This window comes from Furipterus horrens, unplaced genomic scaffold, assembly GCF_987537825.1.
Source record: "Furipterus horrens unplaced genomic scaffold, mFurHor1.1.pri manual_scaffold_4, whole genome shotgun sequence".
NCBI classification, from domain to species: domain Eukaryota; kingdom Metazoa; phylum Chordata; class Mammalia; order Chiroptera; family Furipteridae; genus Furipterus; species Furipterus horrens.
In genome coordinates this window covers 120304989-120377077 of record NW_028327174.1, presented here as the reverse complement: position 1 = coordinate 120377077, position 72089 = coordinate 120304989, and the positions used below count along the sequence as shown (strand labels likewise).

At 42.0% G+C, this 72089-nt stretch overlaps 1 protein-coding gene and 1 pseudogene across 1 annotated transcript; one reads left to right on the top strand and one right to left on the bottom strand.

Moving 5' to 3' along the window:
• Positions 1–10481: 10481 nt before the first annotated feature.
• Positions 10482–12210, top strand: LOC150012751 (sex comb on midleg-like protein 1). The gene is made up of 3 exons (XM_090275182.1): positions 10482–10907; positions 11637–11808; positions 11894–12210. The coding sequence occupies exons 1-3, from the start codon at positions 10482–10484 to the stop codon at positions 12208–12210; spliced, it is 915 nt and encodes a 304-aa protein (XP_090131308.1).
• Positions 12211–55325: 43115 nt separating this feature from the next.
• Positions 55326–56714, bottom strand: LOC150012750 (elongation factor 1-alpha 1 pseudogene; annotated as a pseudogene).
• Between the last annotated feature and the right edge of the window lie 15375 nt (positions 56715–72089).

Genomic DNA, 72089 nt, shown 5'->3' with positions numbered 1-72089 from the left:
CACAAGCAGTCATGTCCTCTTGATGACCTCCTCCAGTAGGCAGAAGCTGCAGAGGAAAGGCAACTCTTTTAGGTTTTCTCAATCTCCTGGTCACTAACTACAGAATCCCAAATGACTCTCTGGACTAGATTTCTGCCACTCCAGTTCATCCAGGACTATCACTGGTCATGATGACTCCATGGAAGTCAAGTTGCTGAGCTGAAGTCACCACGAGTCATGGGTGGCAGCCCAAACCACACAACAGGTGCCATGCTGGGGAAAGAAAAAGGCTGGAAGGAGCCAAAACTGCCTGGTCACCACCCCTCAGCTATGTAATCGCTGCCACTGTTCTTCCTGAACAACGAACAGGGACATTTGCTTGGAAAAGGCTTCCATAATCATTCTTTCTTCTTTAAGTGTGGTCATGTGATTCACTGCACCCAAGAGGGTATAATTTGGAAGAAGACTTGAAAGAAGCTCACTCACAGTCATTCCATTCAAACAAGTCAATTATGTGTAATATGTGTACATGAATGAGAGCACAATGAGAGGGAGGTAGTATACATATACACCAAAGTATCATCAATATCAGTACTTACCTATGATTAAAGTTGATTTTATTCTTTCTTGTTTGTCTGCTTTTCTTCTATTTTTTAAAGGACATGTACTACTTTTATAATAAGAAAAATACAACAAAAGTTTATTTTAATTTAAATTTTAAAAGGAGTATAGGCTACACATGAGGTCATGCCTTCCAAGGCCTGCACTGAAGATGAGTTGACGGTATGGAAGGAGGTAAGGGGCCACTATCTGGGGAGTCTATAGCTCAAATAGCTTTAGGTGTTAGGTCTCCTAAAACTTCTGCCTAATTTTCAAATATCTTCTGAGGAAGATGTGAAAAAGAGATGGGTCATGGATGAGGCAATAGCACCTCCCTAAAACAATCTCAGCCCAGGGGCAAACCTGAATGTTTATTATAGGAAGAAAACCCTGTACAGGTGAAAATTATATATATAATTGTTTTTATCAATTCAATTTAGTTTTTTTTTAATTTTTAAGTATATTTTATTATGTTGTTACAGTAGTCCCAATTTTTTCCCCTTTGCTCCCCTCTGCCAAGTACCCCCCTTCCTTCTAGCAATCTCACCCCCCTTAGTTCAGGTCCATGGGTCATGCACATAAGTTTTTTGGCTTCACCCTTTCTTATGTTATTCTTAACTTCCCCTATTTTGTACCTATCAATGATGCTTCTTAATCCCTGCACCATTTCCCCATTTCTCCTTCTTCCCCCTCCCAGCTGATAATCCTCCAAATGATCTCCATACCTATGATTCTGTTCCTAGTCTGGTTTGCTTAGTTGAACTTTGTTTATATATTTTTAGATTCAGTTGTTGATAGTTGTGAGTTTGTTGTCATTTTATTGTTCATAGTTTTGATCTTCTTTCTCTTGAGGAAGTCCCTTTAACATTTCATATAATAATGGCTTGGTGATGGTGAACACTTTTAGCTTTACCTTGTCTGGGAAACACTTTCTCTGCCCTTCTATTCTAAATAATAGCTTTGCTGGATAGAATAATCTTGGTTGTAGGTCCTTGCTTTTCATCACATTGAATACTTCTTGCCAGCCCCTTCTTGCCTGCAAAGTTTCTTTGGAGAAACCAGCTGATAGTCTTATAGACACCTCTTTGTAGGTAACACTCTGCTTTTCTCTTGCTGCTTTTAAGATTCTCTCTTTATCTTTAACCTTTGACATTTTAATAATAATGTGTCTTGGTGTGGTCCTCTTTGGGTCTAGCTTGTTTGGGGCTCTCTGTGCTTCCTGGACTTGTATGTCTATTTCCTTCACCAAATTTGGGGAGTTTTCCTTCATTATTTTTTCAAATAAGCTTTCCATTTCTTTCTCTTCCTCTTCTCCTCTGGCATCCCTATAATTCAGCGTTGGCATGTTTAATGTTCTCCCAGAGGTTCCTAAGCCTCTCCTCATTTTTTTTTTCAATTCTTGTTTCCTCGTTCTGTATGAGTTGACTGTTTTTTTCTTTCTTATGTTCCAAATCATTGATTTGAACCTAGGTTTCCTTCCCTTCACCACTGTTTTTGTGTGGATTTTCCTTCATTTCATTTAGCATAGCCTTCACTTCTTTACTTATGTGTTTGCCATACTCAAGGATATCTTTCAAGCCTGTGAGCATCTTTATCACTGGTGTTTTGAACTCTGCATCAAAACATCTGTTAGGTTGGCTATCTCCTTGTCGCTTAGTTCTCCCACTGGAACCTTGAACCATACCCTTTTTTGGGTCATACTTCTCTGTCTCTTCATCTTAACAGGCTGCTATGTTTGTTTGCCTCTGTGTCTTAGATAGAGCTGTCATTCCTGGTATGTTGTAAGGGGTGCCACCTTAGCTATTTGTCAGTATGGGCAATCTGTTTCACCATGTTGTGACACTGTATGTGGGAGAGGGGTCTGAGAGGGAACATTACCACTTGCTCAGCAGTTGCTTCTTTTTAGGCACTTCTCCCATTTCCATATGAGCCTGGCATTTCTATAGCTGTTGTCCTGGCCATTGTCCCAAGACTGGTGGGTCTGTGGACGTTCTAGAACTGTGGGGGCCCTTTAAACAAGCAGACTCTACTAAGAGACCAGAAATTTCTTCCTCTGCCCCAACCTCCAGTGGTTCTCACAGTCAGAAGCAATGTGGCCCCAGAGCAGGAACTGTGAGCTGTGTGGTCTGGTCTGAGGCTGAGAACATTCCCCAGGGGTCCCTCCCAACTTTTTGAAACATGTGACGATGCTTTCCACTGGATTTCTGCTGACGCCACTGTCCCCACCACACCGCATCCTCTCTGTCCCAGCTCTGCCACACCTATCTGTCTGGATGAATATTTCTTCTTTATATCTTTGTTCCGTTGGGCTTCCATGCAATTTGATTTCCTGGAAAGTCTGGTTGTCCCTGGTTTTGAGGTAGTTGTATTCCTTCTTAAGTGAGAAATGCTCAAAATAAAAAACTGGGACACAGGACTTGAGCAGCAAAGCGAGGCATTTATTCACGAGTCTGCAGAGTCAGGCACACCGCCAGCCAGGAGCATGTGCACGCAAAGTAGGCAGAGAAAACTGGTTTCTACTAATGCAATTAGCTCTCCTTCTCTCCTTCTACCCCGATTCTCCATTACTGGTTAATCCAGGTTCACAATCTAACACGATTAACTACTTAACTCAGGGTGTGATTTACTATGGGTAATTTAGTTATAGATCTAGCTCCAACTTATTTTCAAAGTTATCAAGCTGCATCTCCCCATTTCTCTGTGTTTGGTGATAACAATCTTCATCCTTTTGATCCCAGAGGTATGTGTGAGGAGCTGTGGAATGTCATTTCCTCACCCCTTTTCCATGATTCATCTGTTAATTATCTCCTACTGGTTTGAAAGTCACTGGCTTGCTTCTTTATCCCTAACAATTCCCTCTGTCTCTTTCGGAAAATTGACTACTCAAACCTCTAATTTGTCCCTTCAAACCTGACGAGGATTTTTAGACTCTACCTCATAGCAAGGATGTTCTTCAACCTTCAAGAGGAGGAGATTATTCTGTTGGTAAATTACTGGCATCTGTTTAGTTAGTGCAGTCTCAATTAATCTCTGAACTAAACCTTTGAAGCAAGGAATGATACAGCAGCCTAAAGCAGTAAAGGCACCTGCTGCTACTATGAGGGAGACAAGAGCTAATGTGATCATTCTTTTCCAATTGCCAAACCAGTTTTCTAACCATCCTGTTATAAAATTGTTGATGCCGGAGTTCTGCTAGTTCATTTGCTAGTTCTGCTAGTTCATTTGTTAGGGTGGTCAGTCCATATAGAGTCTTAGTGATAGCCCCATCAGAAGCTGTATTGTTGGGGATAAAAGTGCAACACATACATCTCCTTTTTCTGCTAGCATCATATCCAGTGCCATCCTATTCTCCCAGGTCATTCAACTGGTGGCATTTAACTGTTGAGGTATTCCTTCTATAGCAACACTGGTAAAAATTAATAAATCTCTGCTGATTATAATAACTATAGTTTATCCAATCAACATTCTTATTAATCATTGACCACTAGAAGATGACTGACTCAAAACCTGCTGCTATTTGATTCCTAGCCTTAAACTCATCTGAAACTCCTTTAGGGACCCCAGTGGCATAGATATAGATGAGAGGATTGAATAATCCACGATGGGCTGTTGAACTCTTTTTCATCGCCATTTTATAGTCAAAATCCCTCCCTCCCATCTCCTTGGAGCCTTGGAAGAACCAAAGTCACTTGTATAACTAAGATACTAGTTACCAGCCATAGCTATACAAAGGAATCTTGAAAGCTATCCTCTTCCCACACCCTCCAAATGCAGGCTCTGGAGAATTTGGGGGGGACCTTACTCTGTAACAATTCCCCCGCTCAAACTTAAGACCCTTTAAAATCTTATAGAGGACAATGGGTGAAGGTCTTGTGCTCCTCTAGCTGCTTCAAGCTGGACATGGCCATTGTTCTACCTTTCCTTGGGTCTAGAAATCCCTAATAGAGTGGGAGTGAGGAGGGGAGGGTGGTTTTCCCACATGGGGAAGGATTTTATAAAGTCCAGGTCATTTGGCTGTCCCCAGGCAGCAGCATGCTCAGTTTCCAAGGACTGGCACTGCTGAACAAACTGGCATCCTTGTCATATTCTTGGGGCAACAGATTTGGCAACAAGGTTAAAGGCATAATTAAAACTATAACCACTAGATGAAAACCGGCAGGGATTAATGTTAAATGTCCCACATTAGGAAACAAATTTGGCTTCTTTGGCAGAAGGTGTGCAAGGCATGTCGCACCTGTTCAAAGCCCTTTTATTCACTAAAGTTAGGTTGGGCTGAGGGGAATATTTTAGAATATCCCCCTTCTCAGACCTCTGGGCCTTTTCTGTCCAAACTATGGGACAGAAAGAGAAAAACAAGTTTTAAAGTGAAGCCCACAGACTGCTCCACACTTAACCAACTCAACCACTTAGTTCAGCCAAACTATTGAGTCTCAGGAGGCAGCGATGCAGATGGGCTTATTAAGTGAGGCCTATACATACAGACAATTACTCAGGTGATGAGATTATAGGCTTATGCCCTTTGAAAACAGAAGGAAGAACACACATGTTAATTCACACAACATTACCCACAAACCAGCCTCTGAATCAGTAAGAGTATGGAGACATCCAGTCACAGGACCTTTGCTGGAATGATATTTAACAGTGGCAATTTGACAGGTTCTCCTTGCCTGTAGACTGAACATTTTTTGATGATTTTACAAACTTAGTTTTAACTTCTAAATATAAACAAACTTTTAAAGACAGCTGCACTAGTTTATAGTCTACCACTGAACGTTGTGATTTTCCTCAAATCATGATTTTTCTCCTTAAGATTACCCTCCTTATCATTAAGGGACTGCACTAAGTCCAGATTTAATTTAGCCTGTTCATTCGCATAAACACAACAAGAGCAGCAATTGATTACATATAATCTTTAAGTCTGCTTTGCTGGAACTCACAGAGGAACCTTCAGGTTGACCTTCAGTCTGCCCTCCGGGCACAGAAGCTGAGCCACACACCTGCCATCTGGCCTTGCCTGTAAAACCCATGCTTTTTACAAGACCCTCAGGTTTTCCATTGTGTCTTAAGGTTTCTCCTAACCATCTCTCAAGAAAGCAACCTTCATTCCTTCCCTAGGAAGACTGCCACAAACTGCACAACCAGTCAGAATATCAGGCTTTCTCCTCCTTTGCTTTTGTCATCCATGAAAGTCAATTCCTGTTCCTCAGGGCTTTCTGGTGACAACCAGAGCCTAGGCAGGCCACCTTAAGGCGTGACATCCCAGCCAAAGCCTCAGTTAACAAAACCACCATTAGTTTTATGCAAAGAAATCCTATGTCATTTCTTACTTCTTTAGAATGCCAAATACTGTTAGGATCAGGTAGGGAAAAAATATAACGGCATGAAGGAAAATCCTTGTCCTTCAAAAATGCATTTCCATGCATTATACCTTCTGTTACTAAAACCATACAATTTTTTTTAAAAACCTTTATAAACTTCTAACAAACCTTTTTCATTTTCATGCCTTACACTTTCCTTGGTTCCCTTTCTTTCATGTGGTTTTAACTTTCTCTGGGAAACCTCAATTTTTCCTTTCAGAGCATAGAGAAATAATTCAAAACACAGATGTCCACTGGCCTCCTAGAAAGATATGCCCTTGGCAGAGACATGTTCACTTGCCCAGGCTGGAGCACTCATCAGCCCTGAATGACCCTTCCTAGGTCCTGGGTGGCAAAAGAAATTTTCACCGACTGGTTTACAGATTACCTTTTCTAGGTCTCATTGGTCAGAAACAGACACAGGGAAATCCACAACAGAATAGACCAAAATACACTTTTATAAAATCAGAACATAAGCAGTTGAGGTTTCCTTTTCATAAGTTTAAAACTTCCATAACTTTCCTTTTTATCATTATGACTTTCCAAAGACCTTCTGCAACATTCACAAACTTTCTAAATACCCTTTACTTCTTTACATTTAACCATAACATGCTTCCAATCTTTGTTCTTTTCCACACTATGAAGGGGTATACTCAAACTCTGTGTCTGGCAGCTGAAACTTTCTAGATTTGCAGAGATATCCTGCAGCTTCTTGAAGTTCTTGCTTCTCCTCCTCTCTTCTAATGCACACTTTCTGAGCTTTCCTGATGAGTTTTTCAATTGTTCTATCTGGCCCATTCATCTACCTTCTGCAATTTCTTACAAATATCTGCCCCGCTTCTTTTACAATGGTGACTTTTAAGAGTCCTTGCCCTACAGTGTTCTCTGGATTTAGACCAGAATACTTCCTCATCTCGTCCCTGAGCTTCTGTAGGAATGCCGATGGAGTTTCATCTCTTTCTTGCTGTGTCTAGAATGGCTTGGAGACATTCTGTGCTTGAGGAACAAACTCCTTGATTCCCCTGATGATGAGGCTCCTAAGGTCTCTAATCTGAGCCTTATCCTCTGGCCTGTTATTATCCCATTCAGGGTCTATATTGGGAAACTTCTGTTCAACCAGGACAATTCCCTGACCAGGAGGGTGTCCCCTTTCCCATATCCTCATAGCAGCCTGTCTGTCTAATAATTACCCTCTTTTCCCCACTGAAGATGTCTAGTATAGACATTAATTCTGTCCACATGTATATGCTGGGTCCAAGGAACTGATCTAATTGTTCTGCCAATATAAAAGGGTCATTTACTGAGCCCTTCATATCGCGCTTGAAGTTTCTAACTTCAGTGTTAAAGGAGCATTTGACATATCCAATTTGTTCTGGGCCCATGAAGACCTCCCTAAGGGGAAACATCGGCTGTTCTGAGGAAATCAGAAAGTTCTTCAGGTCTTGCTTACATTGTTCTAATTCTTTTCTTAATCTAGAGTAAGTTTCTTCCAGTGGTGTGGGTGTCGTGGGCACAGCTACCAGTTGGGCACCTGTTAGGTGTCCCTGGCCTGACTCGTCTGTACTCTTTGTCTGTGGTGCCTGTGCCCAGTTGGCTTCTGACTGGCCAGGGCCATAAGGTGGCGGGAGACAGGACAGAGGGTCCCAGACTTTATCTTCTCTTCCTTTTACAGGGAAGAGACCTGTAGACCTGCTGATAGGTTGTAACCAGCAGAGAGCACATTCCTTCTCTTCCTTAGAAGCTGATGCCTGATCACTCATATATAAGATCAGGGCTTGACAAACCCAAGTTTCATCAGACCCAAACTGGGGTCAAAAAACAGATTGCCCCTTATTGGGTTCCTTTGGCCAAAGGAGATAGCAATATTTTACACTTTTCTGGTTTGTTTGTTTTTTTAATTCTGGATCCTGTATCTTCTCCCCAGTGCTCTAACATTTCCCCTAATTCTTTAGGTTCCCTAGACTTAGAATTTTTATTTCCCATCCTCATTCAATTCCTGTAGCTGTGGCTGAACCTGGTTGTGTCCTCAACCCCCTCTTACTGGAGATTTTTTTTAACATGAACCCATGAGCTCAACCCCCCATACTGGAAGTTTCTTGAATACGGACCCTGTATACTCAACCCTTCTTACTGGAGATTTTTTGTATATGGAAAAGCCACGAGCTCAATCCCCCATACTGGAGGTTTCTTACTTCTGGCCCGTGAACTCAACCCCTCTTATTAGAGGTTTCTTGTCCATGCCTTGTGTGCTCAATCCCCTGTACAGGAGGTTTCTTGTACACAAACCTGTGAGCTCAACCCCCCATATTGGAAGTTTCTTGCTCACACCCTCAGCCACACACACACATTCGATCTCCGAGGATGCCCAACCACCACGGCAATAATCAACCCAATATTCTTACCCTGGTCCATGCATGAGGTTGCCAGGTTACCGTGGTGTTTGCTTTTGTTTTCCCCCTGCATCGGTTCTACTGTTGTCCCTACAAGAAGCCTCAGGTCCATTTCCAGATACTGTGAGGTGGGTGGGCTCTGGGTCAAGCGGGCCACCCCAAAGCGGGTAGGACATGTCTCCCTGCCTCAGCTCAGAGCCCCTTCCCATACACAGGCAAATGATTAAGGACAAGCCCCCAAACTGTGAGAAATGGTTACAATAAATCACTGGGACCCATGATTTGAGCAGCAAAGTGAGGCGTTTATTCATGAGTCTGCAGAGTCGGGTGCACCGCCAGCCAGGAGCATGTGCACACGCAGTAGACAAAGAAAACTGGTTTTATACTAATGCAATTAGCCCCCCCCACCCCTTTTCTTCTCCCCCAGTTCTCCATTACTGGTTAATCCGGGTTCACAATCTAATGCAATTAACTACAGTATTTCCTCACTTATCATGGGTATTACGTTCTAGACTCCCCTCTCCCCCCACAAAAAGTGAAAATTTGCGAAGTAGGAACCTTATATTTATCTTAGTATTTATATATTTTTAAGGCTTTATAAACCCTTCCCACACACTTAGAAACCGTTTCCAGTCCCTTATTAACCTTTCCCATTCCCTTATTTACCTTTTCCAAACTTTTTTAAACTCTACTTATGTTCTTAAACATATTCACTCTTAAACCTACGTAACTTTAACAACATATGTGTACAGTACTGCAAAATCCCACAATATCGTGAAAAATCCACAATAAATAATTAAATATAACATTTTAAAAAATTCCGTGATACAGTGAGGCCGCAATAAGTGAACCGTAATATAGAGAGGGACTATTGTACTTAACTAAGGGTGTGATTAACTAAGGGTAATCTAGTTATAGGTCTATCTCCAACTTATTTGCAAAGTTATCAAACTACATCTTCCCATTTCTCTGTGTTTGGTGATGAAAATCTTCCTCCTTTAAATTCCAGAGACATGTGTGAGGAGCTGTGGAATGTCATTTCTTCACCCCTTTTCCATGATTCATCTGTTATTTATCTCCTACTTGTTTGAGAGTCACTGGCTTGCTTCTTAATCCCTAACGTTATTTGTGGAGGGAGACGCAGTATGTCTGTTTAGGCCTCCATCTTGGCTGGAAGTCCCAGAAAAGTGTAATTTTAAGGAAGAGAAAACAACAAGCATTTAAAGGACCTGAACTGCACTTCCACATCTCTGGAACCTGGGATAATTAATTCTCACTTCACAGGAATCTTCAGGCAATAAGCGCTGTCAGGATCCTTAACACTTTCATTCGAGTTCTGAAAAGGTATCATCCATGTGCAGACCTTCTAGGCTTTGTGGTTATAACAAATTTCATAATTAATTTGAAGTCAGAGTCACCACTTATTTGAGAGTCTTGTCTCTTAAAATATTAATTGCCATCAGATATTGCAGTAGGTGTATCCAGGGATTGTCACCTTAACAGTGATTTACAAGCTAAGATGCTGCAAAACTAGCTCAGAAATTCTGATTGCCTTTTCCTACTCACTGATATTTCCTAGCTTGTATTCTCATGTACTTATGTGATTAATAGAATACCACTCTGTAAACAAAATGCTCCAAACATGAATAATTATAGCAATATAGCATCTGTGACAAGTTTCTCAGCTCTGTCTTGCCCAGACCAATAATTTTTTCAGATGCTACATTCATAAAATAAAATTGTTTACAGTTTACACATTTTGGCCAGGAGTATAAAATTTTTGCTTTTCCTAACCAAAGTGAATTCACGTCATTCTAGTACAAGACATTCCAAGTATACAACCCTATACTTGCCTACTATTGCTCTGCGTGCATTATGAATATCTTAGATAGTAGATAAGAGCCCTTAAAAACAGTAATGGTCATTTCGGTGCGGCGTCGAGTGGTTGGAAGGGTCTTCGTCATCGACGCTTGAGAAGGCAGGAGACCGTTAGTCAGTTCACGTGTCTTCCGGAGGCCAGTGTGACAGGATCTGACAGGAAGTAGAAGGTTTACCAGTCCTAGGTGACCAAGTAGTTTCACAAATAAACCCTCCAATGAGTTTAAAAATAATAAGGCCCAACTCAGAGAAGGGGAGTTTCTCCTGTTGCACAAAGATGTCTAGCTGCTCCAGTGAAGTCAATGTGAAAAGAACTCAAATACCTAATTATGAAGATGAGAACAGTATTCTTTATGCATATGAACTAAATACTGCATGTGGAAATCAGCAAAATGCTCAATCTGACACATCCTGCGAAGAGCAACAAAAAACGATTGTGGATGTCCTGAGTCGTTGCCAGGTCATCCAGGGTGCTATTGAAAACCTGGCTGAGAAGTGTAAGATCATTAATAGGAAGATTTCTAAAATTGACCATTTTTGTGCAAAATTAATCTGGCAAAATCGCAGGCCACTTGGATATGCATGCAAACATTATAATTACCTACTTTCTAGAAGGGTCAAATTGCAGAAAATGAAGGAGGATGAGGATATTAGTTGTCCCACTTTATTGTCTCATATTCAAAGTTATAGCCCAACTGTACCAGTAAGGCCAACAGATTCCCAGGGCAACCCTATAGAAACATATTACGAGTCACAGTATTCCCCTGCTCGTACACTCTATGATGGTAAGGAGTCACGCCTTAGCCAGAGTCCAACATTTTCTTCTTTTTTTAATTACATTTTATAGATTATATTGTCACAATAGTTCCATTTTTTTCCCCTTTGCTCTCCCTCTACCCAGCACCCCCCTCCCCTAGAAATCCCTCCCTTTCCCAGTCCATGTCCATGGGTCATGCATGCAATCTCTCCGGTTTCTCCCTTTCCTATGTTACCATTATTTTAGAATTACTTCACTAATTGATTTTTTTATAACAATAAAAAAAGTAACATCCTCCCCACCTCCTCAGACTTTAGACCCTTTGTAATCTTATAGAGGACAGTGGGCAATGGTCTCCTGCTCTTCTAGCTGCTTCAAGCTGGGCGTGGTCATCATCCTACCTACCCTTGGGTCCAGAAATCCCTAATAAGAGTGGGGGTGTGGAGGGGAGGGTGGCCTTCCCACATGGGGAAGTATCTTGCAGACGCCAGGTCAGCTGACTGTCCCCAGACAACGGCGTGCTTGGTTTAACAGGCTGGTGTCTTTGTTGTATTTCAGTCACTCCCCTCCACATTCGCTCCTGAAGTTCCTCCATAACAGGAGCAAGCAGAGAACACTGCCCCTACTCCGCTGCCATCTTTCCACTCTCCACCAACATTTCCTTCTTATTCACAGTCATATCCATCATATTACACATCCAATGATCCAGTGCAGGACTCCCCTTCCATGCCCGGCTTTGCCAGTCCAGGGGCTCACACCACCACCAATGTTCTCTCAGATGCCCCAGCTTCCACATCAGTATCTGCAGACATGCCGGGCCAAGGCATATTCAATCCAGCACACAACCGTGATATGGCTCACTCAACTTGGTCGGAAAATGAGCAGCTCAGCCATACTGCCCCATCACTGCAATCCAGCTGGCTTTGGTATAGGTTCATCAGTTGAAAATGACTCAGTTCTAATAAAACACACCTACTACGCAGACCCTACAGATTGGTCTGTAGAGGAAGTGATTCTGTTTCTGAAAGAGACAGATCCTCAGACATTTGTCCCCATTGTCGACATCTTCAGGGAACACGAAATTGATGGGAAGGCTTTGCTATTACTCCGTAGTGATATTATGATAAAGTGTATGGGGATTAAACTGGGGACAGCTCTGAAGTTGTGCCGCTACATCGAAAAGCTTAAAAAAGAAAAACACATTGTTGACATTTCAGAAAATGTTCGTGTAGATTTAGATTGGGCTTAATTCTGGGGATACCAATGCCATCTTAGTGTAAAACCATTTTGCTGCCCTTAAAAATTTTTGTGTTGTAGAATATTTCTCGAAAAGTTTGTTATATCCAGAATTTTACAGCTACATGAAAGTCCAGTCTACTTCCTTAAAAATTATTATTAGTGTATTCAAATAGGCAGTTTGTGCTTAATCTTTTTATTGTTGTCATTTTGTCATTTACAAGTATACTTCATATAAGAAACAGGAGAAACAACTTTGACTCTGGTTAAGGTTTATCCATAGAACCAGAACAGCTAAATCCAAAGAGAAAGTATTAGGAATTGACAGATTTTCCAATAAAATCTATGAGAAGTTTTCCTTAGAAGATTAGAGATTTAACTGCAAATATCTCTTTCTCAAATATTGTATGTTTGTTATAGCAAGTCATATTCTACCAGTTTCCAGAAAAGAAACAGCCATATAATTTATTTTTCTTTTGTTATTATTTCTCTGTATGTTTATTTATTCCCATTTAAAGAAAAAGAGTAACCTTAAAAGTGTTCTTATCATTTTTTTAAATAAATTATAAGATAGATAGAATGGTGGTTTTATGCAATAGAGCTTATACTATAAGGATGGTTTGGGTGGAGTCTGGTTATATGCTTTTCCATTAAATACATGCTATATTAAAACTTTTAAAATATTTTGCCTAAGGTGTGATATTTAACTAGCCATTTATAGTTCACACCTCTGCCTATGTCCAAATTTTTAAAAGTGCATATCCACATGAAACTGTTTCACATTAATATTTTATTATATATCTCAAGTTTACTCATAAGTAAACCTTTTTTATTTGAAATGGCACTTTGCCCTTCTAGAGATAAAGATTAATCTATATATAGTGAGATGTTTTATTCTTTAAAAATATGCACATCATTTGCCATCACTAGTACCTCTCAGCTCACTCTTCAGTTTCTATACAGGAAAGTTCTCTGTCCTGTGCAATGTTTCTAGTAATTATGCTTTCTGAGCCATTTAATGTACTAAACTATGGAAAGTACATTAGCTTGAATTTATCATTTTGGATTTTATTTTAAATATTGGAAATTCCAAGTAAAACATGTTCATTATTATTATTTTCTTATTCATTACATTGTTATATAGTGTAACATTTGTTGTAATGTTTATAAGCTATGAGAATTGGTGCTAATTGTGTTAGCCATTTGTTATAAATGCCGAAAAATGTTTGCCAGGGGCCAGAATGTACATTTACTTTTTGGGAAACCAAGTGTCCTTTATATTTATGAACAAATGCAACTATTTACTGAGCATAAATGGTCTTAAGAGTGGTTTTATCTATGTTAGTCCCTCTGTGTTATAAGCGCAGGATTCTAATTTCTACTTTTAATCTCTCAAATTGTTCAAGTGAAGATTTTGTGTCCAGTTGAACAGTCCTCAGGTATTTATACAAATACTGTTTTTACAGTTCTCAGATTTTAAAATATAAAGTTAAATAACTACAAAATCCAAAAAAAAAAAAAAAAACAAAAAAAAACCAGCAGTCATGGTCATCAATCAAGGAAGTGTCACTGATAAATGTTCTGAAATATTACAACAGAGACACCTGTTTCCTGAAAAGCCCCATGTCACACAGGATTTCTCTTTGGGTTCAAAGCAAGTTTGTTTTGTGGAGACATGTGAGAATAAAATAAAATGAGCCAAAAAATGTTTTCAATGACATGAAGTAGAATTGCTTGATGGCTGTGTCTACAAAATTCACAAAAATATACAGTTTGTTAACATACTTCTGCTGGGCACGCCCACCTTTGGCTTCAGCTGTGCTCTGCACTCAGCACCCCAGCCCTGACTTAGCTGGTCAGCCTTGTCCTGCGGGAGACACAACCTCCACCTGCCTAAAGGGCTGTCTCAGCTGAAAGAGGTCTGCAGTCCCCACCAGCAATTCTGGAATCCAGACCACTCTCCCAGTAAAATGCTTGCCTGACTTTGAGGCACCGGAGCCTGACTTGAGGTTTTTATATTCATTTTTTTAAGTATACTTTATTGATCATGTTGTTACAGTACTACAATTCTTTTTCCCTTTGCTCCCCTCTGCCCAGTCCCCTCCTCCTTCCAGCAATCCCATCTCCCTTATTTCATGTACATGGGTCAGGCATATAAGTTCTTTGGCTTCACCCTTTTCTATATTATTCTTAACTTCCCCATCTATTTTATACTTACCAATTACACTTCTTAATCCCTACACCATTTCCCCATTTCTCCCCCTTCTCCCCCCCAGCTGATAACCCTACAAATGATCCCCATACCTATGATTCTGTTCCTATTCTGGTTTGCTTAGTTGGATTTTGTTTTTATTTCTTAGATTCAGTTGTTCATAGTGTGAATTTGTTGTCATTTTAATGTTTATAATTTTGATCTTATTTTTCTTATAGTTCTGTTAACATTTCATACAATAAGGGCTTGGTGATGATGAACTTCTTTAGCTTTACCTTGTCTGGGAAGCACTTTACCTGCCCTTCCATTCTAAATGATAGTTTTGCTGGATAGAGTAATCTTGGTTGTAAGTCCTTGCTTTTCATCACATTGAATACTTTGTCCCAGCCCCTCTTGCCTGCAAAGTTTCTTTTGAGAAATCAGCTGAGAGTCTTATAGGCACCCCTTTGTAGGTAACTCTCTGTTTTTCTCTTACTGCTTTTAAGATTCTCTCTTTATCTTTCACCTTTGGCATTTTAGTGATGATGTGTCTTGGTGTGGTTCTCCTTGGGTCTAGCTTGTTTGGGACTCTCTGTGCTTCCTGGACTTGTATGTGCATTTCCTTGACCAATTTTGGGAAGTTTTCATTCATTATTTTTTTACATAAGCTTTTCATTTCTTGCTCTTCCTCTTCTCCTTCTGGCACCCCTATGATTCGGATGTTGGCACATTTAAATTTGTCTCAGAGGTTCATAAGCCTTTCCTCATTTTTTTCAATTCTTGTTTCCTCATTGTGTACTGGTTGACTGTTTTTTATCTTTCTTATTTTCCAAATTATTGATTTTAACCCCGGTTTCCTTACCTTCACCATTGGTTTTCTGTATATTTTCCTTCATTTCATTTAGCATAGCCTTCACTTCTTCCCTTATACTTTTGCCTTATTTAAGCATATCTGTCAAGTCTGTCAGCATCTTTATCAGCAGTGTTTTGAACTCTATATATGTTAGGTTGGCAATCTCCTCATTGTTTAGTTCTCTCACTGGAACCTTGACCCATTCCCCCCTTTGGGCCATACTTCTCTGCCTCCTCATCTTGAGAGGCTCCTGTGTTTGTTTGCCTCTGTGTCTTAGGTAGAGCTGTTGCTCCTATAATGTTGTAAAGGTATAGCCTTATATATATGTCAGTACAGGGCGACCCATTTCACCACGTTGTGGTACTGTATTTGAGTGAGGGGTCTGAGAGGGAACAATGCCACTTTCTCAGCACTCGCCCCTTTTCTGGGTATTTCTCCCACTTCTGTATGAGATTGGCACCTCTGTAGCTTGTTGCCCTGGCTATCATTCCCAGAGTGGGTGAGTCTGCGGATGTTCTAGGACCATGGGGGCCCTTTAAACAAGTGGAATCTACTGAGAGACCAGCAGTTTCTTCTTCTGCCCCAGCCCCCACTGGTTTTCACAGTCAGCAGCAATGAGGCTTTATTTTCCCCGGTGTTGGGACCATGAGCTGTGTGGTCTGATCTGGTGTCGTGCTGTAAGGGCTACCCAGGTGTCCCCTGCTGACTTTTTTAAATGTGTGACTGCACTTTTAGCTGGTCTGCCTGAAGGGTCAACTCCTAAGGCTTCTGCCTGAAGGTTTGCAGGCGAGCCTTCCAGCCCAGGTGTCCTGTGACTCAGCCCAGAGGTTTTTTTTTGTTTTGTTTTTTTGTTTTTGCGCAACAAAGCAAGGCGTTTATTCATGAGTCTGCAGAGCCGGGCGCACCCTCAGCCTGGAGAATGTGCGCCAGCCCAGAGGTCTTGAAAGGCAGATCTTGTTTAAGGCAGCTGAAGTCTCAAGGTCCTGAGAAGAAAAGAAGTTTGACAGCCGTGTCTCCTTTCCCATAGCCATAACGTCTTATGTGAAACATACCCTTTAGATTAATAGCCTTGTTTTGTAGCCATAATATAAATAACAGATGTGTTTTGAATACTCTTATGTTTGTTCTCACATCCTTGAGAAAATGTATACTGAATACATGAAGACCCTTTAATTCTATTATTAGTAACTTCATTTACCTAATAAAAGGAGCGGTTGGGCTACTAGTCTCTGCTGACATCCTGAGCTAGCTTCAGCCCTCAGTCCATTTTTGGCCACTCATTCTGCTTGCTGAGATTATCTCTGCGTCCCCGTTCACAGAGTAAAGCAACACCTGCCACTACCACTGCTGCTGCCACCACCACACCTCATCCTCTCCGCCCTGGCTGCGCCCCTCCTACCTGTCTGGTTGAGTATTTCTTCTTTATATTTTTGTTTGTTGGACTTCCATACATCTCAATTTTCTGGAACTTCTGGTTGTTTATAGTTTTGAGGTAGTCGTAATTTTTCTTAGTTGTGGAGGGAGACACAGTGTGTCTGTCTAGGCCTCCACCTTGGCTGGAAGTCCCTGTTTTTATGCTCTTTATTCTCACTTGGTATGAGTATTCAAATGCTTCATTGCACAAAATGTTAATATGGTTGATTTGGGGTGCTGTCCATTTCCTGCTAGAGTTGATTTATCATACAGAATGCCCTCCAATTACTTTTCTAGACTCTGACAACTCATAGTAAGTGAAACATTTCTAACTCCCACAGCCTCAGAGAGGGTATTGCACTACAGCTGTACCCAGTGAGCAAGAGCAGCCTACACCTTGTTTATTCACAGTTGTACCCTGGCAGGTGTCTCATGGTACTGCCCCACCCACACTGTGATCCTGACCCCACTTTAGGAGCCCTCACCTCTACCCTCCTCCCCTGAGTGAAGCCCTCTCTGATTCTTAACACCAGCTGGGTTCTAGCACTTCAATTTACTTTTACACCATCTCCCAGAGCTTGTATCACATCCCTCAGGTTAAGGGCTTAGTCCCATGATACTGTCCCCACTTCCAACATCAGTTGCAAGTCACAAGGGCCACTTGTACTTTTGACCAACAAGCTGTAAATTAAGGGATCCCCTTCCAAGGTTTGAAAGTTGCTAGTCTGGCTCACAGAACTCAGAAAAGTACTTTACCTCCATTTGTCAGTGTATTATAAAGGATATGACTCAGGAGCAGCCAGATGAAAAGATACATATGGTGAGGTCCAGATGGGGCCCCAGCACAAGATCCTCTGTCCCTGAGGAGTTGGGGTACACCACCCTTCCAGAACAAAAATATGTTCATCAACCTGGAGGCTCTATGATCTTGTTCAAGACTTTTTACAACTCATGTCCCAGCCCCTCTCCCCTCCCCAGAGATCAGTGGTTGGGCTGAAAGTCCTAACTTGGTTTCTAGGGTGACCAACCTCATCCAGAGTCACCTCATTCATTGGCATGCACTCAAGATGAAAGGAGTTCATTATGAATAACAAGACACTCCAATCACTTAGGAAACCCCAGGGTTTTAGGAAGTCTATGCCTGGCACTAAGGACAGAGAAAGATGTACCCTGTTGCACCACAGCCCTGAATATTACACTGTTGGTTGTCCACACAGTGGAGACCAGTGCAGGGCAGGCCACCTACCACTCTACTGCCTTGATCCTCTTCTCACAGGGACTTGCTAGTTCACAAAGGACCTTTGCATAAATTAAGAAGAGATACTTCCTCCTAGAAAGAAAAACTAGTAAAAGCTGCCACTCAACCTGGGCTTCCATTCTAAGGCCCACAGCCTGGTGTCAACAAAAGAATGTCCAAACCAATAGAAAAAGTTTATGAGTGTATGTGAGCCATTTTTGAGGACATGCCTAGAAGTAAGATCTCAGCATACTGAGAAAATGCTCTGAAGAATGGCAGTTTTGCAGTTCTTATGCATTTAGAATCAAAGAAGACCTAAGGAAGGTTACAAGAAATCCATCGGTGGTATATTAAGGAGGTGGGAGAAAGCAAAGTGGGGAAATCTCTAAGATTGGATAAAGCACAAAATGGAGAAAAGCATACTTCTTTTACATTGGTGGATACAGGATAGTTAACATTTAACATTTCCAGCACATAGAGATGGTATGCAGGGAACAAGATAATGAGGAATCTTGTGGTCTTGTGTTCTGGTGCCAGAGGCTGTGCCTTCAGGGGGGTCTGGAAAAGAAAATTACTCTGACATTTCAAAGGTATGTTATTCTAGATGCATAAGAAGAGACAGGGCTCACTTAAGTAAAGCCTGACCTTTTCTAAGGAAGCTGTAGGCCTGGGGAGTGACTACCTTCTCTGTTAGGAATTTGTGATTGTACCATCCTGTGTGGGTACTTTTAGTCACTGAGCTTGTCAGGCCTGCCATGTGGCCCCCTTGTGCTTGTCAGGTTTACTGCATAGCCCTCGTTTTGTTCACATTGGCAAGGAGAGCAGGCTGTATTTCAGCCCCACCTGCCCTTATTGGGCCTGCAACAGGCAGGGCATTTGCTTGTTCAGTTCATCCTCATGGACCCCAAGCCTGACCACCTGACCAGATTGAGGGGCAGCTTGGGTTTGAGAAAGTGATTTTTGGTTCTGCTGACAATGAAACTGGGATGGTCCCAGCACAAGAAAGACCATGTTTACAGTGGGACACAAATAATAGCTACAGAATGCAGTAGTCTCTCTCTATATCATGGTTCACTTATTGCAAACTTATTGTATCGCGGGATTTTTAAAAATATTGTATTTAATTATTTATCACAGATTTTTTTGCTATATCGTGGGATTTTGCTGTACTGTATACGTATGCTGTTAAAGTTACATAGGTTTAAGAGTGTAGAATAAATGTAAGGTTCCTGCTTCGTGGGGGTGTCTAGAATGTAATTTCCATGATAAGTGAGGGAATACTGTACCTCAAATTTTCCAATAAAGCCTGAACAAGGTAGCTCTCTGAAATGACCACCAGTCTCTCCCCTAAGTGACAACGTTGTTCTTACCAATGACTTCCCAGGCTCATTCACCTGACAACACAATGCAGCTGAGATCCTATCCTCTTGTAGGTGCCTGGTATCCAGCCCAGAACTGGTGGTAACCTCCATGGTCACTCACGGCAGGATCAGCCCCATAAGAGGTTGCCCATCTTCCCCTTGCCAAGTCTCCCTCAAGCCCTTCTGGGGCACGCGCTGTAACAAAATAATAAGTCTACAGGGTACATCTGACAAGTTGCTAAAAGAAATTTCAGTACAGAAGAGGGAAATGTTTAAACAGTGACCAAATTGATTTCCCCCAGAGTTTAACTAAAAACACCTGAGGAATTAAACACATCACCCTTGGTCTATGCATACCCACAAAGCACTGCCTTTTTCCACCTCCACTCACAGTTCAGAAAGCCCCACTTCCATCTATAAGTTTCTCCTCCTCAGACTCTCCTCCCCTATGCTGGGGATGGAGGTACAGGTAACAGTTGTCAGCCTGAAGCTCTTAACTCTGCAGAACTTGCTGAAATATGGGCCCTTCAGAATCTCCAAATTCAGATCAGTTACAATATACTCAGTGGGCATACATACTATAGACAAATGTTAATTTTCAAGAGAAAAAAATGTATAATATGTATACATTAAACGTATCACTATTTTATGAGGGTCGCCTCCTCTGGTGACACAATCCCTAGAGAAAGCTTTGAAATTATTTTGTGTTAGGAATTGACAAATCCTGAGCAAGAACTGCCTCGTGGCCAGCTTGTGTTTGGAGTGTACCAGGTGGAATAAAGAGTGTTTCCTTTTCCGGATATGTGAGCAGTCAGGAGGGCTGAGTGCCTGTGTTCTATACAGACCCGCTGACATCCTAATTAGAGCTTTTCACAGGACAGCAGTTCATCAGAGTGTCAGACATCAGAAGGGCCAGCATTCAGAGCCTGGTGAAGTGAAAAGTAAGACAAATGATCCTGCTCATGAGATGTTTTTCACTATGGTACCTGCCCTGTATTCTGACTCCTACAAGAAACCATATATGTGGAGTGTGCATTTTATGTTTTGGTTTTTTTTCATGCATTCAGGGATTCATGATGAGCACCTGAAAAGCCTTTGCTCAAGATGAGGGTGACAACAGAAAAAAGCTATTATCAAAAGAAAATCAAAACTGTGACGTGGAGGGTTGCTGTACACTTTAATTTCTTATAACAAACATATTATTTTATAACCTGAAAAATATTATAAGACAGCAACAATACTACACAGATAAAAAGGGAATAAGATATAAAAAAAAAAAATACCAACCCTGGTCGGGTGGCTCAGATGCTTGGAATATCACCCTGTACACCAAATTGTTGCAAGTTCATTCCCCAATCAGGGCATATACCTAGGTTGTGGGTTCAATATCTGGTCAGGGTAAGTATGGGAGGCAACTGATCAGTGTTTGTCTCACATCTATGTTTCTCTCATGCTCTCTCTCTCCCTTACTCTTTTTCTCATATCCTCAGGTGAGGATTTAAAAAAAATTTTTTAAATAAAATTAAATATCAGTTTACTCTCAAAGTAACAGCATCTTAAACTACATAGAATCTTGTTTCTAATTTTTAAAAAATATCTCCCACAGAAGAATCATGAGTTTCCAGATTAAAAAGGTGCCTAGCACAATGAATGAAAATAGTCCTACATCAGAGCACTGCATTGTGAAATTTCATAAACCAAGGGCAAAGAAAAGATTCCACAACATTTTGGGAAGAGAAGACAGGTCACTCACACAAGATATGAATCAGAATGGCACCACGTTTATTAGTAGCTAGAAGACAATGGGGTCATGCTCTCAAAGCTTGGACTTCTATATCCATCTAAACTATCAATAAAGTTAAGTATAGAATATTTTCAGACACACACGGTGCCATGCACCATTCCTCCAGAACCAAATGAAGAATATGCTCGGCCAGAATGAGAGTGTCAACCAGGATAAAAGACATGAGATTCAGAAAGCCAGACATATAGCAATGGGTAAGGCAGTCCCCAAGATGATAGGAAGGGACACCCTGGGCAGCAGCAGAGCCCCAAACATAGAAAGCAACCAGTCCAGATTGTACCAGCGTAACCCAGAGAAAGGAAAATAATCATTGCCAAAATTCTTGTTGCTATTTTATTATCTTTCTAACTGGAGAACTCCATTGGGTGAGTTTGATGCACATTCTTATTTATATTCTATTTGTTTTGACCATGAGGTGGCACTTTTGATATTCCTTCCATGTTTGTCTCAGCACTTTTATTTTACCTTACAAAGTATTTTGTTTTATGCATGCCAAAGAGCTGGACTGAGGCATGGTGTCAGGGGAAGGCCCTGGCTTTATGTGGCAAAGGTTTCAAAATGGAGTTGGGTCTACTTCCGGGTTGTGACTTCCAGTTATCTGATTCAGCATGTGAGTTCTGGTAGCTGATTCAGCAGGTGTTGTGTAACCACTGATGTAACCAGTTCTGGTAGCTGATTCAGCAGGTGATGTCACCACTTGACTAGAAGCCACCTTTGTGTAACAAGAGTATATAAACCCATTGCACTATATAGCAGGGCATGAGAGTGTACCGCCAGCAGTCTTGGCCATGCCACACCAGTAAAGCATGCAAAAGCTCCTAAAGGCTCCATGGAAGTTTTTCTTCACCACTGGACCAGAGCCCACCTCGCTATTTGAGGGTCTCAGACCTGACATCTGGTGTAGTTGGCAGGATGGCGAGGTGAGTGGACCCTCTGCCCAGGTAGGTACGGCAGAAATGTGGCTGCCAACGGGAATTTGGTTCCTGGTGGCCAAGGTCCTCATGGCTTGGGGGTCACCTGAGGATTGGTCACAGGTTTCCCTGACTCCAAAGGCTATCACCAAGGCGCTGCAAGCTCTGAAGGAGCAGATTCCTGCTGGCCAGTGGGAAGCAGCCTCCCAGGTGGCATGGCTGTTTCTTACAATGTTGCAGGTGCAACATCAGGAGACCCTGGAAGCCCAGTCATAGATGCAGCAGCTGAGACAGACCAAGGAGGGTCTGGACATCTGCATGTGAGCCCTAGAGGAAGCCTTGCCAGAGACAAATGAGCATCTGCTAATGCAGAAGGATGGAACCCAGACGTCCATAATGTCTCACACAAATACCTCACTACTGTTGCATGCTCTCCCAGTAATAAAGCAGCATATGGAGCATTAAACCCCACAGCCCCGGAAGGTAGGGCTCCCAGCCCAGCCCAAGTAAAGAAGAAGGTTACCTGTCTCCCGTATACTCCTGAGCAGCTATGGGAGTTAGCAAAGCAGATGTGTCAGAAACCAGGGGAATCCATTCCTGCTTGGCTTTTGCAGTTTTGGGATGATGGCATAGACAACCTCCAGGTAACATCTGAAGCGATGGCTCAGTTAAGCACCATTACAACACATTCCTCTATCCAACAGTGCATACAGAATGCATGAAGACTGGGAGCCAGAATGCGGATGAGCCAATCATTAACTGACTGATGGAGATTATTAAATCAGCCTGGTAGAATGTTGAACTCCCAGGGGCCCTGCCAAATGGACCATGTATACCAAATTGGTCCAGGTGATCTGGGAGCTGGGCGTAAAGAAAATGATCTGTGCTGCCCAATAGAGCTCCCTGGATGATGAGGTCTTCACCACACATATGAAGGACTTGGTGCTTACCACAGCACCCCTGGGTACTTTCACTTCAGCTGCACTCCTTACACCCTATGTAGGGCAATGAGTGTATGATGTTACTTCCTCCATCATGGTGCTGGGTGATGTGGAGATGTGCAAACAAGAGAAGGGGACCCACATGGCGTGGCAGAATAAACCGGACGAACCTCATAAACCCCCAAAGAAGACAGTGGGAGGACATACAAAGGTATCTCATTTGCAGATGTGGGCAGATCTCATTGCTTCAGGGGTGCTACCTGACAAAGTAGACCACCAGCCAAATGATGTCCTCCTATCACTGTGGCAGGAGTTGATCCTGGAACAACGGTATAGCTAGATGACTGGAAAGGGACCAGGTAAGAATAAAAGCAAGGAACCCCGTCTGCATCTGCGGGATCTGGTCAAGCAGCCATCTGCTGGCCTAGACTTACTATATAACATGCTCTGGCCAAGGAACCTGCAACTGGGGGGAACCCAGAGGACCAGAGGCTGCATGTTGAACTGTTTATCTACTGGCCCCCCCTGGCAATGGACATGTACTTGCTTTAGTAGATCCCGGAGCTGAATGTTCCTTGGTCTATGGAAACCCTGACCATTTAGAGGGTCCCATCTCCTATATTGATGGGTATGGAGGGCAAGCCATTCACGTCTGACAAGTGACTTTGACTTTAGGTATTGGGCGGTTGCCTCCCTGACAATACAAAGTCCACATTTCAGAAATTGCCGAATATATTCTTGGTATTGACATTTTGCAAGTTCTCACCTTCCAGACTACTCAAGGAGAATTTCATCTGTGCATTCGCATTGTGAAGATGGTACAGCATGGACACCTGCATCGCCTACTGGTGCCTCTGCCAAGTCCCCAGAGGATAGTGACTGTTCACCAATACTGGCTTCCTGGAGGACATCAGGAAATAGGGGAGACTATTCTCCAGTTGGAGAAGGCAGGAATTGTACAACTCACACACAGTTCCTATAATTCCCCTGTGTAGCTGGTGATGAAACCCAATGGTACCTGGCAAATGACTGTAGACTACAGGGAGCTCAATAAAGTAGTTCCCCCCATGCATGCAGCAGTGACCTCAGTACTGGAGGTCATGGGTGCATTGGTGCATTGTCTTGGGCACTACCACTATGTTGTGGACTTGGAAAATGCCTTCTTCTCCAGTAACATTGCTCCAGAGCAGCGGTTCTCAACCTGTGGGTCGCAACCCCTTTGGGGGTCAAACTACCCTTTCACAAGGGTCACCTAAGACCATTGGAAAACATATATAATTACATATTGTTTTTGTGATTAATCACTATGCTTTAATTATGTTCAATTTGAAACAATGAAAATACATCCTGCATCAGATATTTACATTAGGATTCATAACAGTAACAAAATTACAGTTATGAAGTAGCAACAAAAATAATTTTATGGTTGGGGGTCACCACAACATGAGGAACTGTATTAAAGGGTCACGGCATTAGGAAGGTTGAGAACCACTGCTCCAGAGAGTTAAGAGCAGTTTGCCTTCACATGGGAAGGCAGACAATGGACTTTCTTAGTGTTACAACAGGGGTACATGCATAGTCCCACCATATGTCATGGTTTGGTGGCACCGGATTTGGCAATTTGGATACATGAGCCTTCTGTCCATGAGCCTTCTGTCCATTTGTCACATTATATTGATAATATTATACTAACCTCTCTGATTCTCTTTCGGATCTAAAAGACACAGCCAAATCCCGGCATCACATTCCACAAACCTGGGAATGAGCAGTCAATGAGGACAAGGTCCGAGGACCTGGCTTATCTGTCAAATTCTTGGGAGTTATTTGGTCAGGTAAGACTAAGGTGAAAACCCAAAGCCATAATTGACCCAGTCTCTACCAGTGGCCCGATGGCTCCATCAGCACTGTGGCCACGTTGGCCTAAAAACGCTATCGCTAATAGCATAAAGGTATGGCTTGCCATTAACAGAGGCTGAAGCGGTGATGATCATCTGTGAATGAGAGTGTTGTTCCCATTTACATTTATCTGGCGCTGCCTCCCCTACCAGAAATGTATGGTAAAATAAGGAGACCAGCCCCTGCAACACTGGCAAGTAGACTACATCAGTCTGCTTCCCAAGGATCGGGGCTATCGACACACCCTGACTGCTGTAGTTACAAATATCGGCCTCTTGTTTGCTTTTGGGTGACCCAAGCAGATCAGCAATGTATGATTAAGGCCCTAGAGTATCTATGTGCCCAATATGGATGATCTTTGAGTGTTGTAAGTGACCAAGGGTCACATTTCATAGGGTCTGCAGTCCAGCGATGGGCTGAGCAGGAATACATCAGATGAACTCTGCACATACCATATCTCCCGCAGGCCACAGGTATGAGGGTATGATAAAATGGTATAATAGCTTGATGAAGGAGAAGTTGAAAGCTCTAGCACCACATGAACCTTCCCTCCAGGGGTGGGCTCATCGGCTGCCATTAGCTGTGTGAGTTCTAAACAAGCAGCCTCACAAAACAGGCTATTCCCCCCCTGAAATTGGTAGTAAAGGGAAGGTCATTCCCTTTGCATGTCAGTGGGAAGGAGAGAAATCCTGCGGTGTGCCCACAAGTGGGATCGGCTTGTCTCCTATTACCTGCACCATGGGCTTTATAACCAAATGCTTCGACAGCCTGGACCTGGCCATGATCCCTTGAGACAGAGCAGCCAAATTGGCTCACCATAGTCCAGCCTTTGGGGTGTCGGATGCACCTGACACTTGCAGGTGTACATCTGGATATGCATTCAGCCCAGGACTATTCGGGGAATATTACCTAAAGACAAAGAGGCTGTAAAGAAAGGGGAATTATGCTTATTTCTTTGGCCAGTTCCTTTGCTTCCCCCTGGACTGTTAACCCCACTTGAATTAGAAGGTAGTGGTTTGCAGGTTTGGTATGCTCACGCTGGGCAGAAACCTGTCAGCTATTGTCTTGGCCCAGGACAAATGCATTGCCTGCATCTTACCAGAGGGACATGATCTCCCCCTTATGGTTTCTAAAGCGCATCTTTCTTTCCGACCAGGTTGAGCCTGGGAAACTCGATAGCCTCCTGGCCTCATATGTATGCCTGGGTGCAAAATGTCTCCTATTGCTTTGTCTGCACTGAACTTCCCATGGATGCCGCAGAAGGATTACCCTGGCACATTACTCCTGCCTCCCTGATGGAGTGGCAAGAGCCACAGGAGGACAATCATACCTCGATAGCCTGGACCACCCATCAATGCACTGTCAAAACCCTCCTATGAATGCACAATGGGAATCCCAGACCTTGGGTGGGACATGCCATTGACAACGGTTAGATATGGCTTTTGGCTGAGCACGTTGACCTTCATGTTCAAGCTCCCCACTGTATAGAGCAACCTGCGGGGAATGCCAAGCAGCACATGGGGTGAATACTGAAAGCTCTATGCAATTCCACCATAATACACACAGCCACGAATACTTGGTGGGATGGACACCCATGTATGAGAACCAAACCCACTGATCTTCTCCCCATCAGTTATCTGTTGATCTATGGCCACCACAGATGGCTATATCTATCAGCCCAGTGGGTGGGGTGATACACTTGGGGATGTCCCTACATACAGGGAAGAGTATTAACTACTTTGCCCCCAACTATTTCCAGTTTGAATACTGTTTATCACCAGTGGAATCATGAGAAGCGAACCCCCTGGTAGTTTTATCCATTAGCTCTCTTTCTTCCTGGTGAAGGGACTATTAAGGTAGAATTAGAGGTTAAGTCACTAGCTAAGCATGTCACTCAAGCTCTCAACCAAACTCATCATGCCTTAGCTTTGATGCTAAACTAGATTCCTCAAATACGGAAAGTAGTTCTGCAGAACCACATGACTTCAGATGTACTCACAGCGACTCAAGGAGAAACCTGTGCCCTCCTGCATGGAGAATGCTGCATGTACATCCCTAATCATCAAGATGATATCCAAGATGCCTCCATGAAGTAGATAAGGAATTGCAAAGTATTCAGGCTTTAGAGAAGATTCCTTAAGTGATAGCAATCCTTAGGGACCACCTGGCACTGGGTCCTAGGTAGCCTTGCCAGCCTAGCTGGTGTATTACTAGTGTATTATATTGTTGCTGTGGTTTGTGGGCCCAAGGAGTAGTTCTCATGCAGACCTGTCATCTAAAAACCGCAGCCACATAGGGATGGAGTGTCAGGGGAAGGCCTTGGTTACATGTGGCCAAGATTTCAAAATGGAGTTGGGCCTGCTTCCAGATTGTGACTTCTGGTTAGCTGATTCAACATGTGAGTTCTGATAGCTGATTCAGTAGGTGATGTAACCACTTGGCTAGAAGCCACCTTTGTGTAACAAGTGTATATAAAACCATTGCACTGTATAGCAGGTGCAAGAGTGTATTGCCAGCAGTCTTGGCCATGCTGCACCAATGAAGCATGCAAAAGCTCCCAAAGGCTCCACGGAAGTTTTTCTCTGCCATAGGAACAGAGCCCACCTTGCTATTCAGGGGTTCAGGGATCTCAGACCCAACACATGGTAAACTTTCAACAGTGAAATTCAGAGCAGTCCATTTCTCTGCTCATATTTTTACTAGATACCCAGGTCCTGGCCCACAACGTAGCCCTGCAGATACCCCAAATGGGGTGAGCCCCCTCTTTCCCAAGGCTATCTGTTTACCTTCCCCAAAACCAAAGCCAGATTACTTCTCAGAAATTCTCTACAGATTGATTATCTTTTCCTCAAAACCTTTATCTAACACTGAAAATATTGAGCTTCTCTTAGCCAACTAGTTTTGTGTTTGCTACTCAGATTTCAAAGCTAAGCAATTTTTTCACACTACATTTGCATATGGAGAACAAAAGTTGGTATAGATGTTAATTCTAGAGGAAGTGGGATAGCAGGCTTCCTAGATTATTGACCATGTTCTAATTCTTAATTTGAGTGGTAAACAGCAGGAACTTTATTTATTATTGCTAAAGTCTATATATACTTTCATAAATTCTGTAGAAATCCCAATTAGTCTGCTCAGGCTCCCATATCAAAGCACAACAGTGAGCATCTTAAACAACAGAAATTAATTTCTCACAGTTTTGGAACTGGAAATCCAAGATCAGGGTATTGGCAGGGTTAGTTTCTCCTGAAGCCTTTCTGCCACACATATGGCCCATCCTCTCTCTGCGTTCTTACATGGTCTGTGCTCTGTGTGTTTGTGTCCTAATCTCCTCTCTTATAAGAACACCAGTCAGATTAAATTAAGGCCACCCTAATGACTTCATTTTAGTTTAATTACCTCTTTAAAGACCTATTCTCTAAATATAACCCCATTCTGAGGTCCTGAGGGTAAGGACTCCGACATATGAATTTGAGGTGAGGGGAATACAACTCAGCCTATAAGAGTATCATAACTTTCAAATTTTATAATAAATGTATTAAATATATATAAAATAATAAAAAGCTTTAATAGGAAAAAAGAAATATCTATTACAATTAAACTTTTAAAGTAATAATGATTTTTTTTTCAGATTTAATGTGTTTTATTGATTAAAATATTACATTTGTGCCAATTTCCCTTCCCTCTGCTCCCCTCCACCCGGTGGCCCCCCTCCCTCCAGTTGTCCCCCCCTTTTAGATTATGTCCATTAGTTGTGCATACAGTTCCTCCCAACCTCTCTCCGTCTATTCCATTCCCTCCTACCATGATCCCCAATTCCTATATCATCTCCCTCCCTTTCCCCATTCCCCCTCCCTGTTGACCTCCCCCCAATATGCTTCCCGTACCCACAGTTCCTTTTCCACTCTCGTTGCCTGTTTAGTTTGCCTTTGTTTCATCTCCCTAGCTTCTGTTTTTTAAACCAGTCCCTTTAACATCTCATATAACAGTGGTTTGGATCTAATGAACTCTTTCAGTTTTATTTTGTCCTGGAAACACTTTCTCTGTCCTTCTATTCTGAATGACAATTTCGCTGGATAGAGTATTCGTGGTTGTAGGTTTTGGATTTTCATTACTTTGAATATTTCTTGCCAGTCCCTTCTTGCTTGTAGGGTCTCCCTTGAGAAGTCAGCTGATAGTCTAATTGGGACCCCTTTGTACATAATTCTTTTCTTCTCTCTTGCTGCTTTTAAGATTCTCTCTTTATCTTTAATTTTTGACATTTTGATTATAATGTGTCTTGGAGTGGTTCTCCCTGGGTCCAGTCTCTTGGGAACTCTCCTTGCTTCCTGGACCTGCAAGTCTATTTCCTTCCCCAAGTCTGGGAAGTTCTCCTTTATTATATTTTCACTCAATTTTTCAAGTTCTAGTTCATCTTCCTCACTCTCTGGCAAACCAATGATTCTTATGTTGGGCCTTTTATAGCTGTCCCAGAGGTTTCTGATCCTCTCATTGTTGCTTCCCATTTCCTTTCGCTGCATTGGTTGACTGCTTGTTCCTTCTCCATATTCCAGTTTGTTGAAATGAACTCTGAATTTTTTTTCCTCACCATCTGTCTCGTATGTGGTTTTGTTCCTTTCGTTATGAATGTTTTTCGCTTCTTTCTTATCTTTTTCCTGCTCTTTTGTGAATTCTGTAAGCCACCTGATAACAATGGCCCAGAACTGAGCCTCTGACAGGTTTCTTATCTGTTCATCTGTCAGGTTCTCTATCTGTTGCCTGGTGAGTTGTGTCACCGGGATTTCTATAGTTGTCTGCCACATTTTGACAGATGCGTTTTGTTTTCTTGGGCCGGCTATAGGGGGCAGTGTCTGCGTACGCGTCACAAATCAGCGACCGGCGCCTGTCCGCGACCTATTTCGCCGCCCTGTGGTGCTTTCTTTGGGGGCGGGGGTCCAAGATGGATTCACACAGTTATTCAGCTAGGAGACCGGGATCTGTCCTCCCGCCCCCCTGGGCCTCACTGTTCAAGGCGATGCGGTGGCTGCTTTCCCCAGTGCTGGGGTCGCGCACTGCCAGGGGCTTGACTGCAGCCGGGATTTTTCGCCGCCCCGCTGCTGTCTCGCTGTCTCAGGTGCGACCGCAAACAGCACTGCCCTCTTTAACTCTTACCTGCCCAAATGGCACCGCTGGTTTATAACTTCATATGTTGGGCTTCCGTGTAGTTTTATTTTCTGGAATTTCTAGTTATCCTTTGTTTTGAAGTAGTTGTATTCCTCTCTAGTTGTAGAGGGAGACCTAGCGTGTCCGTCTAAGCCTCCATCTTGGCCGGAAGTCCAGTAATAATGATTTTATTTATTATCAATTGTCCCAACAATCTCCTCCATTGTTCTTTTTTTTCTTTTTCCTGGTCTGTGATCAAATACAGAATTATGCCATGCATTTAGTTTTATGTCCCTTAGGGCTCCATTAATCTGAAACTGTTCCTCAGCCTTAGTGTTTCATGACCTTGTGATTTTTTAATTATAGTTACTTTGTAGAATGCCTCTCATTTGGGTTTGTCTGATGTTTTCTCATAACTCAGTTTTAGAAGGAATACTATGAAAGAAATATTTTATCTTTCTCAGGAGGCTCATGGTATCAGTTTGCTCCAATTATGGTGATGTTAACATTGATCACTTGGTGAAGGTGGTTTCTACCAGATTTTTGTTCTGTAAAGCCATCACTTGTCCTTAGTAATTAGCAAGCAACTCATCAAGCGTTCACTTCCTTGTCTGAGCACCACTGACGGTGTCCTCACTCCATCATTCTTTCCAAAGTATTTCTTAGTAGGCATTCCTCTATGTCAGTAAGTTGTAATCCAGTATTGGTATTGCTTATTCTGATGTTCAGTCATTCCAGATTTGGTGTTGGACCTTTCTGCATATGTCTCCATCATTTTTTAAAAATATGTTTTATTGATTATACTGTTACAGTTGTCCCAATTTCCCTTCCCTCTGCTCCCCTCCACCCGGTGACCCCCCTCCCTCCAGATGTCCCCCCCTTTTAGTCCATGTCCATTGGTTGTGCATATAGTTCTTCTCAGCCTCTTCCTGTCTACTCCATTCCCTCCTACTATGCTTCTTAATTTCTGTACCATCTCCCTCCCTTACCCCCTTACACCTCCCTGCTGACCTCACCCCAATATGTTCCCCATACCTATTGTTCTTTTTCCACTCTCGTTGCCTATTTAGTTTGTCTTTGTTTCAATTCCCTAGCTTCTGTTGTTGTTTCTTGTGATGCAGTTTTCATTTTAATGTTCATAGTTTTGATCCTCCTTTTTCTAAACCAGTCCCTTTAACATCTCATATAATAGTGGTTTGGATCTAATGAATTCTTTCAGTTTTATTTTGTCCTGGAAACACTTTCTCTGCCCTTCTATTCTGAATGACAATTTCGCTGGATGGAGTATTCATGGCTGTAGGTTTTTGATTTTCATTGCTTTGAATATTTCTTGCCAGTCCCTTCTTGCCTGCAGGGTTTCCCTTGAGAAGTCAGCTGATAGTCTAATTGGGACCCCTTTGTACATGATTCTTTTCTTCTCTCTTGCTGCTTTTAAGATTCTCTCTTTATTTTTAATTTTTGACAATTTGATTATAATGGAGTGGTTCTCCCTGGGTCTAGTTTTTTTGGAACTCTCTGTGCTTCCTGGACCTGTAAGTCTATTTCCTTCCCCAAGTTTGGGAAGTTCTGCTTTATTATATTTTCACTTAATTTTTCAATTTCTAGTTCTTCTTCGCCCTCTGGCAATCCTATTATTCTTACATTCAGTTTCTTATAGCTGTCCCAGAGGTTTCTGATCCTCTCATCCTTGCTTCCCGTTTCCTCTCTCTGCACTGGTTGACTGTTTGTCCCTTCTCTATGTTTCATTTTGTTGGTTTGAACTCTGGATTTTATTTCCTCACCATCTGTCTCATATGTGGTTTTGTTCTTTTCAATATAAGTGGTTTTCAATCCTTTCTCATATTTTTCCAAATCTTTTGTTAATTCTGTAAGCCACTTGATAACAATGGCCCTGAACTGAGCCTCTGACAGGTTGTTTATTTGTTCATCTGTCAGATTCTTCATCTGTTGCCTGGTGAGCTGTGCCACCGGGATTTCTATAGTTGTCTGCCTCATTTTGACAGATGCGTTTTGTTTTCTTGGGCCAGCTATAGGGGACAGTGCCTGTGTACTCGTCACAACCCAGTGACCGGCGCCGATCCGCAACCTTTTTCGCTGCTCTGTGGCCCTTTGTCGGCACTACCCAGCGACCGGTGGCTACCCGCAACCTATTTCGCAGCGCTGTGGCGCTTTGTGTGGGGGCGGGGGTCCAAGATGGATTCCTGCTGTTATTCTCCGCTGGGAGACTCGGGTTCATCCTCCCACCCTCTGGGCCTCACCGTCTGAGGCAATGCGGTGGCTGCTTTTCCCAGCGTTGGGGTCGTTGGGGTCGGGAGCTGCTGGGGCTCGACTGCAGCCAGGACTGTTCTTCGTGCTGCTGTGCCTGGTGCTACCGCAAACAGCACCGCCCACCTTCGCTCCTCTTACCTGACCCACGAGCACCACTGGTTTATAACTTCATACATTGGGCTTCTGTGTAGTTTTATTTTCTGGAATTTCTAGTTATCTTTTGTTTTGAGGTAGCTGTATTCCTCTCTAGTTGTAGAGGGAGACCGAGCATGTCTGTCTAAGCCTCCATCTTGGCCGGAAGTCTCCATCATTTTTTAAAAACACAAAAATATTTAGGAGTGAAGTAGCATACTGTCTGACCAAAAACCTAATGAAAGTGTGCATATACACACATATACACACATGTAGAGGTGGGAGATGAGAGAGAGAGAGAGAGAGAGAGAGAGAGAGAGAGAGAGAAAGGTTACAAACCTAGTAGCTTAAAACAACAGACTTTTTTCCCCCAGTTTTGGAGGCCAGAGTTTGAAGCATAGTATCAGAAGTTCTATGCTTCCTCCAAAGGCTCCAGGGAAGGCTCCTCCCTTGTCTTTTCAAGCTTCTGGTGGCCCCAGGCATTCCTTGGTTTGTACCTACATTACTCCAACCTTTGCCTCTGTCTTGACATGGCTTCTACTCTGTGTGTATGTGTCTCTGTGTCTTCTCTTCTTCTTATAAAAAGATCCTTAACTAAGTACACATGCAAAGACCCAATTCCCAAATAAGATCACATTCTGAGATTATAAGTGGACATGAATTTGGGGTCATAGATGAGAGAGTTTAACCACACATTTAGCTCCTGGCAGCAAGAGGAAAAAAGAGAAATACAGGTGCATAGTTCCCAATGTTAATGAGAAGAGAGTGAGTCAGATCTAAGGAGGGCAGCAAAGTTTTTCCTTATGTGAGATCCTTTGACCAACAACATCTGCTGGGAACTCTTTAGAAAGGTAGGTTCACCCCACAACTACTAAATCTGAAGTCCTTGGAGTGGAGCCCATTGGGTTGTTTTGACAAACCCTCCAAAGTCATTCCATGGCTCTCTCAAGCTCGAGAAGCCCTATAAACAAATAATGTGCTCAGAGATGATGCAAAAGTACCTGGGGTTTCATGCAACTGTTTCTTATAGCATCATTTGTGTGTTATACCTTTAAATAAAAGCACAAATATAACAACACATACCACCCTACTGACTGGGCATAGGGGAGCAAAATTCCAATGGTTCAATTATGCTTGGGGGGTGGTACATCTCAGCTCCAAGGTGGTGTCTAGGACTGCTGCTCCAGTGAAGCCAGACCCAGCTGTCCCTGCAACACAATGGCTCAGGGCTCTCAAGGCACGGGTCCCAAGAGAGGCCCAGGCAGAAGCTGTGTCATCATTTCTAACCCAGCCTCATTAACCACAGAGGTCATTCCTATAGCAGTTGTCAATTTCTCAGTCCAAGGGGAAAGAACAGACACACAACCTCTTGGTGGACAAGGCTCAGAAGATTCCATGGTACCAGAGTGAAGTTGAGGCCAGTGTGAGGAAAGAGAATCTGTCACTGAGACATGAAGGAAATCAACAGAGAAGCATGAGCATCAACTTTCTCCACTGCAGATTGCATTGTGCTCAATAGAGGGCTCCTCCCTCCCAACCTCTCATAGCAACTACAAGTGTCAACCTCACCCTCAGGCTACCTCTAAGACCTCAGCACCTTTGGGCCATCACATGAAACATTTGTGCATTGTCCCACACAAAATCACAGCTGTCACATAAATCAGTGTGACCACCACCATTAAATTGCTTCAAAAAGAACACTACATGAAGCTTCATTGTTTTTCTTTGTTGCCTGCAAATAATTTTTCTTTGATCGTGCTTTCAAATATGGCAGAATATTATCTTTTCATTTTCAAAAGCTTACAGCAGTGATAAAAAAAAATAAAATAAATGGATAAGGCATTCAGTTTCATAGTTTTCAGATTTCAAATGTGCTCATGATACACATGAGCATTCCATTTGAATGTCACTCTCAGGGAAAATCTTTTTCCCTCTGTTTTAGTAGGTCTTCACCAAGCAAGCATTTCTGGAGTAATCTATTCTTCACTCATCCCAAAGCAACCCTGGAGTGCAGGCAGATCCTGTAGACACAATGGTGGTCAAGGTCCAGTGGATGCCAGCCACACCCTACCTGGAGTTGTCACCCATGTCCTGGGCCAGATCCAACCTGTGCTGAACTGAAAGCTAGCTATTCTGTAAACCCCTTCATTCACATCCATACAGCCCTCCAAATTTCTTCCCCCAAATCAAGCCCTTCTCACTGATTCTGGGCTCCCTGATTCTTGATGGGCACATGACAGCAGAAACTCTCTCCCCTAACTAGGCAGATCCCATTCTTTCCTGTACTCTCTGCTGCCATTTCCTCTCTGATTTATTAATGACTAAATTAATCTCCATTGTTTGGATGGGGAAAGAAAAACTCTTCCCAGGTCCTCCTGTAGGAGAGGAAAACCTTTTCCTCTACCCACCAGATTCATAGACTAGGGCCCTGCAAATTAGCTAACAAAAGAGAGATCAACAAGAGAAGCAGTTTATTAATGTGTGCAGTGCAGACATATGGGACAGAGCAATGAGTTACCCAAAGGGCTGGTTACAACTTGGGAACTTATATGATATTTTCACAGAAGAACAAAAGATTTGAAGAGCAGTGACAAGACACTAAAGGAGTGAGGTTTGTGCAGACCCATCATGGTGCAGACTGTTTTTCTTCTCCACAGCCATAAAACTTGTTAGGACACTTATGGCAGCCTTATTTCTCAGAAGTTTCTGCTTTTAGTCAGATAAGAACCTCTGCAAAGATGTCTTCCTAAATCTTTTGATTCTCTTTTGCCTCCAGTTCAAAACAATCCTTACACCAAATGGCACATTTGAGGTACCATGTTTCCATCCCCTAAACTGTCATGATGTAGCTTGCATTTACTTGACAATGTTCAAAACCTTGAAGCCATCTCTAAAAAATGGCCACCTCCTCTGTGCTTCTGTCATTCATGGACCAGGAAGGGTAATCTCATCCCTCTGTCTACTGTCACCTCTACTCGGATGCTCTTGTCTCCTGTTGGAAGTCCTATGTTGTTACTGAGCACACCTCCTCACCAGGTCCCCTCTGCCACCTACAGCTCTCAACCCCGCTTTGGAATCACTCCTGAAATTGATGCTTTCATCATTCTCAATGACAGTTCTTCTAAAAACTTTCATGGTAGAAACCTTTTTCTCTACTTAGGTGCCCTTCCAAGCCTGCTGGACAGGTATCAGTATCCATCTTTGACTGATGAGAACTGGAGACTTGCAGAGGTACCTGGGAGAGTCCTCCAACCTCTCAGCCCATGTGCAGAGCACATGCTAAAACCTGGATGACTTTGCTCCACCAGCTTCCCTACCAACTCTGCACCCATTTCCTCCACGAAGCTTTTCATAGCCAGCCCAGTCTGGGATCAGGTCTATCCTCACCAGACTCCTTCCTTCTTTGATCCCAAACCACTGCCTTTGCAGTGCTTCTGTCTTTGCTTCACATACAATGGAAATATTTTCCATTGCTCATACTGTGCAAAAATCCACATGGTCCATCCAGTTTTATTAGTACATAGACCAAAGTTGTTCTTCTCACTGATGAAAATAACTCCTAGTTCATGGCTTTTACATACAGCACCATTTTGCCTCTGTGAGATAACATTAACTAAAATGTCCTGCATAAATTGGAGGCTAAGAGGGAGGCAAGAGAAATCTATATAACATCTATGAGGCTGAGGGACCAGGGCCTCAGTACTTGGGGTGACATCTCCTAACAGCTTGCTAGAAATGCAGTTTCAGGCTCCACCCCTGGCCTGCTGGATCAAAACCACCACTTTCACAAGACCCCCAGATGATCTCTGTACATATTATATGTTGAGAGGCTCTGGGCTGCACAATAAAGAAGATGAAAAGAGGGACCCATGGAGGACTGGAGAGTCTGACATATAGGGGTTGTGCAGGTCATGCCTACACTCAAGTTCTTTGAGAAGTGACCCCCCCAAACTGTCCATTCACCCTTTTACAAGTCGAGAAAATCTGTGGGGATCTTACGCTTCTGATATCAAATGCAGAGTGTCTTTTCCAACTCCTTTACACCAACTGGGTGTCCTGGAGTTAGTGCAGACCCCACAGGTAAAAAGGGCTCAGCCCCACAAGACTGTGCTAACTCAGACACCAGTCTTGAGTTCCAGGTTGCCACCTGTACTGACCAACCATTTATAAATTTGTGGGGTTCCCACAACCGCCTTTTCAAGTTTGATCATTTGCTAGCATGACTCACAGAACTCAGGAAAGTGCTTTTCTTACTGTGACTAGTCGATTATAAAAGAAACAACTCAGGAACAATCTGATGGAACCAATACAGAAGGCAATCTCAGAGCTCCTACACCCTCTCTCCAGACTGCCCCCCCTTCCAGACCCTCCCAGCCTAAATCCCACCCCATGGGATCTCTGAGCATCGTGACAGCCCTGTGTGAGGCACTCACTTTGGGATGCTTTGCCATGAACACAGAAACTTGCAGTAATGCAATTTTGGGATCTATGGAAGCCACACTCCTCACCTTCTTGAGGGTTCTCAGGTTCTGCTTTCTTAGGGACTGGTCCTTCCACACTCAGGGTACTAGGATGGGAAGTGGGAAGGAAAGCATCTACTACCTCATACCACATCCATAATGGCTGTGGCTTTCAGCCATTTTGGCAATTTGTCTTCCAAGAAAAATTGTCCCACAAAGACATTCCCCAGGTCTTGAGTATTCTTAGGCTTAAAAAAGAGCTGAGATATCTCTCATATTACAGTTGAGTAAACTCAGGCCCAGAGAGGGGATGTGCCAAGATAACAGTAGACTAGAGACCAGAACACCCTGCTAATTAACCTACACTTGCAATTCTGCTTTATTTCATTTCCAGGTGGCCAATTTCATCCCACACATCAAGAGAAGGAGCAAGCTTTTTTTTAATATGTGGGCTTTGTTCCCACATTCCAAATTTAGCCCCTCAGGTTAGCAACTAGATGCATTAGGTGATCTCTAAGCAATACATCTGTTTTCTCATTATATCGTTCATCTCCATGGTTTCCATACTTTCCAACTTTTAGAACCAATTTCACTATCACATTTAAAAAATTTTAGTGGTGAGCTAAAAGAAAAAAAATCCAACAACATTCACACCTAAATTCTTTTATTTAAAAAAAGATTTTATTTACTTACTTTTAGAAAGAGGGGAAGGGAGGGAGAAAGAGAGAAAGAGAAACATCAGTGTGTGAGAGAAACAATCAGTTGCCTCTTGAATGCCCTCACAAGGGACCTGGCCCACAACCCAGGCATGTGCCCTGTCCAGGAATCAAACCAGTGACATTTTGGTTCACAGGCCGATACTCAATCCACTGAGCCACACCAGCCAGGGCCACACCTAAATTCTTATTATGTGTTATTTTTCCCAAACAAGAGGAACCTCATATAGACTGTTCAATCTGCAGTTGAAGGTTCTTACTGAGATAAGGAATCACATCCAGAGCTTGTTTTAGTAATGTGAATGCAGCCATCAATGTGGAGGATGCTCCAAAATACTCGAAAATATTAACATTGGAAATTTTCACAACTCTTGTTGAGTAGCTATGTGTTCTAAGTGGATAACATAAGAAGATAAAAAAATCCTAATGCAGCATTTGGCATAGAAATATTTATGAAATAAGTGAAAATCAAATATAACTTAACCTCTTTGGTATACCTCTTGGTCACCCTTTTAAACAGTAGTTTTGCTGTCACACAGAAAATGTTCTCAGAGACAATAAAATTGTATCTGCCACCATTTTCTTGTGGTAGCTGAAACATGAGGTTATCTGAGAAGACAATCAGAATGTGGAGAGATGGTTCCTGGACCCAAACAATAAGACACAGTACCTGGGTACCAAGGGACCTTCCTCTCTGCCTATAACTGGACCCTTGTCCATAAGCACTCTACCTCACACAGGGCCCAGGAATCTTATAATACATTATTAGTCAGAATTGTAGAAGGACAAGGCCCTGCACCCTTCAGAAGCTCTGGCTGGTGGCCAGGCCACTAGGAGGAGAAACCAGGCTCATGCTTCTCTTCCACTGTGGATAAGGGGCTGTCTCTCTGAGCCTTATATTTTCTGTATAACAGCTTCATACATTCCTCCCACCTCATGTGACCTCCAGTCCCAGTTCAGAGCCCAACAAAGGCCTTTGAACATTTTGTCCTTTTGTCATGAGCTTCTGTTCATGATATAGTCTTTCCTATAAGTCAGCTGGGAAGCTGCTCAGCTAGCTGCCTACTGAGCAGCCCAGCACCAAGGAATAGACAAGAGTCACACACAGTAACTATGCTATTTACTCAGCTTTTATTGAATACAAGTTCATCAAAGTAGAACATCAACATGCATTAATATCTTATACTCTAACAATCTAAGAGAAATATCTCTCTCACACACACATGCACACACACAGAGCAATCAATGGAGGATAACAAACCCGAGTCTCAGAGTCTCAGTCTGAGAGGAGAAGTTGTTACAGAGGAAAGTCCCCAGGAGCTCCCCAGAGCCTGTGGTTGGGACATAGGGGAAGAAGACAGCTATTGGGGTACCTTTGCATAGCTATGGCTGGTAGCTAGTGTCTTGGTTATACAGGTAGCTTTAGTTCTTCCAAGGCCCCAAGGAAATGGGAGGAATTTTAACTATAAAATAGTGACAAAAGAGATCAACAACACCTAATTAATCATTCAATCTTCACATCTACATCAATGTCATTAGGGTTTCTAGAGAAGCTCCAGATAAATTTAAAGCTAAAAATCAAATAGCAGTGTTTGAGTCAGTGCTCTTCTGGTGGTCAACTATTAATAAAAATATTGATTGGATAAATTATATTTATTATAACCAGCAAAGGTTTATCAATTATACTAGGAATGCTATTTAAAAAATAGCTCAACAATTAGATGCCACCAGTTAACTGGCCTGAGAGAATAGGTTGGCACTTGATATAATGTTAGCAAAAAAAGAAGGTGTATGTATAATGCTTAAGGGGCAGTGTTGCACCTTTATCCATAATAAAACTATCACTAAGGCTCTGCAGGGACTGACTATTCTAGAAAATAAACTAGTGGAAAACTCAGGCATTGACAATCCTGTAACAAGACAGTTAGAAAATTGGTTTGGCAATTAAAAAGGAAAGATCCTATCAGTTCTTGTATCCCTCATAGTGGTAGCAGGCATCCTAAAAGCTTTAGGATATTGTATTATTCCCTGCATCAGAGGTTTAGTTCAGAGACTAATTGAGACTGCACTAACTAAACAGATGCCAGCAATTTTTCAAAATTTCCTCCTCCTAGAAGCCGAAGGGAATCCTTGCTATAAAAAAGAAAGTCAAGAAATCCTTCTTAGGTTTGAAGGAATAAATAAAATGGTTTGAATAGTCTGTTTCCCAAAAGAGACCAGGGGAATTGTAAGGGGCAAGAAAACTGATGACTCCCAAACCAGTAGAAAATAATTAGCAGCAAAGAACAAATGTAATTAGAGGGTCTCTGAGCCAGTTAACAGTATTAGCATATTTACAAATCAGAAAAGGGGCATTTCGCAGCTCAGCACAAATGATTCTGAGAACAAAGCATATCTGAGATCAAAGTGGGGGAAATATTCATCACCAAATTTTGGGAAATGGGAAAATGTAGCTAGAGAGTCCAGCAAACAAGATAGGGAAATTTCAAAGAAGAACTGGAGACAGACCTATAACCAGATCCTCCTCAGTTAATTATCACCCTCAGTTAATTTAGTTAACCGTGTTAGATTGTAACTCTGGAGTATCCAGCATGGAGAAATGGAGAAGGAGAAGGAGGGAAAGAGGAAGGGGGGTGGCTTTACTTGCATTAGGATAAAAACAGCCAGCTCCATCTTTTCGACACACACCTTGATTTGGCTTTTAGGCTGTGCCAAGAGCTCCAGATCTGTAAATAAACAACTGCCTCAGTTACTGCTCGAGTCCTGTGTCTGGGTGTTTTATTGTGAACATTTCTCACATTATGACTCCGATCATACAAGATGATGAGGTATTGCCCAGTTCCATGTTTGGCAAAGTGTACACTACAACCTTGCTGTGCAGTGAAAAGCACAAGTGTGGTCTTGCCCAAGGTGGGAAGCTCAAGCATGAAGACTCCAACTTGGCTTCCAGTACCATCATGAAAAATGGTGCCAACAAGGAGATACTGTGGATTCTGGTGTCATACAGGGTTAAAGTGAAGCTGGTAGTGTTGACACCGATAGCCTGGTGGGCAGATCCCCAGCTCTTGAGCAAGATGGTAACAGGAGGAAACATTGCATTGAACATGTGCATGGCTAGGAGACTGATGGGGGAACTCAAGAGTTGGAAAATTTTAGCTTTAAGTAATAGTTAATAAGCTTAGTAGTTAATGCATGAAAAAGCTATTGTTTCAGAACTGAAGGTATGGCACACTCTGACTCCAGGAAACCACAAGCAAGTCAAACTTTGTGCTCCAAAGACATCATAAGCAATCAAGATGGTATCTGAGTCATTGTGTTTCAGAGAGAGGCATCCTGCCTCCCAGGACACAGATAAAGAAAATCACCCAGGACTTGGGAAACAGGACCCAGATTTTTTTTAAAAAATCACTGGTCAACAGATGAAAAGATGTTAGAGAAATTGCTGGACTGCATATTTTATCTGATTAACCTCTTTCCTGAATTTCAAATCCCTTATCTATACTTTTTTCTCCTTATAAAAAAGGCTGGATTGAAAGAAAATGTAAGGCAGTCTATTAGGGTACATAACTTGCAATGTTCTCAGATCACCAGCCATCTGAATAAAGTGTCCATAAAGATACAATTCTTATCTCTGCTTATTGGGTCTGGTAGGTGACAAGCAACATAAACTCTGGTTTTTCTGGTTTCAAGACAGATGGATGGGAGGTAAGCCCTCCTACCCCCTTCCCATACCTGATTGGGGGTGGAACCAGGGTAAGGCAGGCACATGCACCAAACAGGTCAGAATGGCAGCAAGTGGAGGTGCTGTATTGAAGTCATCTTTCAGTCTAGCCTGAGGAAAAGAAGGGATTGGTTGGGAGAAAATGACCATCCTGGAATGCATGGAAGTTTGGACTGAGAAAGCACGTGGTCCAGCCCACATGGGAAAACAAATATAGGAGATCCAAGATGGTGGAGGAGTAAGAAGAAGCTACACTAACCTAATCCCAGAACTAATCTGTAATTACAACTAAATTGTACAGAAATGAATATCAAAATGAACAGTATCTGGAGAGAAAAAGCTTTATAACCAAGGACAGACAGATTAAACAATTTCACAACAACGAGAATGGTAGGGAGTGCAGAGGAGGTGCAAGAGGGCTGGCTGGGCTCCCTCAAGCAGCAGCTAAAGGTCCAGAGGGGTAAGTCAGTGGTCGGCAGGTTCTCCCTGAGAAGTGTAGGGTCTAAATCCCAAGATGAGCTCCCCAGCCTACAGCACCATAGCCAAGAAAGAACCCATACTGACATCTCCAGTCCTCAGACTTCGTGACCCCTTACCCTACTTGCAGCTGCCTGTGAGATGACAGGATGTATCAAGCTGAAACCACATCTTATTTTGATCAGCCTGTTGAACCCACAGCTTCCAGAAGGTCAGACCTCTGACAAGGATCACAAAAAAATTCCCCTCTGTACTCTCCCCCTATAAAAGAAACCCCTTTCTCCCCTAGAACGGCGGAGTCCTGACCACCTGTGGCAGGTCTCCCCAATTGCTGATTCTCCCAATAAACCTCTGCTCCGCAGCTCACTGAATCTTAATGATCATCTGAGCAACTCTGTTCTTACACATATAACACCAACTGTGAAAAGCAGCAGGGTTTCTATCTGCCAGGGAGAGATAGCTGGAGATGCAGAGAGCCAGTGAACAAAATTTCAATTGCAGCCCCTTACCCTGGCTCCAGCAAAGAGAGGGCAGAATGGACTAGAGATGCTTACGGAGAGTCTGGGGTGGATGGCTCTGAGAGAGAACTGAAGGAACAGCCACCAGGATCCATGTGCTGAGTCATTCCCTGTACTGCAGAAGCCATCTTTTTCAGGCAGAGCACTTCTCTCCAAGAGGCATCAGCCTGAGGGGAAGCAAGGGCCTGACCCACAGGAATTACACCACCCCATGCTGTTGTGTTTAAGGCAGGCTGCTGAATATAGCTTGAGGCTATATCACTGACCAGTTTAACAGCTAAGGTGGAAAATACAAAGAATCAGCCAAAAGAGAAGACAAAGAAACAGACTCCAAATTAAAAAATAAGAGAATTCTCCAGAAGGAAAACTAGATGAAATGGAGGCAAGCAGTTTATCAGATAGAGAGTTTAGAGTAATGATTATAAGTATACTCAACAGCATGAGAAAATACATAGAAACCATAATAAGGGACCAGTAAGAAATAAAGAATGCAATATCTGAAATAAATAATACACTGGAAGGAATAAACAGTAGGTTATATGAAGCAGAGGATCAAGTCAGTGATTTGGAAGATAAGGCAGAAAAAAAACACCCAGAAAGAGCAACAAAAAGAAAAAAGATTTTTAAAAAATTAGGAGAATTTAAAAAGCATTTTGGACAACATGAAGTGGAACAACATCCACATCATGGGAATACCAGGAGAAGTGAGTGAGCAAAGGATCAAGAACCTATTTGAAAACATAATGACCAAAAATTTCCCTAAAGACACACAAGTCCAAGAAGCTCAGAGAGTCCCAAACAAGTTGTACCCAAAGAGATCTACAGTGAGGTACATCATAATTAAAATGACAAGGCTTAAAGACAAGGAGAGAATCCTAAAAGCTACAAGAGAAAAGCAGCTAGTTGCATGCAAGGGATCACCAATTAGATTGTCATCTGATTTCTCAACAGAAACATTTCAGGCCAGAATGGCATGAGGTAAAATATTCAAGGTGATGAAGAACAAGAACCTACAACCAAGGCTACTTTATCCAGCAAGGCTTTTGTTTAAAATCAAAGGAGAAATAAGGAGCTTCCTAGACAAGAAAAAGCTAAAGGAATTTGTTAACACCAAATAAGTACAGCAACAAATGTTAAAGGGCTTGCTTTATGAAGAAGAAGAAAAAGAGAAAGAGAAAGAAAGAAAAAAAAAAAACAGAGGGAAATAGTCTCAGAATAAAATGGCACTAAATATGTACCTATCAATAATCACTTTAAATGTAAGTGGCTTCAATGCTCCAACCAAGACACATAGGGTAACTGGATGGATAAGAAAACAATATCCATATATATTTTGTCCCCAAGAAACCTATCTCAAATCCAAAAATACACACAGACTAAAACTAAAGGGATGGAAAAAAATATTTCATGCAAATGGGAAGGAAAGTAAAGCTGGAGTACCAGTATTAATATTTTTTAAAAAAAGACTTTAAAACCAAGGCTATAGTAAGAAACAAAGAAGGACACCACATAATGATAAAGGGAACAATCCAACAAAATTATATAACCCTAGTAAATATTTACACACCCAACACAGGAGCACCTAAATACATGAAGCAAATTTTGATGGACACAAAGAGAGAGATCTAGAGAAATACAGACATAGTCAAGGATTCTAATACCCAATTGACTTCAATGGGTAGATCTTTCAGACAGAAAATCAACAAAGAGACAGCAGTCTTAAATGACACACTAGATCAAATGGATTTAATTGATACCTTCAGAGCATTTTGCCCCAAAGCAGCAGAATATACATACTTTCCAACTGCACATAAAACATTTTCTAGGATAGATCCATGTTAGGACACAAAACGGGTCTCAATAAACATAAAAATATTGAAATCATATTAAGCATCTTCTCTGATCACAATGTGATGTAACTAAAAATCAATCACAACAAGAATACTGAAAAACACACAGAGACATAAAAGCTAAAAAAACATGTTATTAAACAATGAATGAATCAACAACAAGATCAAGGAAGAAATCAAAAGATAACTTGAAATAAATGAAAGGAGGATACAACAATCCAAAATCTGTAGGACACTGAAAATCAACCCTAAGAGAGAAATTTGTAACATTACAGGCTTATCTCAATAAATATATAAATAAATCTCAAATAGATTATCTAACTTCACACTTAAGGGAACATGAAAAAGAACAAACAAAGCCCAAAGTGAGTAAAAGGAAGAAAATGATAAAGATCAGAGAAGAAATAAATGAAGCAGAGTCTAAAAAACAATACAAAACATCAATGAACCAAGAGCTGGTTCTTTGAAAAGATAAACAAAATTGACAAACCTGTAACAAGACTCATCAAGAAAGAAAAAGAGAGGACCCAAATAAATAAAATCAGAAATTAAAGAGGAGAAATAACAACTAACACCAATAAAATACAAAGGATTGTAAGAAAATATTATGAACAACTATATGCTATCAAAATGAAAGAAATGGATAAATTCCTAGACATGTACAATATCCCAAAGCAAAATCTGGAAGAATCAGAGAATCTGAGTAGAAAAATTACACCTAGTGAAATTGAAGCAGTAATCAAAAAAACTCTCTGAAATGGATGGCTTTACAGGTGAATCTTACAAAATATTCTGAGAAGAATTAACACCTCTCCTTCTCAAATTATTTAATAAAATTCAAGAGAAGGGAAGGCTCCCAAACTTATTTTACAAGGCCAGCACTATCCTAATTCAAAACCAGATAAAGACACTACAAAGAAAGAAAATTATAGACCAATATCCCTGATGAATACAAACACTAAAATCCTCAACAAAATATTAGCAAACAGAATATACCAATGCATCAAGATTATAGACCCAAATCAAGTGATATTTATTCCAAGGATGCAAGTTTGATATGACATTTGCAAATCAATAAATGTGATACACCACATAAACAAAATTAAGGGTGAAAATCACACATGATCATATCAATAGATGCAGTAAAAGTGTATGATAAAACACAGCATTCATTTATGATAAAAATTCTCAGCAAAGTGAAAATAGAAGGAACATACCTAAACACAGTAAAGACTATATATGGTAAACGCACTGCCAGCATTATACTCAATGAGCAAAAACTACAAGCAGTCCTCTTAAGATCACAAACAAGACAGGGATGTAAGCTTTCACCTCTCTTAGTCAACATAGTACTGAAAGTCCTAGGCACAGCAATAAAACAAGAGGTAAAAATAAAAGGCATCCAAATAGGAAAAAAAGAAGTGAAATTGTCATTATTTGCAAATGACATGATGCTGTACACAGAGAACCCCAAAGATTCCACCAAGAAACTCTTAGAAGAATAAACAAATTTAGCATGTAACAGTATACAAAATTAATATCCAGAAATCAGTTGCAACGTTTTTAATTTTATTTTTATTGTTTTCTATTACAATTTTCCCACTTTTTTCCTCATTGCTACTCCCCACCCAGCCCACCTCTTCTCCCACAGTCAATCTCCACCCTGTTGTCTGTGTCCATCGGTTATTTATACTAGTTCCTTTACTGAAACCTTCCCCTACTTAGCCCCCTTTTCTACTAACTCCCTGATAACTGTTACTCTGTTCTTTGTCCAATTTTGTTGATTTCTTTGTGTTGTTTATTAATCTCCTGTATCAGGTGACATCATATGATATTTTTCTTTCATTGCCTGGCTTATTTTGCTACACATAATGCCCTCTAGTTCCATTCATGTTGTCATAAATGGCAGGAGTTCCTTCTTTCATTCTGCTACATAGTATTCCATTGTGCAAATGTACCACAGTTTTTTGATTCACTCATCTACAGATGGGCACTTAGGCTGTTTCCAGCACTTGGTTATTGTAAACAACACTGCTCTGAACATACAGGTGCAAAAGTTCTTTTGAATTGGGGTTTTAGGATTCTTCAGATATAATCCTAGCAGTGGAATCACTGGTTCAAAAGGCAGTTCCATTTTTAGTTTTTTGAGGAAATTCCATATTTTCCACAGTGGCCGCACCAGTCTGCATTCCCACCAACAGTGCAGTAGGGTTCCTGTTTCTCCACATCCTCGCTTGCACTTGTTGTTTGTTGATTTGTCGATGATGGCCATTCTGACTGGTGTAAAGTAATATCGCATTCTGATTTTTATTTGCATCTCTCTGATAGCTAGTGACATTGAGCATTCTTTCATATGTCTATGGACGCTTTGTATATCCTCCTTGGAGAAGTGTTTGTTAAGGTCCTTTGCCCATTTTTTAATTGGGCTGTCTCCTTTGTGTTGAGAAATGTAAATTCTTTATATATTATGGAGATCAATCCATTGTCTGAGGTATCATTGGGAAATATGTTTTCCAATATGATTGGTTCCCTTTTCATCTTGCTGATGTTTTCTTTAGCTGAGAAGAAACTTTTTAGTTTGATGTAGTCCCATTTCTTTATTCTTTCCTTTATTTCCCTTGCCCTAGGAGATATATCCGTAAAAATGTTGCTAAGTGAGATATCTGAATTTTCCTGCCTATTTTTTCCTCTAGGACTTTTATGGTATCACGGCTTATATTTAAGTCTTTGATCCATTTTGAGTTTATTCTGGTGTATGGTGTAAGTTGGTGGTCCAGTTTCATTTTTTTACATGTCCCTGTCCAGTTCTCCCAACACCATTTGTTGAAGAGGCTCTTTTCACTCCACTTGATGTTCCTTTCCCCTTTGTCAAATATTAGTTGACCATATGAACCTGGGTTTATTTCTGGGCTCTCTATTCTGTTCCATTGATCTATATGTCTGTTTTTATGCCAGTACCAGATTGTTTTGATTACCATGGCCTTGTAGTATAGTTTGATGTCAGGTATTGTGATTCCTCCTACTGTGTTCTTCTTCCTCAAAATTGCTTTGACTATTCGAGCTCTTTTTTAGTTCCATATAAATTTTTGAAGTATTTGTTCTAGGTCTGTGAAAAATGTCATTGGTATTTTAATAGGGATTGCATTGAATCTATAAATTACTTTGGGTAGTATGGACATTTTAATGATGTTGATTCTTCCCATCCATGAGCATGGTATATGCTTCCATTTATTTGTACCTTCTTTAATTTCTTTCTTCAGTGTTAGGTATTTTCTGAGTACAGTCTTTTACCTCCTTGGTTAAGTTTATTCCTAGGTATTTTATTTTTCTTGTTGCTATGGTAAATGGGATTTTTCTTTCAGTTTCTATCTCTGAGTTTTTGTTCTTGGTGTATAAAAATGCCTTCGATTTCTTAATATTGACTTGGTATCCTACTATTTTGCTCATTTCACTTATTAGGTTGAGTAGTTTTTTTGTGGAGTCTATAAGGTTTTCTATGTACACTATCATGTCATCTGCAAATAATGACAGTTTTACCTCCCCTTTTCCAATTTGGATGCCTTTTATTTCTCTTTCTTGTCTGATTGCTGTGGCTAGAACTTCCAAGGCTATGTTGAATAGGAGTGGAGAGAGCGGACATCCTTGTCTTGTTCCTGATTTCAAGGGGAATGCTCTCAGTTTTTGCCCATTGAGTATGATGTTGGCTTCAGGTTTCTCATATATGGCTTTTATTACATTGAGGTATGCTCCCTCTATTCCCATTTTACTGAGAGTTTTCATCATAAATGAGTGTTGTACTTTATCAAATGCTTTTTCTGCATCTATTGATATTATCATGTGGTTTTTGTCTTTCATTTCATTTATGTGGTGTATTATGTTTATTGATTTGCGAATATTAAACCATCCTTGCATCCCTGGGATGAATCCCACTTGATCGTGGTGTATGATCTTTCTAATGTATTGCTGGATCCGCTTTGCCAATATTTTGTTGAGGATTTTAGCATCTATGTTCATCAGCGATATTGGCCTGTAGTTTTCTTTCTTTGTTGTGTCTCGACCTGGTTTTGGAATTAGGGTTATACTGGCTTCATAGAACGAGTTTGGGAGTCTTCCCTCTTCTTGGATCTTTCGGAATAGTCTGAGGAGGATAGGAGTTAGTTCTTTCCTAAATGTTTTGTAGAATTCGCCTGTGAAGACATCCGGTCCTGGGCTTTTGTGTGCTGGGAGTTTTTTGATTACTGCTTCAATTTCACTAGCTGTTATTGGTCTATTCAGACTTTCTGTTTCTTCTTGATTCAGTTTGGGAAGACTATAGGTTTTCAGGAATTTGTCCATTTCCTCTAGGTTGTCAAATTTCTTGCCATACAGTTGTTTGTAATAATTTCTTACAATCCTTTGTATTTCTGTGGTACCGGCTGTGATTTCTCCTCTTTCATTTCTGATTTTATTTATATGGGTCCTCTCTCTTTTTTTCTTGATAAGCCTGGTTAAAGGCTTGTCAATTTTGTTTATCTTTTCATAGGACCAGCTCCTACTTTTGTTGATCTTTTGAATTGTTGGTTTAGTCTCTACGTCATTTAATTGTGTTCTGATCTTGATGATTTCCTCCCTTCTACTTGATCAGGGCTTTGCTTGTTGTTCTTCCTCTAGTTCTTGTAGCCGTAGGGTTAAATTTTTTATTAGAGATTCTTCTAGCCTTTTTAGGTAGGCCTGTATTGCTATGAACTTTCCTCTCGGGACTGCTTTCGCTGTATCCCATAGGTTTTGGGTTGTTGTGTGTTCGTTATCATTAGTCTCCAGAAACTTTTTGATTTCTTCCTTGATGTCATTGTTAACCCATTCATTATTTAATAGCATGTTATTCATTCTCCATGAGTTTCAATGTTTTTGAGTTTTTTCCTTGAGGTTGATTTCCAATTTTAAGCCATTGTGATCTGAGAAGATGCTTGATATAATTTCAATTTTCTTGAATTTATTGAGGCTTCTTTTGTGTCCTACTATGTGGTCTATCTTTGAAAATGTTCCATGTGCACTTGAGAAGAATGTATATTTTGCTTCTTTGGGGAGAAAACTTTTATATATATCGACTAAGTTTATTTGATCTAGGGTGTTGTTCAGTGCCTCAATATCTTTGGTGTTTCTTTGCTTCGAAGATCTGTCCAATGTTGACAATGGGGTGTTAAAGTCACTTACTATGAGTGTCTTGCTGTCTATATCTTTCTTGGAGTCTTTCAAAATTTTCCTTATATATTTGGGTGACCTTAAGTTGGATGCATATATATTTATGAGGGTTATATCTTCTTGATGTACTTTTCCCTTAAGTATTATGATCTGCCTTTCTTTGTCTCTTTTTATGGCCCTTGCTGTGAAATCTGTTTTGTCTGATATAAGTATTGCTAACCCAGCTTTTTTTAATGTCCATTTACTTGAAATACTTTTTCCATCCCTTCACTTTCAGTCTGTGTAGATGTTTTGTTCTAAGGTGGGTCTCTTGTAGACAGCATATATGTGGGTCATTCTTTCTAATCCATTCAGTTTCCCTATATTTTTTAATTAGAGCATTTAATCCATTTACATTTAAGGTTATTACCGATAAGTACTTATTCATTGTCATTTTTCTCCTTTGTACTTGTGTTCTTCTCTGTCGCTCTGTTTCTTTGTCTTCTTAAAGCAGACCTTTTAGCATCTCTTGCAATGCTGGTTTGGTGGAGATGTATTCTTTTAGCCCTATTTTGTCTTGGAAGCTTCTAATTTCACCCTCCATTTTGAATGAGAGTTTTGCTGGGTAGAGTATTCTAGGTTGTAGGCCTTTGTTTTTCATTGCTTGGAATATTTTTTGCCATTCCCTTCTGGCTTGTAGTGTTTCTGCTGAGAAATCTGATGATAGCCTTATTGGAGCTCCCTTGTATGTTATTAGTTGTTTCTCTCTTGCTGCTTTTAGGATTCTCTCTTTGTCTTTGAATGTTGGCATTTTAATTATGATGTGTCTTGAAGTGGGCCTGTTGGGGTTCACCTTCACTGGAACCCTCTGTGCTTCCTGGACTTGCATGACTCTTTCTCTCCTCATGTGAGGGAAGTTTTATGTCATTAGTTTTTCAAAGAGGTTTTCTATCCCTTGCTCTTCTTCTTCTCCTTTTGGAATTCCTATGATATGGATATTATTACGTTTCATGTTGTCATGCAGCTGTCTTAGAACCTCTTCAGTCTTGTTCAGTCTTTTTTCATTTTGTTGTACTGTCTGGGAGTTTTTGTCTGCGTTATCCTCCAGCTCGCTGATTCGATCTTCTGCTTCCTCTAGCCTGCTTTTAATTCCTTCTACTGTGTTCTTCAATTCAGAGATTGTATTCTTTATTTCCTCCTGGCTCTTATTGATAGCTTCTATTTCTTTTTTCTTGCTGTTGTAATTCTCAGTAAGTTCCTTGTAGTTTTTCTGGAGTTCCTTGTAGTTTCCCTGGAGTTCTTTGTAGTTTCCGCTGAGCTCATTCAGCTTCTCCATAATCCATGTTTTGAATTCCATGTCTGCTAGTTTGCTTTCCTCTATTTCATTTAGCACTCTTTCTGGGGATTCTACCTTTCCTTTCGATGGGGAGCTGTTTCTCTGTCTCCCCATTTTTATGACTCCTATTGTTTGTTGGTGCCTCTTAGAATGATCTGCACTCCTGGATCTGCCTCTGATAAAGTCAGATCATGTACCAGTCTGACCCTAGAGAGCCTGTTGGAGACTTCCAGGGATCTACCGCCTTTGTCTGTCTTCTTTACTTGTTATTCTACTCAATCTATGAGTAGCCGTCAGGCTTAAGGACCGTGGGTGTGGCAGCTTAATTTCTGTAGGCAGGGTTTTTATTTCCCCTCAGGCTGACACCACTTGAGGGGAATGGTCTGCCTGCTGTACTGGGGCTGAGTCAGCACTGGCTGGTCCTGGGAGGAGGTTAGTGTAGCTTCCACTTACTCCTCTGCCATCTTGGATCTCCGTCTGTATTGTCCTTGAAGTTATTTGTTTAATCTGTTTGGTTGTATTTCAGCTACTCTTTGGTGGGTCTTTTCCTCTGTTTAGTTGATTAAGTGTCACTCTGCCCACCTTGTCTTGAGATCTTTTGTGGAGATGCTGTTAAAACATAATCACACAACCAGGCAAAAAACCCACACCCTCCAATATCTCCCCCAACTACAATCTCACTATAGGTTGCAAATGAGCCCATATTAATATACTTGTGGAGATATTGGGACTCTTATTTCATAGGAGAAACAGATAGGAGTTGTTTTAAATGAAGGAAGGGTAATTTTTTAGAGGAAATTGATAGAGTAAGTATATTAGCAATTAGGATCAAGGCTATGTAAGACAGCAATTAACATTTACACTGTATGTTTGAAAAGGAAGAGAAAGTTACAGTATGTAGTGAGAAAGTGGAAGTGTGTAGTATTAGGATTCTATAATAGGTATATGCTATATGTTTAGTGTGGAAGGGAGAATAGACACGACAGACATCCAGGCAGACAGACAGCCAAAAATTGAAGCAGAGGGCTGAGGGGGTTAGAAGGTAGGAAACAGATTGAGAAAGAATTTTTCAATAATAAAAATACAGAGTAGAAAATAGCAAGACAGGAAGGGAGAGAGGAAAGGGAGAGAGAAAGTAGAGAAGAGAAGAGTAGGAAAGAGAACGAAAGAAGAAGGGGGACTGGATTAAAATTTTAAAAATATATATATTATAAAAAATTAGAAGATTAAAACATGATATAAAATAGCAAGATAGAAAGAGAGAATATAGAGAGAGAGGAATAAGAGATGGGAAAGGGAAGCAAAAATAATTGAATGGAGAGGGAGCGGGGGGGGAAATATTAATAAAATTAAAAGTACTTAGAAAGAAAGGGAAGAAAGAAGAGGATGAGGGAGGGAAAGAACACGGGGGAGGGGAGAAAATCAAGTGGAAGAGGAGATATTAGGGAGGGAAAAATTGAAATTGAAGAGTTGACAAAAGATAGGATGAAGGAGAGAAATACAAGAGAGAGAGAAAGGAGAGAGGGGATGGGGAGGAAAGAGAGAAGGGGTAAGAAGGGAAGGGTGAAGGGGGAGGGAAATAGATTAGAATTAAAATTTAATTATTAAAAGATTATAATATAAAGTGGAATAGGAAGAAATAGAGAGTGAGAGAGAATATTTATATGGAGAGAAGGAAAATAAGGGAAAGGGAAGATAGAAAAATGAATGCAGACTGAAGCGGGACAAAATAAAGAAAGAAATTTAATAAAATTGAAAGTGCTTAGCATAGAGGAAGGAAAGAGAGAGAAAGGAAATGGAGGGAGGACAAGGATAAAGGGGAGGGAAGGGGATTAGAAGAAGAAGATAGGAAGAAAAGGGAGAGAACTTAAAATTAAAAAATTAACAAAGGATAGGATGAAGGGGAGACATGCTAAGGGGAGAGAAGGGAGGGAAGAGGAGGGGAGAAAAGGAGAGAGAATAAGAAAGAATGGGAGGGGCAGTTAGAGAGAGTGAGAAATAAAAGAATGATAGAATTTTAACTTAATTTAAATTTTAGGCACAGTCTCTAGGTATTTTTGGTTTGTTTTTTGTTTTTTCTTCCTTCCTTCCTGGGTCCACCCTTATTCAAAATTCCATGGGTTTCAAATCTTTTCTGGTTGGTTGGCTGGCTGTGTGAGGGTCCTGCTTGATTCTGGGGTTGCTAGTCTTTTATTCGTGGGCCTACCGCCGCTCTGCTGTGAGCTGCCTTTAGTTGTCCCCTCCTGGGGCAGCCTCAGCCCTCCTCAGGCTTGTCCAACTACTCCTTCCCTCTGTTGGTCCAGCCTGTGCCTGCCAGCAATCCCCGCCCTGCCTCCAGTCGTGTCTCTATTCCCAGGCTACAGCTTCTGCTCTCTTCCCTGTCTATATGCCTGCGCACCCTACCTCTCTCCCTGTCTCAAGACCGTCCCTTTGCTCTGCAGGACTCTGGCACAGTCAGTCAAAGTGCCGGGCCCAGTGGCGCTCTCCTGCCCAGGGCCTCTCCCCTAGTCTGGAGCTCTGCAGACAGCGGTCAGCGCAGCGCTCTCCTACCCAGGAGCTCTCCACCATTCTGGAGCTCCGCAACGGCCTTTCTCCACAGGTTCTTATCCCCACCCTAAAACCATCTCTACTTCTGAGCCACAGCCTCCACTCGCTTCCCTGTTTACACACCCTGTGTGCCCTATCTCTCTCCTAGCCCCAAACCCTCCCTTTGTTCTGTGGGATTCTAGCGCGATCACTCAAAGTGCAGGGGGCATGCACTGCTCTCCTGCTCAGGAACTCTCCCCTGGTCCGGAATTCCGCAGCAGCTTTTCCGCGCAGCTGTCTCCTTGTCCCAAAACTGTCCCTTTGTTCTGTAGGGCCCTAGCACAAGTGCTGCGCGCACCCAGAGTGCTGAGCTTTTGGTCAGCAGTTGCAGCTGAGGAGGTTTCCCTCTAGACTCAGATCACACAATTTCTCCCAGTCCTGGTTGTTCACTGTTCTCCCACTCCTCTGGCTTTTTCAGCTGAATCCTCTCCCTAACTCCCTACAAAAATTTACTTATCGGTGTGCCCCTAGCAAGGGGAGCCTCCAAACAGCTCTCAGTTATTGAGTCCTCGGGCGTGGTACTGCAGACGCACCGGGTCCTGGAATGACTCAGCCTGCAGTGTGTGGCAAACCCCTCTACCCCCCTCCACGCTGCTTCCACGATCTCCTCCCTGTTCATGCTATCGGAGTTCCACACTTCTCTCCACATTCGCTCTTAAAGTCTCTCCGTCAGAGGAGCGAGCAGAGAACACTGCCCCTACTCCGCCGCCATCTTCCATTCCCCTCCATTCGTTATTTAATAGCATGTTATTCATTCTCTGTGAGTTTGAATGTCTTTGAGTTTTTTCCTTGAGGTTGATTTCTAGTTTCAAGGCATTGTGGTCTGAGAAGATGCTTCATATAATTTCAATTTTCTTAAATTTGTTGAGGTTTGTTTTGTGTCCTACCATGTGGTCTATCTTTGAAAATATTTCATGTGCATTCAAAAAAATGTATATTTTGCTTCTTTGGGGTAAAAAGTTTTATACATATCAATTAAGTTCATTTGATCTAGAGCAGTGGTTTTCAACCTGTGGGTCTCGACCCCTTTAGGGGTTGAATGATCCTTCACAGAAGTTGCCTAAGACCATCAGAAAACACATATATAATTACATATTGTTTTTGTGATTAACCACTATGCTTTAATTATGTTCAATTTGTAACAATGAAAATACATCCTACATATCAAATATTTACATTACAATTCATAACAGTAGCAAAATTACAGTTATGAAGTAGCAATAAAAATAATTTTATGGTTGGGCGTCATCACAACATGAGGAACTGTATTAAAGAGTCACAGCATTAGGAAGGTCAAGAACCACTGATCTACAGTGTTGTTCAATGCCTCAATATCCTTGCTGTTTCTTTGCTTTAAAGATTTGTCCATTGTTGACAGTGGGGTGTTAAATTCCCCTACTTTGAGTGTGTTGTTGTTGCTATCCTTCTTGTAGTCTTCCAAGATTTTCCTTATATATTTGGTGTACCTATGTTGTACCTATGTGGGGTGCATATATATTTATCAGGGTTATATGTTCTTGATGGATTGTTCCCTTAAGTATTATAAAATGTTCTTCTTTGTCTCTTTTTATGGCCTTTGCTGTGAAATCTGTTTTGTCTGATATAAGTATTGCGACCCCAGCTTTGTTGTTGTTGTTGTTTTCCATGTTCATTTGCTTGGAATACTTTTTTGCATCCCTTCGCTTTCAGTCCATGTAAATCTTTTGTTTTGAGGTGTGTCTTTCATATCCATTCCGCTACCCTATGCCTTTTAATTGGAGCATTTAATTTATTTACATTTAAGGTTATTGACAGGTATTTATTCATTTCCTTTTGTACCCGTGTTTCTCTCCCTCTCTCTTTTTCTTTTTCTTTTTTTTTTCTCATTAAACTTTGTTTTAATGAGTTTCAAAAATTCTGTGACAGATTTTGGTCAAGTTGTTTCCATTAAAAAGTACTTATTTTAGAAACTAATAATTTAAATTCCACACACACACACACACACAAAACCAAATGGTCCACAAAATTCTCCTTTCCTTCTGAAGGTTTTATGATACATTGTAATCATTAACCAGTCCTTTACTATTAAACTTAAATGGCCAATTAAAACAAACAGTTCTGAGACCATTCTTTCACCACTGATTAAGACGGGGGTGGCAGGTATTGGGGATAATATTTATTTAGCCTTCTGAGCTTTCTGGGCAGACTTAATGGCTTTACCAGCTCCGGCTGCCTTCTTGTCCACAGCTTTGATGACAACCACAGCAAATGTCTGTCTCATGTCATGAACAGCAAAGTGGCCCAGAGGAGGATAGTCAAAGAAGCTCTCAACACACATGGGCTTGTCAGGATTCATATCAACAATGGCAGCATCACCAGATTTCAAAAACTTTGGGCCATCTTCCAGCTTTTTCCCAGAACGACGATTGATCTTCTTCTTCAGCTCAGCAAATTTGCAAGCAATATGGGCTGTGTGACAATCCAGAACAGGAGCATATCCAGCACTGATTTGTCCTGGATGATTCAGGATAATCATCTGAGCTGTGAACCCAGCTGCTTCCATTGGTGGGTCATTTTTGCTGTCACCAGCCACATTGCCATGATGAACATCTTTAACAGACACGTTCTTGACATTAAAGCCCATGTTGTCCCCAGGAAGAGCTTTACTCAATGCTTCATGGTGCATTTCAACAGACTTTACTTCATTTGTAATGTTGACTGGAACAAAGGTGACCACCATGCTTGTTTGAGAACACCAGTCTCCACTCGACCCACAGGGATAGTACCAATACCACCAATTTTATAGACATCCAGGAGGGGCAGACGCAGAGGCTTGTCAGTTGGACGAGTTGGTGGCAGGATGCAATCCAGAGCTTCAAGCAATGTGGTTCCACTGGTGTTGCCATCTTTACAGGTGACTTTCCATTCCTTGAACCAAGGCATGTTAACACGTGGCTCCAGCATGTTGTCACCATTCCAACCAGAAATTGGCATGAATGCTACTGTGTCAGGGTTGTAGCCAATTTTCTTAATGTAGGTGCTGACTTCTTTAACAATTTTCTTGTGTCTCTTCTGGCTATGGGGTGGCTCAGTGGGATCCATTTTGTTAACATGAATAATTAGCTGTTTCACACCCAGTGTGTAAGCCAGAAGGGCATGCTCACAGCTCTTCTCATTCTTGGAGATACCTGATTCAAATTCACCAACACCAGCAGCAACAATCAGGACAGCACAGTCAGCCTGAGACGTGCCTGTAATCATGTTTTTGATAAAGTCTCTGTGTCCTGGGGCATCGATGACGGTCACATAATACTTGCTGGTCTCAAATTTCCACAGGGAGATATCAATGGTGATACCACGCTCACGTCCAGCTTTAAGTTTATCCAAGACCCAGGCATACTTGAAGGAGCCCTTGCCCATTTCAGCAGCCTCCTCAAAATTTTTGATGGTTCTTTTGTCGATCCCACCACATTCGTAGATCAGATGGCCAGTAGTGGTAGACTTGCCAGAATCTATCTACATGTCCAGTGACCACAATGTTTATGTGAGTCTTTTTCTTTCCCATTTTGGCTTTAATTTAGTAGTGGTGGTTTTCATGACATCTGTGTTCTGGAGGCAAACTCGTTGTGAAAAAGCTCTCTTTTCCTTCTTTTTCTTAAAGCATTCCCTTTAACAGTTCTTGCAATGCTGCTTTGGTGGCAATGAATTCTTTTAGTCTTCCTTTGTCTGAAAAACTCCTTATTTCACCTTCTATTTTGAAAGTGAGCCTTACTGGGAAGAGTAGTCTTGGTTGTAGTCTTTGTCTTTCATTGTTTGAAATATTTTTTGCCATTTCCTTCTGGCTAGTAGTGTTTCTGTTGAGAAATCAGTTGATAGCCTTATCAGAGCTCCCTTGTATGTTATTTGCTGTTTTTCTCTTGTTGCCTTTAGGATTCTCTCTTTCTCTTTGAATGTTGCCATTTTAATTATGATGTGCTTTGGAGTAGGCCTTTTTTGGTTCATCTTCATTGGGACCCTCTGTGGTTCCTGGACTTGCATTACTTTTTCTCTCATCAAGTTAGGAAATTTTTCTGTCATTGCTTTTTCAATCAGGTTTTCTATCCCATGCTCCTCTTCTTCTCCTTATTTTATCCCTATGATACAGGTATTGTTTCGTTACATGTTGCCCTGCAGTTCTCTTAAACCCTCTTCATTCTTTTTCAGTATTTTTTTATTTTGTTGTACTGTTTGCAAATACATTGTCCTCTAATTCACTGATCCGATTCTCTGCTTCATTTAGCCTGCCCTTGATTGATTCTACTGTGTTCTTCAGTTCAGAAATTGTATTCTTTATTTCTTCCTGGTTCTTATTGATAGTTTCTATGTCCTTTTTTATGCTGGTGTAGTTCTTAGTAAGTTCCTGTAGCTTCCCTGGAGTTCTTTGTAGTTTCCCTGGAGTTCTTTGCAGTTCCGCTGGTGTTTGTTGTAGTTTTCTTTGAGTTTGTCGAGTTTTTTGAGCTTCCTTATTACTATTGTTTCGAATTCCATATTTGATAGTTTGCTTGCTTCTATTTCGTCTATCCCTCCTTCCCAGAATTCCTCCTTTCCTTTTATTGGGGTGTTGTTTCTGTTTGGTGGGGTGTTATTCCACCACTTCATTTTGGGCACTGATCTTGTTTCTGCTTCTTAGTTTGAGCTGATTTTACTTTCTGCCTTTATGGTGTGACCTTCTTGTATACAGTTGTTGAGCTGCTGCCTCCAGCTGACACCACTTGGAGGGGAGCAGTCATTTAAGTGATTTCTCCCATAGCACTGGCGATGATTCTGTACTGGGACCTAGTCTGCTGCTCTTCCAGCTCTTTCTTAAGAGCCAGCACCCAAAACTTATTACAAAGTGCCCCTAGTTCACTTCACCATCTTTTTGCCTCAGCCAGAGGTGAGTACACTCTCTCACACAGGCCAGGGGTGGGTCGACCCATTGTACACCGGGGCAGGTGAGTCCAAGGCAGACTGATTGCTCACCTGTTCTGGTAGAGGGGGAGGCCTCTGCGTGCTGGTAGACGACATGGTTTCATGCCTGTTGGGGTGGGCCCAGGTGGCACCTGGGTGTCGCTGCCGGTGAGTTGGTTTTCAGAAATCAGTTGCATTGTAACATGCTGATAATGAACTGACAGAATAGGAAATTAAGACAACAACCCATTCACAATTGCTACAGAAAGAATAAAATACCTGGAATAAACCTAACCAAGGATGTAAAAGACCTGTACTTGGAAAATTATAAGACACTGAAGAAATAAATAGGAGATACAAGTCAGTGGAAGCACATACTGTGTTGATGGATAGGAAGAATTAACATCGTTAAAATGTCCACATTACCCAAAGTAATCTACAGATTCACTGTAATTCCTATCAAGATACCAAAAACATATTTCACAGAACTGAAACAAATATTTCAAAACTGTATATGAAACCACAAAAAGGCCTCAAAAAGCAACAGCGATTCTAAGAAAGAAGAACAAAGTTGGGGAAAACATGCTGCCTATTTTCAAACTACACTATAAGGCCACAGGAATCAAAACAGCATGTGCTGGCATAAAAATAGACATATAGATCAATGGAACAGAATAGAAAATCCAGAAATAAACATAGACTTTTATAGTCAATTAATATACAAAAGAGAAAGCACGCACATACAATGATCTAAATATATTTTATTCAATAAGCGGTGTTGGCAAAATTGGACAAATACATGCAGAAAAATGAAATAGAACACCTTCTAACACCACTCACAAGAATAAATTCAAATAGGATCAAAGACTTAAATGATAGGCCCCAAATAAAAAAAAAAGTCATAGACGAAAACATAGATATCAAGGATCTGGTCAAGATTGTGGTATAGGCAGACATGGCTCATGTCTTTGCACAACCACATCGAAATCATAACTAAAAAATAGAACAACCATCAGCCAGAACCATAAGAAATTCAGTTGAATGGAAGTCTGACAATTACAGAATTAAAGAAGCCACATTCATTGAGATGGGTAGGAGGAACACGGATGTAGAGTGGGCTGGTCTCTCACCCATGTGGTGGATATAAAGATTTCAGAGAGTTTTCCCTGGAGTGAAGAGTACCAGCCCCATAACAGGCCTCTCAGCCCAGGGTTCCAGTGCCAGGAAGATAAGTACCCACAATTTCTGGCTGCAAAGACCAGTGAGGATTGAGTTGGTGGAAGAAACTGATGGAGCCCCAAGCAGTTCATCCTAAAGAGCACACACACAGAGACTCACCTACACATGTTCACTACTTCTGCACTCCAGCACTATGGAAGCAGCTTGAAAGCACCAGTGGTATACTGTACAGGGAGAAACTGAAGTGTTTGGCATCAAGGTCAGCAAAGGCCACTGTCTCTTTTCTAAACCCTCTCCACATAGAGCCTGCAAGATTATGTGATATCTGAGACTCCATCAAACTGGCTAACACTGTTTGACTTGCCTTGGAGATCCCCAGAGACCCCACTCCACCCAACTTGTGGGCTCACCCAAGCTATTTTTCTATGCGAATGGCTGGTCTTGGCTCACACTTCACAACTATTAAATCCTATCAAACAAGCAACAGCTGGTCTCAGTGAGCTACAGGCCCAGCACTACCAGCAGCCAACTTAGATTCACAGTTTGGCTTCACCTGGGAATCTCCAACCCAACACAAGTAGCAGCCATTTCAGATTGCCTTATAACTCAGACAGGGTGCCCTGCTAAAAACACAGGCGAGGGTTGATCTCAGGCAGCACCACCCTGGTATCGCCAAGGCCAGCACACCTAGTGGACAGCTACAGACCATGTCAGAGCACCAAAACCCTGCCCTTGCACATCTGATCTTCCACAGAGGGCAGAGGTTGGTGGTCAGTAGTCACAGCCTGTCCTTGCAGCTGACAAGCCTGAATAAATCCCTCCCATTGAACTGCCAAAAACAACCAAGTTTCAACTACAATAGGAAAGTGCACTGAGCTCACCCAATGTGAACACCTTGAATACTCAGTTTGAGTGATAGCGGAGGCTATGCCACTGGACCCTACAGGACACCTACTATGGTAGGCCATACTATCAAGACATGGAGTCAAAGCAGCTCCACCTAGTACACAGAAATAAACACAGGGAGGCTGCCAAATTGAGGTAGCAGAGAAATATGGCTCAAATGAAGAACAGAATAAATCCCCCAAAGAGAACTAAACGAAACTGAGGGAGCCAACCTATCAGACGTAGAGTTCAAAACACTGGTGATCAGGATGCTCAGAGAAATGATTGAGTACATACACAAAATAAAGGAAGAAATGAAGGTTAGGCAATGTGAAATAAAGAAAAATATACAGGGAACCAACAATGAATAGAAGAAAGTCAGGATTCAAATCAACTATTTGGAACAAAAGGAAAGAAACATTCACCTGGAACCAAACGTAGAAACAAGAATTGAAAGAAAAAAAAAAAAAAACAAGAAGAGGATTGGGAACCTCTGGGACAACTTTAAATGTACCAATATCTGAATCATAAGGGTGCCAGAAGGAGAAGAGCAAAAGCAAAAAAAATGAAAACTTATTTTAAAAAATAAAGAAAACTTCCCTAATTTGGCAAAAGAAATAGACATACAATTCCAGGGAGCACAGAGAGTTCCAAATGAGTTGGACTCAAAGAAGACCACTCCAAGACATAATTAAAATACCAAAGGTTAAAGATAAAAAAAAGAATCTTAAGCAGTAAGAGAAAAGCAGAGTTACTTACAAAGGAGTTCCCTTAAGACTATCAGCTGATTTCTCTAAAGAAACTTTGCAAGCAAGAAGGTACTGGCAAGAAGTATTCAAAGTGATGAAAAGCAATGGCCTATAACCAAGATTACTCTGTCCAACAAAACTATCATTTATAGTGGAAGGGCAGATAAAGTGCTTCCCAGACAAAGTAAAGCTAAAAGAACTCATCAACAAGCCATTATTATATGAAATGTTAAAGGAACTTATTTAAGAGAAAGAAGATCAAGGACTTCCAGACAAGATGAAGGCCTAGACAGACACTCTGTGTCTTCATCCAGAGCTAAGAAAGACTACAACTACCTCAAAACTATAGACAACCAGAAGTTCCAGAAAACAGAGCTGCATGGAAGTCCAACAAACAAAGATATAAAGAAGAAATACTCATTACAAAAATTAGGAGGGGCGGAGCCTGGACAGAGAGGACACCGTGTGGTGGTAGCAGCAGTAGCAGCAGTGGCGGGCCCGTGGAAACAGCAGTCACATGTTTTAAAATTTGGGAGGGACAGCTGAGGAGCACTTCCAATACCAGACCAGACAGTGCAGCTCATGGTCCCAGCACTGGGTAAAATAAAGCTCTTTGCTTCTCACTGTACAAACCAGTGAGGGTTGGGGTGGAGGAAGAAACTGCAAGTTTCTCAGCAGAACCACTTGTTTAAAGGGCCTCCATGGTCCCAGCACATCCGCAAACCCACTCATTCTGGGAACGATGGCCAGGGCAACAGCTAGAGGGGCGCCAGTCCCATACGGAAGTGGGAGAAGTGCCTAAAAAAGGGGCAAGTGCTGAGCAAGCAGCATTGTTCCCTCTCAGACCCCTCCCCCATGTACAGTGCCACAACGTGGTGAAACAGATTGCCCATACTGATATACCTAAGGCTCCACCCCTTACACATAACAGGAATGACAGCTCTACCTAAGACACAGAGGCAAACACAAGAGTCTTTCAAGATCAGGAGACAGAGAAGTATGGCCCAAAAAGGGGAACAGATCAATGTTCCAGGTAGAGAACAAAGCAACAAGGAGATAGCCAACTTAACAGATGAGGAGATAGTCAACCTAACAGATGTAGAGTTCAAAACACTGTTGATAAAGATGCTCACAGGCTTGACAGATATGCTTAAGTATAGCAAAAGCATAAGGGAAGAAGTGAAGGCAATGCTGAATGAAACAAAGGAAAATCCAAACAAAACCAATGGTGAAGGGAAGGAAACCAGGGTTCAAATCAATGATTTGGAACATAAAAAAGAAAAAAACAGTCAACCAGTACAAAATGAGGAAACATGAATTGAAAAAAATGAGAGGCTTGGCAACCTTGGGGACAACTTAAATGTGCCAACATCTGAACGAGAGGGGTGTCAGAAGGAGAAGAGGAAAAGCAAGAAATTGAAAGCTTATGTAAAAAAATAGTGAAAAAAAAACTTCACAAATTTGGCGAAGGAAATAGACATACAAGTCCAGGAAGCACAGCGTCCCAAAGAAGCTAGACCCAAGGAGGACCATACCAAGACACACCATCATTAAAATGTCAAAGGTGAAAGATAAAGAGAGAATCTTAAACGCAGTAAGAGAAAAGCAGAGAGTTACCTACAAAGGGGTGCCTATAAGACCATAAGCTGATTTCTCAAAGGAAACTTTGCAAGCAAGAAGGGGCTGGAAGGAAGTATTCAAGGTGATGGAAAACAAGGACCTACAACCAAGAATACTCTATCCAGCAAAGCTATCATTTAGAATCAAAGGGGAAATAAAGTGTTTCCCAGACAAGGTAAAGCTAAAGAAGTTCATCATCACCAAGCCCTTATTGTATGAAATGTTAAAAGAACTATAAGAAAAATAAGATCAAAATTATAAACATTAAAATGACAACAAATTCACACTATGAACAACTGAATCTAAGAAATAAAAACAAAATCTTACTAAGCAAACCAGAATAGGAACAGAATCATAGGTATAGGGATCATTTGGAGGGTTATCAGCTGGGATGGGGAAGGGGGAGAAATGCCGAAATGGTGCAGAGATTAAGAAACATAATTGGTTGGTACAAAGTACACAGGGGGGAGTTAAGAAAAATATATTAAAGGGTGAAGCCAAAGAACTTATATGCATGATCCATGGACATGAACTAAGGGAGTTGTATTGTTGGAGGGAAGTGGGGTACTTGGGCAGAGGGCAGCAAAGGGAGAAAATGGGACTACTCTAACAACATAATAAAAAATATACTTAAAAAGAAAGAAAAAGAAGATCAAAACTATGAACAGTAAAATGACAAAAAAATCCAATTATCAACAACAGAATTTAAAAAATAAACACAAAATCAAACTAATCAAACCAGAACAGGAACAGAATCACAAATATGGGATCATTGGAGGGTTATCAGATGGGAGAGGGAAGGGAGAGGAAGGGAGTAATGGTGTAGGGATTAAGAAGCATAATTGGTAAGAACAAAATAGGAGAATAAGAGTAGTATAGGAAAGGGTGAAGCCAAATAACTTACATGCATGACCCAAAAACATGAACTAAGGAGTGGGGGATTGCTGGAGGGAAGTGGGGTACTGGGCAGAGCAGAGCAAAGGGAAAAAATTGGGAAAACTGTAACAACATAATCAATAATATACACTTAAGAGTAAATCAGCTTTTACCATCTAACAGGTGATACTCTCTTGTTTATGTATATCTGGGGTATTACTGTCCAAGTAAACTTCTAATCTTTCCAGGTGAAAGCAAAGAGGTACACAAATAGAACTTTATTATTATTATTATTATTATTATTATTATTTTGACAAAGTTTCCTATGTAACTTCAAGCATCTCAGATAAGTCTAATTTAAAAACTTTTTTTTTTAAGTATATTTTATTGATTATATTGTTACAATAGTTCCAATTTTTTTTCCCCTTTGCTCCCCTCCGCCCAGCACCCCCCTTCCCCAACAATCCCCTCTCCAAGTCCATGCCCATGGGTCGTACATACAAGCTCTCCCGCCTCACCCTTTCATATATTCTTCTTCTTCTTTTTTTAAAATTAATTAATTAATTAGTTAAATATTTTAACAATAAAAAATAACAATTCCTCCCTCTCAGACTTAAGACCCTTTACAATCTTATAAAGGACAATGGATGAAGGTCTCGAGCTCCTCTAGCTGCTTCAAGCTGGACATGGTCGTCGTCCTACCTACCCGTGGGTCAAGAAATCCCTAATAAGAGTGGGGATGTGGAGGGGAGGGTGGCCTTCCCACAAGGGGAAGGATCGTGCAGACTCCAGGTTGGTTGGCTGTCTCTGGACAACGGCATGCTTGGTTTGACAGGCTGGCATCCTTGTTGTATTCTGGGGGCAACAGGGTTAAAGGACATCATTTAATCCGTAACCACTAGATGACAAAAGACAGGTATTAATTTTTCAATGTCCCACATTAGGGAAAAGAAGGGCTTCTTTGGAGGAAGGTGTGCCAGGTACATCTCACCTGTCCAAAACCCTTTTGCCCATTATACTTATTTTGGACTGAGGGAAATATTTTAGGTTTCCCCCATCTCAGGCCTCTGGGCTTTTTCTGTCCAAGCCATTAGGATAGAAAAGAGAAACCAGTTTTAAAGTGAAGCCCACAGACCACCCCGTTCTTCACCAACCCAGCCACTTAGTTCAGCCAAACCATTGAGTCTCAGGAGGCAGCAATGCAGACAGGATTAAGTGAGGCCTATGCATACAGATAATCACTCAGGTAATGAAATTGTAGGCTTATGCCCTTTGAAAACAGAAAACACATGTTAATTTATGTAACATAACCCACATACAAGTCTCTAAATCTGTAGGACTGTCTTATCGGAAGGAAAATCCTTGTCCTTCTAATATTCACTGAACTTGCATTTCTATTCTTTATATTTTTATTCCCCCCCCACTAAAAAATTTTCTGTTTGTTTGTTTTTCCACTACAGTTGTCTCACTTTTTTTCCCCCTCTTGCTTCCCTGCACCCTGCCCCCCCCCACAGTCAGTCCCCACCCAGTTGTCCATGTCCATGGGTCATTCATACATGTTCTTTGACTAGACCCTTCCCCTTCTTACCCCTTCTCTCCCTCCCATCTCCCCCTTTGTTACTGTTAGTTTATTCCTTGTTTACATACCTCTGGTTCAATTTTGCTCATTTGTTTGTGTTGTTCATTAGTTTCCTGTAACAGGTGACAGCATAGGGTAATTTTCTTTTGTTGCCTGGCTTATTTCGCTAAGCATAATTCTCTCTAGTTCCAATCATGTTGTTGCAAATGGTAGAAGTTCCTTCTTTCTTTCAGTACTTATTCATTGTCATTTTCCCCCTTTGTACTCGTGTTCCTCTCTGTCTCTCTGTTTCTTCATCTTCTTAAAGCAGATCCTTTAGCATCTCTTGCAATGCTGGTTTGGTGGAGATGTACTCTTTTAGCCTTCTTTTGTCTTGGAAACTCCTTATTTCACCTTCCATTTTGAATGAAAGCCTTGCTGGGTAGAGTATTCTTGGTTGTAGGCCTTTGTTTTTCATTGCTTGGAATATTTTTTGCCATTCCCTTCTGGCTTGTAGTGTTTCTGCTGAGAAATCTGATGATAGCCTTATTGGAGCTCCCTTGTATGTTATTAGTTGTTTCTCTCTTGCTGCTTTTAGGATTCTCTCTTTGTCTTTGAATGTTGGCATTTTAATTATGATGTGTCTTGAAGTGGGCCTGTTGGGGTTCATCTTCATTGGGACCCTCTGTGCTTCCTGGACTTGCGTGACTCTTTCTCTCGTCATGTTAGGAAAGTTTTCTGTCATTAGTTTTTCAAAGAGGTTTTCTATCCCTTGCTCTTCTTCTTCTCCTTCTGGAATTCCTATGATACGGATATTATTACGTTTCATGTTGTCCTGCAGCTGTCTTAGAACCTCTTCAGTCTTGTTCAGTCTTTTTTCATTTTGTTGCATTGTCTGGGAGTTTTTGTGTAGGTTGTCCTCCAGCTCGCTGATCTGATCTTCTGCTTCCTCTAGCCTGCTTTTAATTCCTTCTACTGTGTTCTTCAATTCAGAGATCGTATTTTTCATTTCCTCCTGGCTCTTATTGATAGCTTCTATGTCCTTTTTCATGCTCACGTAATTTTCTGTGAGTTCCTTGTAGTTTTTCTGGAGTTCTTTGAAGTTTCCGCTGAGCTCATTCAGCTTCTCCATAATCCATGTTTTGAATTCCATATCTGATAGTTCGCTCCCCTCTATTTCATTTAGCACTCTTTCTGGGGATTCTACCTTTCCTTTTGATGGGAGGTTGTTTCTCTGTCTCCCCATTTTTTTGACTCCTATTGTTTGTTGGTGCTTCTTGGAATGATCTGCACTTCCTGGATCTGCCTCTGGTGGCGTCAGATCATGTACCAGTCTGGCCCTAGGCAGCCTGTTGGAGACTTCCAGGGATCTACTGCTGTTGTCTGTCTTCTTTGATTGTTAATCTATTCAATCTGTGATTAGCTGTCAGGCTTAAGGACTGTGGGTGTGGCAGCTTAATTCCTGTAGGCAGGGCTTTTGCTTCCCCTCAGGCTGACGCCACTTGGAGGGGAATGGTCTACCCGCAGTACTGGGGATGAGTCAGCACTGGGACCCAGTCAGCTGCTCCTCCAGTTCTCCCCTCAAAGCCACCGTGCCAAATTCTCCCCAAGTGTCTCCAGTCCTCTCTGCCTTCCCTCTGCTTGAGCCCAGGGTAAGTGGTGGCCAAAATATTTTCGTATGTGATCCACTTAAGAGCTCTTTTTCTCCTGCTGTTTCTCTCCGGCTAGCAAGAAAGCCTGTGGCTTTTCGCTTTTCTCAGCTGGATACTATTTTACTTTCCACTCTGTTGCTGTAGGCTGGGAAGCTCAGCTGGGGGTTTAGACCCTGCCCTTCTCAGGGGGAATCCCCGGCTGCTGAGCTGTTTCTCAGCCCCTTCAGCTGCCACCCGTGGGAGCCCAGCCAGCCCTTCCACGTCTCCGCACTCCCTACCGGTCACGTTGTGATGTAGCGGCCTTTTCTGTCTCTCCGTGGTTATAAGACTTCTCTCCAGCTGGTGTTCAGTTCGTTATTCCAGATGATTTCTCCAAAATTACATTGTAAATCCAGACTAGTTCTAGGAGGAAGTTAGTGTAGCTTCCACTTACTCCTCCGCCATCTTGTTTTTCCAAAAAAAACTTTTTTAAAATATCTTTTATAAGGAGAATAAATCTTTGAGGTATTCCAGGGCCCACTGTGTAGCACAGGAAGAACTCGGAGACCATGCTTCTGTTGCTGGCCAGTGTATAATGCCCTGGTTTCCAGGAAACACCTTTTGGCACTTAGGTAGGGTGAATAGTAAACCAAGGCAGAGAGGAGGAGGAAGACATGTCTCACCCACTGACTCACCAGTCCTACTGAGCCTGGTCTGATAATATTGCCAGGTTTTCCAACATCTCAGGAAACACCATACTAACACAGGCAGAGGGCAGTCCAGTCCTTGAAATTCTATGTATATTTTCCACTACCTGGGAAAGAAAGCCTTTGAAACCATGCTCTCATCCCAAGGCCTGAAAGGCAGGAAAGGGAGTCCATAGTGCCCAGAGGAAGAAGCCCAAAAGATAACGTTAGTTAATTTCCTACCTCTGGTCACTATTTGTTTTAAAAAGCGTCTCTAATGCTTACACAAAGAACCTGTAAATAACAGGGTAACTGCCCCAGCTTTAACTTCCTCCTGTCATGTATCTGTTTTATAAGATGAACAAATGGAATCTGGAGCAAGATAAGGATTTGGGCTAACAGACCCCTACACATACCCCATGGGAAAGCTGGCACCACCTTTACCCATCAATCAATATATAACTTCTTCACCCCATCCCACCAACTAACTATATAAATCCTCAGAAAAAAAGATATGGGCACTTGCCACCGGACCTCTGGCTACCCTTACTTTTGCCACTCTTACCCTGCTTTGACTTGAATCTATGCCTTCCTACCCACCCCCTGTTGGGGCTACACAGGTGAGACTGAACACTCTGAGGCAATGAATAGAGTAAGCAAGAGGTTTAGTGCCAGTGGCCGGGCCAAGACAAGAGTTTCTAACATGGCACCGACCCCGAATGGAGTTAGGATAGGGTTTTATAGGGGCTTTGCTTCTTCTTCAGTGGATAGCAGCTTTGGGAAGCAGGGGCTGGGCAGCGCTGCAGGAACATCTGGTAGTAACAGGACGAAGGTTTGCAGGGTCATAAGGTTATTTCTAGTTGCAGCTGCAGCTTTTAGTCACCATCAAATTCTCTGTAAAACAATTATCTTTGCAAAAGGCTAGATATCCTGTAAGATATAACTTTACAAGAGTTATAACCAAGTCATAAGAATATAGAAGGGAAGGTAGGGACTATGGGAAGGAGCTGGGCTGGTGTCTCTCAGCTTGTAAATCACCAAGAAGCTGTTACATTCCCCCCTCTAGTCCCTAGACAAGATCTTTAGAGTCAGTCCTGGGACTACTTAGATAGCTGAGCTTGGAGCGGCTCGGTGGTAAGGATGAGAAGCTGAGTGTCTTCAATGCTTGCTTGTTAGCACCTAACTACATACTTAAACACACAAGGTAAAATAGTAATGGCCAGAAGGAGTAAAAATATAGGGCCTGTAATACTGGATACAAGGGTAGTCATCCATGGGTTCCACCGCAATAAGTTCTGGTACCAAGAGGAGTTTTGTTGGTGCTCATGCTCTCACTGGTTAATGCAGTCCCTGATAGTTTGCATGGTGTCCTGAATGACTCCTGTCTTGTTAGCATAGAAGCAGCAGGCTTCTCCTAAAGCTGCAGAGTCCCACTTGTTTCATGAAAAGGAGATCTAAGCCTCTCCTGTTCTGCAGGACTACTTCTGCTATTGAGTCTAACTGTGTAGTTATAGCTCCAATGGTACCTTCTAATGTTAGGAGGTCTTGATTAACTGCAGAGGAGAGTGCTGCCAGGTCTATTTGACTAGTTGCAAGCCCAGTTGTTCCCATGGCTAGTGATCCAGCTATGGCAGTTCCTGCCAAGATATGGAGAACTGCTGCTCTGCGTATGCGGGTTTCCTCGTTAGGAAGGAAGAAGGAAATTCCACCTTCCCCTGAATACACAGTGACTTCGGGGAGGATTTGGGCCAAAACTCAGGGACCTGTTTCTAGAGCTCAGGTGTCTAAGCATGAGTAAACTCCCTTTGGGCATATAAACCTGGTTTGGTTCGGGGCATGTGAAATCTGAGTGCTGTTGAGAAGTATCGTTTGGGTACAGACTGATGGGCCCAGTCCTAAAGCTGTCTTTCCTGTTGCCTTTTGGATATATGATTCATTTTCAAATACCTTGTCAATAAGGAGGAGTGGAGCCAAACTCTTTGTGCTGCATGATTGAAAGGAGGAGAATGATTAGTTAGCTGTAATTCCTAGAGCTGTATAGAAGGAAGGCTTTGCCTGCAAACACAGCCAGCAATCTTCAGCCATTTCTGGATTGCTAATGTTTAGAGTCTGGTGGGTGGCCTCTACAAGTTCAAATAAGCTAAGTCCAGTTGTCAGGCAGTGAATGGAAGATGACTCTTCAGAGGAGTTTTGAGTAGCATTAGCTGCTACCCATAGCACTGGACCCTCAGGGCGTTGATCTCTATGGTCTCAACTCAGCCCTGGCACAGAGGGAAGCATATATTGGCAGGGAATTAACTTGGCCTTGATGATAAACAAAGTTCTGGGGTCTGGCCCAATCTTATTAACTATTCTTAGGCCCCACATGTGTCCCCCATATTGCCAAACAGAGTCCTCCGGGTTAGTAATGTTGAGCAGGAAATTTGGGTATTGAATACGTCTAGCGCCATAGTCCGCGGGTAGCATCTGGACCTTTAAAAACCTTTGATTAAATTTCCAATATGTATTTGGGGTTCCTGTCCATCCTCCAAAGTCTTCACAACCCCAATAGAGGAAAAAATATTTTCTAATATCATAACAGTGAGGACTAGGCCTTTTGCCAGAGCAAAGATAATATCCAAATGTGGAGGTAAGATGGCGGAGGAGTGAGGAGAGGTTGCGGTTTTAGGCTCCGGAGACCTGTCTGCAGTTTGGACTAATTGCAGACAGAACATCTCAGTGAGCAGCTGGACATTGGCGGAAGTTGAGCCAAGGCACTGCTGGATTAGAGAAAATCCATCTGGGAACACCCTGTTTAGTGAGGATAGCGGAGAAAAAGGGGACGAAACGGGATTCCTGACTGGGGTGGCTGCCCGAGCTGCGGCGGGAAGCACACAAAGGATATTTGGCGACCACAGGCTGCCCCGGAGAGAAGTCAGGCGGAGAGCGGATCTCTGCCCGCTGGCAGAGATGGGACTCGACCAAGTGGCATTGACGCTGAAGGACAGGAGACAGCGTGCTGCCGGGCAGTGAGAATATAACTCTCCTTTATATTTTTCTCTAGTGGACGGTGGAGAGGGGAGGAAAGTTTGGGGGTGGTAGGCCATTCTGGAGGAGCCCAGGCGCAGAGGCACGCTCATCCACTCCCCAACCCTACCCTTGGGTCGCGGGGGCGCACATAGGGAAGTGCTCTCACTCACTGGCCCAGGTGCACGGGCCGTGAGTCCAGGCGTCCCTCGGACACTCCCCAATGGACATAAGATCAGTGCCCCTATGGGCACAGGGAGGGCCCACTGAACAGGCAGAGAACCATGCACAGATACCCCTAGACAGCTCCCGTGGGCGCAGGGCCCCAGGCCGGAAAGCAGACCACTAGCGCAGACTCTGTTTGTGCCCGCCCAGATGGGTGAGGGAGGCGGGCGGCTGCAGCACAGGAACAGCGGGAGGCGGCGACCCACGGACGCTCGCTTCCACTGAGCACAAGTGTCCCCGGCCCTGCCCTAAGAGGCGAGAGACCAACTCCTGGAGCGCGGCTCAGCGGGACTGAGGGCAGGGGGCCGCGTGAGCGCGAAAGCACCTCAGCCCGGGGTCAGTGGGCGCCAATCCCGGGGAAAGCTCTCGGGCCGCCGCGAGTGCAGGGACGTGCGCAGGGACACCTCGGCGCCAACGCGGAACCACTGCGGCCCAGCAACAACGGGAGCCGGTCCCGGGGAAAGCTCTCGGGCCGCCCGCGCGGGCAGGGACGCGCACAAGGACACCTCGGCGCAAACGGGGAACCACCGGGGCCCGGCAGCAGTGGGCTCCAACCACGGGGCAAACTCTCGGGCCACCCGAGCCCACAGGGGCTCGCGCGAAAGGGCACCTCAACTGGCTCCAGATGGCAGCAAGGGAGCGCGCCGTGCCGGCAACAGCGGGCGCGCACCATAGCGGCAACCGGGGGCGCACACCAGTGCTGCAAAAAACAAGAACCTCTGACCTGCCACACTAGACCAGCTGCAGACCCAGAAAAAGAAGGCAACACACCAAGGCTAAAACGGAGTAAAAACATCGCTTTTTTTTCCCCCAAATTTTTTCTCCCTTGTTCTTTCTTTCTTCTTAATTATTTCTTTTCTTTCCTTCTTTCTTTATTCTTTTCCTGGGGTTTTTTTGGGGGGGTTTTGGGGGGTATATATATTTTTTTCGATTTTTTTTCTCTCTTTTTTCTTTCTTTCTTTCTTCTTTCTTCTTTCTTTTCTTTCTTTGTTCCTTTCTTTCTTACCTTTTGGGGTTTTTGGGGGGGTTTGTGGTAAATTTTTTATTTTCTTCTCTTTCTCTTTTTCTTCTTTTCTTTCTTCTATTTTCTTGGGGATTTTTTGGGGGGGTGTTTTTCCTTCTCCTCTTCCAATAATAACAAACTTTATCTCTAACGTGTTGCATATAACCTCTCCTTCTCATCCTTTCTCTTTAATCGTTGTTTATTCATTTGTGTGTCTAGCTTAGCACCCTATCACTCTAAATAATATAATATAATTACTATATAAACCCAAATACAATACAATCCCACTTTCTTACTATATTATGTATTTTTCTATCCTTTTATTCTATTTTTATTAACATACAATGTAAATATTACTAACTGGCTTGCACAGTCTCAAATATTATTAATCTATCACCCCCTCTATCAAAAATTATATTTTTCCTCCCCAAAAACAACTCTTATCTATTCTTCTTATAGTATAAAAGCTGAAATCTCTTTACATTTATATTAATACGGGCTAGTTGGCTAACGATAGCAGGATAGAGTGGGGGATACTTTTTGAGGGTGTGGGTCTCCTGCCTGGGCTGTGTGTTTATGTCTTTAACAGCATA

Coding starts and splice junctions, on each gene's coding strand:
- LOC150012751 (XM_090275182.1), top strand. CDS start 10,482: ATGTCTAGCTGCTCCAGTGAAGTCAATGTGAAAAGAACTCAAATACCT. Junction 10,908..11,636: donor GTTATAGCCCAACTGTACCA/GTAAGGCCAACA, acceptor TCTTATTCACAG/TCATATCCATCATATTACAC. Junction 11,809..11,893: donor ATTCAATCCAGCACACAACC/GTGATATGGCTC, acceptor GCTTTGGTATAG/GTTCATCAGTTGAAAATGAC.